The sequence below is a fragment of the Rattus rattus genome, chromosome 6, assembly GCF_011064425.1.
Source record: "Rattus rattus isolate New Zealand chromosome 6, Rrattus_CSIRO_v1, whole genome shotgun sequence".
Taxonomy (NCBI): Eukaryota; Metazoa; Chordata; class Mammalia; order Rodentia; family Muridae; genus Rattus; species Rattus rattus.
The window spans coordinates 22,404,233-22,475,695 of record NC_046159.1 but is presented as its reverse complement, the minus strand read 5'-3'; the positions used below and the strand labels follow the sequence as shown (position 1 = coordinate 22,475,695).

The following is a 71,463-nucleotide window of genomic DNA, read 5'->3' as shown; positions in this document are numbered from 1 at the left end:
TTTGGTATACAATACACAAGTGCTCTACATTAGAAACAAACTCCAGCTGAGGCGTCTTCAGAAGGCAAACCTTGTTCTTGATCAAGAGGGTGTGCTTGGAAGAGCAAGCACACAGAGGCAGGACATGCACTTGGTTTTTATTTCCCATTAGCTGAGGGAGGGGCACCTCACAGTCTTTTAAGACTGGATAGTTGTGAAAGACTCCTACACAAAGGAAATGAGGGAAAGGGGAATGGCCACTTTAGTCACTTAAGGTCTGAGAATGGGACTGGATCAGGGGAGGGGCATGAAAACATTTGCATAAGTCTTATAAGATGAGACACAAACTTCGAATTGCTTGCCATAAACACAAGTTTAACAGTGTTCTATAGGAAAGACTAATATTTAATGTTTCTTATACTACAGTGTTATATCCCCAACCCTCTTGTTTAAAAAAATGTTGTGTGTGCATGTGAATATCTGTGTGTGCCTATGTGCAGAGGACAGAAGACAGCCCTGGGTATTGTTCCTCAGATGTTGCTGCCCTCCTCCTCCTCCTCCTCCTCCTCCTGAGGCCTGCTTGGACTGTTCTGCTTGGATCATGCTCTGTTACCACCCAGGCACTCTGCACCACCTTTAATGCACTCTATTGGTCATACCATTCATCGCCCCCTCATGCACCACGATGCACTTGGGCATTGTTATTATTTTTTTGTGCTAATGAGGATGAAGCCTGAGGCCTCACACATGCTAGGGATGTGCTTTATTGAGTCACACTCAAGCCCTGTATTATTAGTATTAATTAGGCTTATCATCTTCCTCCACTATTAGGCTGCAAGGTGCGGAAGGACAGGGGGATGGTCCATTCTGCTCACTAATGTTTCTCCATGCTCAACATGTGACCAGATAGACAATAGATACTTAAGAGGTATTTGGTGACTAAAGGAAGGGGAAAAGTACATTTTAAAATATACCTGACACTGAGGCTAATTATCCAAGGCCAGCCACACCACATTGGAGGCAGCAGAGACAAGAGGAATCCTGGGGCTCCATGACCAGCCAGTGAGCTCCAGGCTAGTGAGAGTTGTTTTCTCAAAGGACTTGGATGACGTTTTTAGAATGACACTCAAATTTGTCTTCTGGCCTCTACAGACATGCTCACCTATATATGCACATACCTGAATGTCATGAACACACAAAAATACACACACACACACACACACACATACACACATATACACAACATACATGTATAAAAATAAAGCCAAAATATTTCCATTCACATAAGGGTCAGTCAGAATAAGGTGTACTGTGATTTATGACCAACGAATCCAGAGTAGCTGGTGGGGATGCTGAGATTTATCATATGACTGTGATGAGAAGAGAGAAAAGGGACTCACAGACAGAGAGAAATGGGGAGGTCTGGAGGATGGCTCTGTGGTAGAATTTACTTAGCATGAATGGGAGAGATGGATCAGTGTTCCTGCTATATGCAACTAATAGGCTAGCTTGGTTGTTATGGGAAGCCCACCAGAGATGATCACTCAGACATAATCTACAGAAGTCTTTGTTCCAGCCAGCTTGGATGGTTACACTCAGGTATTTAGGACCCAAGTGTAGTGTTAAGTGTTTAGAGCAAGGGGTTTTTAAAGACAAAAAACACATCAAAGTATCTTGCTCAGCAGCTGTAGGTAGAGGTTTTGTGCAAGCAAGCAGTTTAACAGAAGCTAAGATAAGCAGTTAGCTGGAGGGAAGGTACATTAAACAGGGCATTTAACAGAAGCTAAGTTAACTGTATATTGAACTTTTCTCATAATTGTTTAAATAATACATATGACAAGAAGCCAATCACTGGGCAAGAAAGAGGCAGCACCTTCTGGGTCTGAGAGAGGAAGAGGGAAGGCAGGAGGAGGGGACTTCTTTTTGGATGGCAGGAGAAGGCAGACAAGATATAGGCCAGGGACTATAGTTCTGGTGGTGGAATCCACCAGAATCTGCCACTGGAAGATTATAACATAGAATAGTTGGTGAATTTAGGATGATAGATTCTGTTCTCAGTGATTCTGTTGATTCTAAACTAAGATTGTCTGGTGTTTTCCACCTTGTAGTCATTCAACTCAGTTCCAGGGAAAGGTAACTGTGGCAGAGCAAAGTGTTGAGAGAGTGTGCCCTAGCTAGCCTCAGAAATTTGGGAGTGCTGAGCGGGTTTGGTAGCAGCTAGCCATGGGTAGGAGAGATCTAGAGAGGTCTTGGCAAGGGAAAAACATGAGGTCTCTGTCTGGGGCTCGGCAAGAGCTGGGAACAGACCAAGATCTCCAGCTGCTATCCCACCTGCAATAGCGTGGATTGCTTTTTAATATTACATGCAACAAGCTTGGGAACCTTGACCTCAAGGTCCTAGAAAAGAGTTAATTTTTCCATGAGTTTTTTGTCAAAGAGATCAAGTCCCCAGAAAGAATGTAAAATGGAGGAAACTTTGCACTGCCTTGTCTTGACCCATTGACATGCACACCATTATTGTTGTTATTATTTTTAATCATCTGGGCAGTTTTAGAAATTAGGTATCAGGATAAAGAGGCTTAACAACAACAAAAACTTTCTATGAATGTGATGGTTTGCATATGCTCTGGCCAGGGAGTAGCACTATTAGAGAGTGTGGCCCTGTTCGAATAGTTTTGGCCTTGTTGGAGTATATGTGTCACTGTGGCTATGAGACCCACTTCCTAGGTGCCTAGAAGTCAGTGTTCTGCTAGCAGCCCTCACATGAGGATGTAGAACTCTTAGCTCCTCCAGTACCATGCCTGCCTGGATGCTACCATGTTCCTGCCTTGATGATACTAGGCTGACCCTCTGAACCTGTAAGCCAGTTCCAATTAAATGCTTTCCTTTATACAACTTGCCTTGGTCATGGTGTCTGTTCACAGCAGTAAAATCCTAAGAAAGAAGTTGGTACCAGGAGTAGGGTATGGCTATGATAGGCCTGACCATGCTTTTGTTTGGAAGAATGTGGATTTTGGGAAGCAGTGGAATGCTTTAAATGGGACTTAATGGGCTATCCTACTAGGAATATGGAAGACTTCATTACTGAGAGAGTGACTTGAATAGTGTGGACCTGGCCCAAGAGGTTTCAGTGCAGAATTTCAATGTGTGTTCTATAGACTGTTTTTGTGATATTTTGGTGAAGAATGTGACTACTTCTTGCCCTTGTCTGAAGAGTCTGCCTGAGGCTAATGTGAAAAGACTCAGATTAATTGCATTGACAAAGGAAGTCTCAGAAATGCTCATCATAGATTTTGTTCTCTGGTTAAGTGTCATGAAGAGCATTTTAAACAAGCTCAGCAAGCTGAGAAAGGAAAAATATAAAATATATGGCTTGAGTATTAAAGGGGCACCAGAAAGTAAAGTGGAGCTGAATCCTGTGTTCAAGGATATCAAATTGAATTAAGGGAATAATGACCTTGTGGCAAGATTCCATCCAGCTAAATTTAGATCTAGGTATGGTAGTGGAAGCCTTTAATACCAAGAGGCAAAAATAAGCAGATCTCTGAGTTCAAGACCAGCCTAGAACAGAGCAAGTTCTAAGTAAAGAAAAACCTAAATCCAGGATTGGTGGCCTACATCTTTAATCTCAGTGCTTAGGAAACAGGCTTGCAGATCTCTGAGCTCAAAGTCAGTCCTCAGAGCAAGTTCCAGGACAGCCAAGCTTAGGCAATGAAGGAATTGGAAAACGGAAAGCTGAGGATAATGTAATAGGACAAGGGACCATATTCCAGTCCCAGCAAGCAGCGGAACTTGGCACCTTTAGCCACATGGCTCTGGCTTCAGAGTCCAGAATAAAAGGACTACTGGGGCCATTGATGCTGGTGAGCTGGAGCTAAGGAATTCGTGGTGATGAAGAAAATGCTAGCATCGCTGAGGTGAAATCTTCTGGGAAGTGTTTTCTGAGAGCATAAAGAAGCTGTGTTCCAGAGATAACCAAGGTTGTATCTTTTGTTGAACTGTATTTAGTAATGTGTAAGAGTCACCAGGTAGTATTGGTTTTGAAGGCAGGAAGACACCATGAAGAACAATTGAGGCTTGGCACTGTGAGAGGCCATGGAAGGTCATTGCTGAAGGTGCAGCCCCAGTTGCAGTTGACAGCCTAGGACTGAAGGGGTCATGCAAAGTAGTTGAGGCTTGGCACTATGAAGAGAGCCTATGAGAGGTTATTGGTGAAGCCTCGTTGCAGCGGAAGACTTCAGCATATTGGAGATGCCAGTGCCATGAAATGATCACCCAGAACAGCAATAGCAATGGATCAACCTGAGCTTAGAGTGCTGCAGAAGGCAGAGCTGGAGAAGTGACACTAGCCCTTTGGTGGAGCCCAAAAGATCATGTGTGGATCCCAGACATTGAAACAAGAAGCTCTAACACTCAAGTTGCCTTGGAGACCCCAAGACATTTGAGATGCCAGAGCCGTGGGCTATCTGCTGAGAAAAGCTGTTAACAGGGAGTGGAACCAGCCCAGGTGAAAGAAGTTTGTTGCTGGCAACAAAGATGAAAAAGGAGTTGGAGATCTGAAGACAGCTTTGACATCAGACATGGAGATGCAGAATTTGAAGTTTGCCCAGCTGCTTTCCTGTCTTGCTTTAGGGATTACAGTAAAATGATTGGATGAGTCTCAGAAAAGATCTTGAACTTTGGACTTTTAACACTGTTGAGACTACTATAGACTATGGGGACTTTTGAAGTTGGACTAAATGTATTTTTCATTATGCCATGTTTAGGTATGTCCCCCCTCTTCCCATAGACTCATGTCTGAACAAGCCTATGGGGGCCAGGGAGTAGAATGTGGTGGTTTGCATATGCTCTGGCCAGGGAGTGGCACTATTAGAGAGTGTTGCCTTGTTGGAGTAGGTGTGTCACTGTGGGTGTGGGCTATGAGACCCACTCCCTAGGTGCCTGGAAGTCAGTGTTCTGCTAGCAACCTTCAGATGAAGATGTAGAACTCTCAGCTCCTCCTGTACCATGCCTGCCTGGATGCTGCCATGTTCCCATCTTGAGGATAATGGACTGAACCTCTGAACCTGTAAGCCAGTCCTAATTAAATGTTGTCCTTTTTATGACTTGCCTTGGTCACGGTGTCTGCTCACAGCAGTAAAACCCCTAACTAAGACAATGAAGTTCAACATCTCGCCTAAAGTCGTTTTGCTATTAAGAGGCATGGGTAGGAAACCCAACGCTTCTGATTTGAAATCCCATGTGCCAACTGTGATTTATGAATCTCTGTTTTTGTGGGTGTGGACTCCCCCCGAACTACCAACGTTTTCTTCACTGCTGGAGTTCTGGCAGAGGGGTCAGAGCAGGGATGAGGAAAGAGACAAGGGCCTTTGCAGCCAGGTGTTTCTTTCTGTGAACTTTCTTCTTTAGGACAAAGATCACAGCCCATGATACCCTCACCTGTGTTAATAAGAACACATTCAGGAAATGCAGTGCTCCAGTCTAGTGAGGCCCGGCCAGCCTGGGGAAGTGAAGCAGAGTCCTGAGAGTCCATGGTGTCCTGGGGCTGTTTGCGTACTGTGTGACCTCTATGCCTACAATCCCTTTTGTGAGAAGCTTTGCAGACAACTGTCTCTAAAGCTTCCTTACTCTTGTCCTGACCCACAACTGGCTGCTTTTACAGGATTGGGTACTGGCCCAAAGGCAACCTCATCACAGGCTGACAGAACTGTGATTCAGCTTCGTGGCCATGGAAGTGACCAGACAGGAGAGTAGCAGTGAGCTGGTCCTCTTGGAAAAGGGAAGAAGCAAGAAGGTAACAGGAAAAGGAGTAAAAAGGCAACCATCTCCAAGGAGTCCTGGGATCCTGAATTTGAAACCTACTACTTGGCAGTCCCTAGAGTCAACCCCTAGCCACCCAGGCCTTTATTCTGTGAATCCCTTGAAAAAGGCCCCTTATGATGTAGCTCAGGGATGGAACACTTGTCTGGCATGCCTGAGGCCCTGGATTCAAGTACCAGCAACACGTACACACACACACACACACACACACACACACACACACACACACACACACACACACAAAAGCGTCTGCTCACTTTAGACCTCAGTTGAGGGGCTATCTTAAGTAGTCTGTTGCTTATAGCATCAAACACTAGTGTACATTTAATACTTACTCTTTTCTCTTCCTCTAATGCTGACGACAGAACCCCAGGCCAGCCAGGCAAGTACCCACCACTGAGCTGTAATCAAAACACCCATGTTTACTTCTTCAACTGTTTACAAAAGGCCCAGAAGGGAACATGCTGGAACGTCTCCTCCCTTCCCTTCTGGCAGGCTCTCTCCACAATGGCAACTATCTTTACAGATTTGGGGGGCATCCTTCCATCTAAGCAAACATAATCCCATTTGCATTCTGTCCCGTTCTTCCCATTTTGGGCACAGATCTGAGCACACTCTTCTCGTTTTTCTGCGGCTTTCTTTTCCCCTTTGTAGTTGTGAAGGCTTAATTAACTTTTGCTCTCCCTGAGAGCAGAGAGTTGTGAGGCTCTTTGGAGCCGGATTGCTTTCCTCATTCACAGTCCGGGAGCGGGTGGGGGCGGCAGCAGAGGCCTGGAAACCTTTGGGAGGCTGTGCCTTGTATTCAGGCCTGCATGCACCTGTACATCTCCAGGAGGGGCTCTTGGAGAGCTCTACTGTGGAGGCCTTTGTCAGTCAGCTTTCCACCATTGTGGAACAAGATGTGGAGTAGTCAAGGAAACATTTGTGTTGGCTCATGCTTTTTTAGGTTTCTTCTGTGGTCCTGATGTCTGGGGTCTGCACTAGTGCATTATATTAGTTGGGCTCCCAATATCCTCTTTGAGGGTCCATCCCCAAAGACCTAACTTCCTTCCATTGGGCTCTACCTCCTAAAGATTCCCATGTTGGAGACCAAGCCTTCAGTCCATACACTTTTGAGGGGCATCTCAATTCTGTCAGGCTCACCTGAAAGGAAAGTTCTAGGGCCGAGTTCTCACTACAAGCCTCAGGCCTGAGCTCGTCTTAGTTTCTGTCTCGTGATGAGGAATACTAATATTTTCTGGAGGCATTGAGAGGCTAGACCGAGGACGTGTTGAAGACCTGTTTTGTGAGTTCTCAGGCCCTAGGCACTCACAACCTATAAGGCGTGTCTACCCTCTGCTTCCAGCATTCTCCCAGCTTCCCATGACTCAGGAGGCTGAGGCAGGAGAATTGCCTTGAGTTTGAGGACAGCATAGCTACACAGTGAGTTCTAGACCAGCCTGAGTTACAGTATGAGACCTGAAACACTAACAGTAACAATCTAATGGTGCCCAACGAGAGATTTTAATGATGAGATCTGTCTGAGGAGATAGGTGGGAAAGACTGGGGAGGTGGTGGTTTGGCTGGAAAGAAACCAAAGGAAGATGGGAACAAACAGTTGTGTAGAGATGGAGAAGCACAGTGGGCATTTGTCTATGTCCTCTAGGACTTTGGGTAGACAGGAGAATCTGGGTGTCCAAAGGTGGTGGGCCTGGTTCCTACCCTGGCTACCAGTGACCTCTGCTAGTCATTTTCGAAGTGAGCCATCTCTCAGGGCACCTCTGCGTGTTATCCACTCCTGTCTGTTAGACTTGTCTTATAATTTGATAACTTGCCATCTAAAGCATGTGGACATGACAGGAACATTTCCCTTAGAGTAAGTATAGGCGTGCACACAAGTCAGTCTGCCTGGCCGTTGGAAGGGCGATTAAAGAAACTGCATCCGTTGGGTTCCTACTGGAAAAGCCCTGACCACCAGGGCACCTCCAAAGCTGCTTGAGGGCAGAGATGTGACTCAGTGATAGGGAACTTGCCTGGCGTGGGTGAAGCCATGGGGCTGCTTGAGAATCATAAAGACTTGGCAAGGTTTTTTGTGCATCTGGCTGACGTCATCCAGAAGCATTCTACATCCAACAGCTAGTATGTGCTGCTTATAGGGGCTGTATTAGTCAGGGCTCTGCAGAGGATAGATAATAGGAGGTGTGTGGGTGGGCATAGGTGAGAGAGAGAGAGGGAGAAAGAGAGAGAGATGCATGGTGGGGAAGAGCTTTTAAAAATTCTTCTTAAGGGCTGCAGAGATGGCTCAGCGGTTAAGAGCACTGACTGCTCTTCCAGAGGTCCTGAGTTCAATTCCCAGCGACCACATGGTGACTCACAATCGTCTGTAATAGGTTCTGACCCCCTCTTCCGGTGTGTTTGAAGACAGCAATGGTGTGCTCACATATATTTACGTATATAGAAAATTTCTTTTCAATTATGTCTCCAGTGTGCATGTGCTCACGATGCTGTGGTCGTTGGGGGGCAAGGAGTCAGGGTCCCTGGAGCTGGAGTTACAGAAGCAGTTTTAAGTCACGTGGCGTGGGTACTGGGAACCAAACTTGTGTCCCTGGGAAGACCAGCAGGTCTTCTTCACTGCTGAGCCAGGGAGACTGATTCTTAGGGAACTGAATCTTGTAATTACGAGTTTTAATGGGTCCGACCTGCAGGGGATGGTCAGGCCAGAGACCTAGGGAGGGGCTCATGCTGCAGTTCAAGTGTGTCTAGTCAGTCCTTTAACAGACTGGATGACGCCCATTTAAACAACCTGCTTTCTGCAGAGTATGCCAATCATATCCATACACTACCACAAGAGCAGCTAATCAAATGTTTGACCAATTGAGTGCTGTTGTCCAACACGGATGACACGTGAAATAAATCATCTCATTCCCATAATCCAGTACTCAGGGGGCAGAGATAAGAGGTTGGAGAGGTTGAAGCTAGCCAGGGCTACGCAATGAAACTCTCTCTGTCTTTAAAAGATTTTGACACACATCTTTAATTCTAGCCCTTGGGAGGCGGGGATAGGCTGATCCCTCTAAGTTTGAGACCAGTCTGGTTTACATAGTGAGTTCCAGGCCAGCCAAGGCTAAAGAGAGACGCTGTTTTAGAAACAACAACAACCAACCAACCAACCAAACGAACAGACAACACCCAAACTAACCAAAGCCTGGGAAATTATTCCAGGGACAGAGCATCTGCCTAGCATCTGCAAGGTTCTGGGTTCGATCTCCAGCCTGTCAATTAAAAACAGAACAAAACGTCCCTCCAAGCAGGCACCAGCCTGGGATTCTCACCCTTCAGTATCTGGGTAGGATTGGTTCATCTCCTTGAGCCCCACTTTGTGGAAAGTCTGGAAACTTCTCCCAGGTTTCGGAGAACATGTGAACAGGTATCGGGCTGCATTCTCTCGGTCAGTCTGGTTCTTGATTTCCACTTCTATCTGGGCAACCATCTTTACGCTTTCATCACTCCTGTTTGTCAACCCAGCCACCTTCTTCCTTTATTTCAAAATCCACCCCCTCATGACCTCACCCAGATGCATGCATGGGGTGTGAGTGAGTGAATGACTGTGTGTGTGTGTGTGTGGTGTGTGAGTGTGGTGTGTGTGAAACCTTCCAGTGATCTGGCCGGACGCTGCAGTGACCAGAACTTGAAAGAGGGTGTTGGATCACGTAGTTTATGTGAGGTGTTTCCACAGCTTTGGATCCTGTTACTGGGGTCCATCTCTTCTGTTTCTCTTCCTTCTTTCTCAAGGTTCTCTGAAAACGATGAGCACATTCCTCCATTTTCTTTGCCAGTGATGTCCCTCCCTCTCTTGCCCAGAGTCTCTGTCCTGGCCCTCAGCCTCCTTTCGGGTGCTTGCAGCAAATAGCTGTTCTATTACAGGCCTCAGATGTCCTCTTCCTTGGATGCCTTTGGGAAGGTGAGGTCAGAGCCCTCCCACAGGAGCTGGGAGTGGGTAACTTTTTTTTTTTCCGGAGCTGGGGACCGAACCCAGGGCCTTGTGCTTGCTAGGCAAGCGCTCTACCACTGAGCTAAATCCCCAACCCCAAGGAGTGGGTAACTTTTAAGGCCACCTTGAACACTGGCCCTCCCGATGCTGGCCAGGTGAGGTCACCTCTACTTGTTTAGCTTGTGATAGGCGACTTGATTTTGTTAGGGCAGACATCTGGTTACTTGGGCTGCAGACAACAGGCTTGACTTCAAACAACTTAATGATACGCCTACCTCTGCGGTTCATCTACTGGGAGAGGACACCCTGGCCAGAGGATAGGAGATCCTTCTCTGGGGTTGCACTTCCTGTCTCCGATGGCCATGAGGAAGTCACCGTCTTTTTTTCTGCTGGGACAGATGGACCTTTGTATTCTGGTCTTCTGCACCACTGAGATACCTGCTTCTTGTTAGTGGCACTGAAGGCCAGACTCTGCCTCCAGTTCAGATTCTGAAGCCTCCGTGTTCCTGAGAGGAGTGAGTGTGAAGCTACGGCTAGCTGGGATTAAGTACGCAGTACTTAAAACTAAGTACTTAGTACTTAATGCTAAGTACTTAGTACTTAGTACTAAGTACGCAGACGTGAGCTCCTGGTTCTCTCCCGCAGACTGAGCTCCTGGCGTAAGCCCCAGTGCACCAGACTTCCGTGTAAAATGGTAGTTCCTTCCAACAAAGCTGAGCAGTGGCCTATGGAGACTCAGTCGTAATCCGAGCTTCCAAAGTCAAGGCTGGTGAGGTCGCTCATGCTTGCCAGTCACTCGGGCTCTCAAGATGACTGCATGGAGTGGCTATGGTAATGAAGTCCTTCTGCTTCCCTCTTCACAGAAACCTCACCCAAAGCAACCCGACTATAACCAGTTATTTCCTGTCACTCTGTCTCCCTGTCCCTGCCAGGCAAGGAACGTCACCTTGAAATGGCTTTTTCCTCAGGCTCTCCAAATAAATTATTTTGTTTGACAAGATGAGTGTGCTGTCTGACTCTAAAATCTCAAATAAAACCAATTTAAGATCGTACATTTGTTGTCATTTGGGAAACCGCCTTCCTGTATTTATTTATCATTTTATTTTATTTATTTACATCCAAATGTTGCCCCTCTCCTGGTCCCCCTCACAGAGTTTTTCATCCAACCACTCCTCCCCCTTGCCTCTGAGAGGATGCCCTCCCCCATCCCCTTTCTCCAGGGCATCAAGTCTCTACAGGGTTAGGCACATCCTCTCCCACTGGGACCAGGCAAGGCAGTCAGGCCACTGCTACATATGTGCCAGGGGCCTTGGACCAACTGGCGAATGCTCTTTGGTTGGTGGTTTAGTCTTTGGGAGCTCCCTGGGGTCCAGATTAGTTGACTCTGTTGGTCTTCCTGTGAGGTTGACTATTTTATTTATTTTTTAGTTTTTTTGTTTTGTTTACTTTTTTTTTTTTTTTTTTTTTTTTGGAGACAGGAATTCTCTGTGTAGACCAGGCTGACCTGGAACTCACGCCTAAACCAGGGGTGGCCTGAGACTCACAGAGCTCCACTGGTCTCTATCTTGAGAGTGCTGGTTCGTTCCTTTATTTTTTAATTATTATTGTGTCTATATGGTGTGTGGGTATGTGTGTGTGTGTGTTGCTGTGGATGGGGTGTTAAAGTAACTTTTATTTACCTGGAGTAATTGTCATCTTGGAGGCTTACTGTTTCTGTTTACTAATTTAGGCCTAGTCCTGGAAGCTTCTAGTCTCCACACAGTCTAATCTGGGACTAGAATGTTTTCAGCCTTTGAGACTTGCTACTGAATAAGCTCACCCTTTCTTGTTCTTGCTGAACTCTGGCTGGCTGCTTCAACTCAATTGTTCTGGCTCAAACTCCTTTCTACTGACTAATTCAATCTGGTTTCTCTCTTGGCCTCTGACTTTTTGCTCTGCTTGGCCTCAAACTACCTCTGGAAATCTGTTCCCTTCTCATTCTTTGGCTCCTTCTGTCTTCACCTGTGTCTAGCTTGTTCTCTCTTCAACCTGTCTCTGTAAAACTCTCTCTGGAAACCACCATAAAACTGCTTCTTCTTTCTCTCTACACAGCCCCTCAACTAGCTTCCCTTTCCTCTCTCTTCTTGTGAGAGTTAGGCATAGTCTCTTCTGTCAGACCTTTCTCTGATTCATCACTTTGTCATTTTTAAACTTGGTGCTTCCATCTACAAGCTAACTTTACCTCCATTGTCTGGGATTAAAGGTGTGTGGTGAGGGCCTGTCTGTATTCCAGTTAGAGGGATGAAAGGCGTCTGCTAAAGCTGAATCACACTACAACTAGAAGCAGGTTCTTCCAGTAAACAATAAAATCTCGGGGTTCACGGTGTGATCAAATATCCTGCAACAGGGGTGAACGTTCAGTGGCATGTGTGTTGGGGTCAGAGGACAACATTGTGGGGTCAGTTCTCTCTTGTCTACCTTTCTATGGGTTAGGACCTTGAACTCAGGGTGCCAAGCTTGCGTGGCCAGTGGCTTAGTTAATTTCTGCTTGGTTTTTAGGACAGTCTTGCTGTGGAGTCTAGGCTGCCCTCCTACGCAGGATTCTCATGCCTTAGCCTCTTTACGGCTGGTGCGACAGGTGTGCATCACGGTGAGTTCCACGTGTTAGTAAGGTAGTCCTTCTGTGTCACTGATGGCGGTGACCCCAAGCTTGAGTTTGAATAAAGACCCGAGTGTGATTGCATCAGAATCGACTCCTTCATGGTCTTTTGGGGTTCCAGAATGCTTCCTGAACGGGCATAATAGGAACGTTCTCTCTCCTCTCTTCTTCCCTTCCTCTCTCCTCCTCTCCTCTCCTCTCCTCTCCTCTCCTCTCCTCTCCCCTCCTCTCCTCTCCTCTCCTCTCCCCTCCCCTCCCCTCCCCTCCCCTCCCCTGCCCTCCCCTTCCCTCTCCCTCCCCTGCCCTCCTCTCCCCTCCCTCCGCTCCCCTCCCCTCCCCCCGTCTCCCCTCCCCTCCTCTCCTCTCCTCTCCTCCTCTCCTCTCCTCTCCTCTCCTCTCCTCTCCTCTTTTCTCCTTCCTTCCCTTCTTTTTTCTTGTTTTCTCAGTACAAGGGATGTAGCCCAAGGTCTTGTGCATGCTAGGCAGACACTCTACCTCTTAGCTACAACTTCAGCTCCCCGAAGCCCGTTTTGAGGTGGGGTCTTACTGTGAAGAGACAAGTGGCAGCAGAAGGCAGTGGGCAGAAGGTTTTGGGTAGAGTGGGGACAGGATGGTGAGGGACTGAGTTTAAATGACAAAGAGAGGTTAGAGATTAGAGACTGATGCGTAGAGTTCTGTCCGTCTACCTTTCTGGGTATTTTATTTCCCTTTCAATTGCCAGTTTCACTTCAACCTCTTGACATCTATGAAATAATGAAAGGTCAGGACAGAGGTTTGCTAATTGAGAGGCAAAGACCATTAGTGACTCATTCAATCAACATCTGTAAATGGAAAAATAGAGTGTACTACATGAAGCAAGGGTAAATATTTTTTTAAAGATTTATTTATTTCTATTTATATGAGTACACTGCAGCTGTCTTCAGACACCAGAATAGTGCATTGGATCCCGTTCCAGATGGTCGTGAGCCACCACGTGGTTGCTGGGGAATTGAACTCAGGACCTCTGGTAGAGCAGTCCGTGCTCTTAACTGCTGAGCCATCTCTCCAGCCCACAAGGTTAAATATTATCATAGCTATTTCAGGCCATTTATGTGTGTGTAGATAGGGTGTTTATTATATGTGATGTATTTGTGTGTTCTGAGCCGCATGTATTCTTGAGTCATAAGATGCTTGAATGCCACTGACTATGAGAGCAGGCGAGGAGATCATGGATGGAAAGTTCAGATCACTGGAAAGATATTTTTCTGGGAGAAGGGTCAGGTCTGGTGGTTTTCCCCAGGGCTTTGTATGTGCTAAGCCCATGACCCACTGTAGACTACATCCCCCAGAATCCACTGGAAGGATTTTATTGTGAACTCTAAACTCACCTAGACTAGATAAGGTATAGAGAAAAATATTTTTTCAGGATCAAAAATCTCTAAGAGTTGGGTATGATGGAATGTGTCTGTAGTCTTAGTACTCTGGAGGCAGAGGTGGGGAATCACTGCATATCTACCCTGTCTCAAAAAACATAAAAAGCAGGGGAAAGGGGAGGTGGCTCAGTCAGTAACGTGCTTGCTGTGGAAGCATGAATTCAGGTCCCTAGCACCACGTGGAAACCTAGGCGTGGTAATGTGTCACTTAAAAAAGTGGTCATGAAGCTCATGGCCAGTCAGACTAGCTGCTTCTGGTGAGCTCCAGATTTAGTGAGAGAACTTGTCTCAAAAATTAAGGTAAGGATGACATCCACTATTGGCCTTTGGAGTCTGCACTCATGAGCACACATCTATAAGACCATGTACATAAGCACAGGCATAATACACACAGAGAGAAACAAAAGAAGACAAAAGTAATCCTTAGAAGTGTCACAGAAGCTGGGAGATAATTCTTCAAGGTGGCCCTTGGTGCTTGTTCCCAGGCTGACATTTAACAGTACTGTCTCCTCTTGTACCTGGGCCTGCTGCTGGCTGTCAGATCATTAACCCCTTGTAATCTGTGTTTGTAGTTATGGCTCTGTTAATATAATCCACCTCCAACCTTCTGAGCAGTATTTGCTTTTAACCACTGGGCCATCCTTCTCTCCACTCGGGCTGTGGTGGTTTGAATAAGAATGAACCCGTAGATTCATACAATTGAATGCTTAGTCACTAGGGAGTGGCACTGTTTGAAAGGATTAGAAGGATTAAGAAGTGCAGCCTAGTTGGAGGAGATGTGTCACTGGGAGAAGTGAGGTCTCAAAAGCCCATGCCAAGCCCTGAGTCTCCCTCTGCCTATGCACCAGGATGCAGCTCTCAGCTACTGCTCCAACACTGTATGTGCTGCCATGCTCCCTGCCATGATGAAGAAGAGCTAACCTCTGACACTGTAAGAAAGCCCCTAATAAAATGCTTTCTTGTATAAGAGTTGCCTGGGTCATGGTGACTCTTCCCAGCAATACAGCAGTGACTACGACACCTGCCATGCCTAGTGTTTAAATGAAGTACTGGAGACTTAAGCCACGGCTTTGTGCATGCACTCTATTCTGGGGTACATCCCCAGTCCTTTAATTTTCCTTTACACCACCCCCTTCCACTGTTTGTCAGGGAAAACAGTAATAAAACCAGGCTGGCCACTTGGTGCTCGACCCTCCTCTGGGTTCTATTCAGTCGAGACCCTGCAGCATAGAACTTTTTCCTACTCTATAGAGGAAAGTCAAGAGTTCAGAGGTTAGCGACTTACCCAAGGCCACTTTGTGAATGGCGCAGGCAGGATTTGAACTTGAGTCTGTCTCTGCACTTACGCTTCCCTCACTAGTAGACTGTCCTCTCAGTCCGCTGACCAATCCATTGCACTGCCACTGCACTGTGTGTTTTCTCCCCAGCTGGAGTGTAGACACTTGGGAATGGCCACTGTCCTCACTGCTTTTCAACCCTATACCCAGAGCTCTCTACAGAGGAAAAGTAAAGGACAGGTTGCTGGGCTCAGGAGATTACAACCAAGAGCTCCAGACCTTCAAGATTAGACAAATAATAAAACAGTGTCACAAGGCACAGACAAGTTATGAGTCTGACCGAGAGCACTCAGGCGCTCCCTGCCATGTCTTGAAGTTCTTAACTCTCTTTTTTCTCAGTGGTGGAAATGGATCCTAGGGCTATTGCTGAGTTTCACATTGGCTCTACTTGAAGAGCTTGGTACCTGGTAAAATATCTGTCTCTCCACATGACTGTATCAAACCTTTCCCCTTTTTATTCTTTGCATATATGTGACACTCCTGTTCACATGCTGTGTGTGTGTGTGTGTGTGTGTGTGCATGTGTGTGTGTGTGTGTGTGTGTGTGTGTGTGTGTGCATGTGTGTAAGCCAGAGGTTGACGTCAGGTTCTACTTCAGTTGTTCTCTTCTATATCCACTGAGGTATAAGCTGTTATTATGAAAGACCCCCGGAGCGGGGAGACCCTCCCTCAAGTCTCAGGATGACACGACCCCCCAAGAACTCACGAGAGACCGTCCTTGCTGTAATCACACAAGGTTTATTGATAGGAACCAGTGCACTGGGTTCGAGACTCATATCCCACGCAGGGGTAGAGAAGTTCGACCCCGAGTAGCTTGGAGAAGGGGTATTTAAAGGAAGAAACCACAACCTAAAGGGGTAGGGATGGCATCATTGGAAAATGTCGAGAATACCAGTGAAAAACCACAAGGCATAACTCCTTGTTTCTCAAGATAGTTCTCAAGATTTTAATCTAACTTTATGGTCAGCTAGTTCCTGGGAGAGAGTTGTTGAGCCAGCTGGTGTAATTGCAGTTCCAGGGCCTAACCAGTTTCTTTCTTCTGCTCTGTGGGAGCCGAATTGGATTTGGGCCTAGCTGCCTTGTCACTGTCTGGCCTTTGTCTTAGATTGTGGATCAAAAGCCTCTCCCTGTTTACGGCACAAGTAGTTTGCAAGGGATGTTTTCAGCCGGAACAAGTCCCTTCTAGGTCTCCAGCAAGGTTTGACCCCTGCTGAGCCCTGCCTTTGCATGTGGAAGCCTTTTGTCCCCAACTGGGAGCAGTCTGGCCAGGTACTTCTCACCTGAGTCCTAGAATTAGGATGGCCTTCCTGGCTATTTTCCTAATTTATTCAGGACACATAGCCGGTCCTTTGTTACCGGAGTCTCTGCCAGGGTTCCCCACTGTGTTTGGCAGTTACCTGCTAAAAGCTGTACTTTAGATATATAGAGTTGGGTCAATAAAGAAACCAGAAGCGCTTCTTCTTCTGGCTTGACACGAATAACCTGTGTGTGTGTGCTTCTTTCATCCCGCAGGCTTTCGCCCGATACTCGGTACCGTGTCGGTGCTGGCGCCGACAACTGGAGGTCCCACCGAGATCGGAGAAGAAAGGGGTACCTACGGGACGTCCCGGGAGCCCGGCCGGCATAGGAGGAGGGACGGATTGGGTGAGTGGATAGCGAAAAGGAAAATTTTCGCGCCATGGGAACTGCGAATTCTACTTCGCAGCTAGCTGATCAGATAGTTACTTTGCTCGAGCAACAGGGAATTGGTGTAAAGGAAAGGAGTACTGTTGGGACGTCCCGGGAGCCCGGCCTGCATAGAAGCAGGGACGGATTGGGGTAAGATGGGCCAGAAAAGGCCTGGATGATTTGGGCTAGCCTGAGTAAAACTTGTCATATAAATGGGACAAGGTAATAGTAAAGCGTTTTTTACATATGCGTTCTTTTAGAGTTATGTTTTAGTCTTTGGACCCCGACTAGAGATAGTTTACATGAGAGAGAATGGGCTTGGGAGAAACAGTCCTGCCGGACTCTCCGCAGATGCTTTGGAGAAAGAGAAAAACTTTTCAGAGCTCTCCTGGGAACAGAAGAAAGGCAGGAGACGTCCTGCCTCTCTGCTGGCTCCTATTGGAGAAATGCTTGTTTCTGGTTCTGGGTTCCATAGATAGGATATGTGGGTCCCTATCGTGGGACACCATATGGTTTTTTCCCTCTTTGTCTATTGTTTGTCTCTGGTGCACCAGGATGTCCCCATGTCTGTCAGTGTATGTCTGTGATTTTTGTTTCTCGTTGTTTAAATGTTTTATGTTTCATGTTCAAAAGAAAAAATGGTAAAAACTTTATCTGCTGGTCGTGCACACCTTGACTTGGTTTTAACAGTTTCAATTGGCTTTTGGAGCCTACATCTGTAGCTAGAAGCCTAAGTCTGCTGGACAAGCTCCCTGGGGGCTGGCTAAATATTTGTACTAGCCGATCCTAAAGGTATCAGGAGCTTCTCAGCTTCTATGGTAATAAAACTGAAAAATCTTTGACTGTGATTATTAGACTCAACAGGTGACAAGGTGCTTCTCTTAAAATCACAGCTAGAAAACTAAAAATGGTGCTTGGTGTAAATATTAAAGACATATATAGCCACTTCAGTTTTGTTTCTGATTGGTTTTAAATATATAAATATGCTCTACATGCCTTGGTTATGGGCTATTGGCTTTTAAGTTATTAGATATGGTTAAAAAGGTGTAACATTGGTAACAGTAAGTTGGCTTAAAATTATAATTTAGATGAAGTAATTCTAGATAACATGTGACATGGGCCAACCTAGGTAAACAGGTCTAAATTGAGGTAATGTTTTTATGGTATTCTTATTCTAGAAACCAGGCTTTTATAAGATTTTAGGGCAATGTCTCTTTGTTGAGGTATTGGAGACCCACACCATCGTGCGTTCATATGTAGGAATTGGCAGTCATAGCCAAAGTTGTGGCTTGTGGTCTACAATTGATTTCAATTACTTAATGCTTTATTAGAGACAGGTTTTCTACATGAAATCAGTGAGTGATTTCAGTGTGAATTGTCTGACAACGCACTGTCCTTTCAGTACTCTGGCTCAGACAACTAAACAAAACCATAGACCCAGCTCTTTAAAAATGGTAATGGAGTTGATATAAAAAGAAGAAGACTCCATTTGCTTGCTTTCAATTCCCAGCCTCACCCTGCCAGTTCAGGGATTTCTAGTACGGCTGAATCTGGACAATATTTACAGGATTTGGCATTTCTAATTAATGCTTATGTTTAGATAAATAAAGTTTGTGAGGTGCTAGAGAGATGGCTTAGTGGTTAAGAACACTAAGCTATTACTTTATATGACATCTAAGAACTCAAACTAGATTGCCTAGACCCCTTAACGAGGGAGGACAATGATACTAGACAGTTTATATCTTAATAAATAAATAGGGGGAGTTATCCCTGTATGCTAAATAAATACTCCTTTTATTTCAATTTTAAAAATTTGGATGCCAAAGTTTATGGCACCCTACAACTAGGCATACTTCTGCCTAGGTGAAATAGAAAGATCCACATATTGACATGATCCTGTTCAGATATTTTATATGGGGAAGAGGGAATCTTTGTGTTTTTTCTACAGGATGCTACAAGAGTATGCCAACTGCCAGAGGTGGTTGCTGAGACTTGCTGATCCTGGTTACATGAAGATTCAGCTCTCGGTGGTTCGGGTTCCTGAAGTCATTCCTGTACTGTGGCCTACATTCAGACCCCCTGTCCGCTGCTGCTTGCTGGAGAAGACTGGACTCCAGCTGTTACCCCTGCCCCCCTCATTCCCTTTTGCTGCCTTAACTGGTGTTTTTATTTTACAAATGCTGCCTGCGGGAAGCTGCTCTGGACTGGGGAACTCTGCCCCGGTTATGCAGATAGATCTCAGTCGTGGTTCCTTTGTCTGCGGGTTGTTCCAGAGATCCTGAACTGTCCTGGGAAAGACCTCGTTATTTTCGCTGCTATTGTAGCAGCCTTTACCGCTGCAGCCATTGTGTCTGCAGTGTCTGGAGTTACCCCCCCCCATTCTATTGTTAGGCAAACACAGTGGGTGAACTTTCTAGAGTAGTTGTTTACTATTGGGAATTCTAAATTTTATTACAGGAGCGGTTTGACCATGGCCCTTGATGTTATGGCCCTTTGGCCCTAGGGCCCTTGTGCTTCTTTTCACATGCTGAGGAGAACCAATAAAACAATGTACTTGATTAGGTGCCCACTACTTATCGGGAGAAGGCTCGACTTCCACAATCTCCTAAATTATTATCATCTGGCTCCTACTTTTTCGCCCCTGGGCTCAAGTAAGAGGAATGAGAAGATGACCCGATGTAGTTTCCTCAGCGACGGGCAACTTCCTCTGACCCTTGACCTATATAGACGGACCCTTGAGGGCGACAAGGTGGTTCTATGTCAGATAGGCTGGGGTTCGAGAGGTCGATCCTAAGACAGAGGTGACTACGCCCCGTTTAAACGTACGGGCCGGTCAAATGCTCCTCTGCCCAGTTTCTCCCTCCTTAAACACACACGGTTAGCCCAGAACGGTGTGTTACAACATAATTTCATTACTAACCATTGGGGTGCAGTCCTAACTGCAAGAGTGGCTCGCCATGGCCGAGCTGGGCACTCTGTGAGGAATGTCTGATTTCTCTCAGACCACTACTTCCACCTTATGGTTCCTTTTTTTTATAAAAGAAATACGGAGGAGTTGTGGGAGCCGAATTGGATTTGGGCCTAGCTGCCTTGTCACTGTCTGGCCTTTGTCTTAGATTGTGGATCAAAAGCCTCTCCCTGTTTACGCACAAGTAGTTTGCAAGGGATGTTTTCAGCCGGAACAAGTCCCTTCTAGGTCTCCAGCAAGGTTTGACCCCTGCTGAGCCCTGCCTTTGCATGTGGAAGCCTTTTGTCCCCAACTGGGAGCAGTCTGGCCAGGTACTTCTCACCTGAGTCGTAGAATTAAGATGGCCTTCCTGGCTATTTTCCTAATTTATTCAGGACACATAGCCGGTCCTTTGTTACCGAAGTCTCTGCCAGGGTTCCCCACTGTGTTTGGCAGTTACCTGCTAAAAGCTGTACTTTAGATATATAGAGTTGGGTCAATAAAGAAACCAGAAGCGCTTCTTCTTCTGGCTTGACACGAATAACCTGTGTGTGTGTGCTTCTTTCATCCCGCAGGCTTTCGCCCGATACTCGGTACCGTGTCGGTGCTGGCGCCGACACTGCTCTAAACTTTTGTCTAGAGGGGGCAACCTTAAAACTTCTACCTTTCATTTGAAGCTGGGGTTTGTCGATTCTGCTACCCAGCTTGTTGTAGGAACAGGACTGAGGACAGGGGTGGGGAGGTGAGGGGTGATGGAGTCACGTGACGAATCCCAGGGAAATCCGGCTCTGGAGACCAGCATCAGGGTGCAGATCTCTGAGTTTATTGCTCTGCACACAGCTTATGTACAGTGTTTGAGCCCAACCCATGGGCCTAAATGCTTGGCCAATTGTATCTTGCCACACCATCGTCACTGTGCCCCAATGAAAGCCCTGTGTGATGAGGTAACTCAGAAGGAGAGAGAGAGAGAGAGAGAGAGAGAGTGTGTGTGTGTGTGTGTGTGTGTGTGTGTGTGTGTGTGTGTGTGTGGGGGTGGGGTGGGGTGGGGGGATCATCACCTGTGAGGACTTTCCTGAAGACCATGAAGACCCGGGAAGCAGCCACCAACCTGGCCTCCTTCCCTTTTGCTGTCTCACCAGTGTTGGGAGCGCCGTCTTAGCCATGTTAGATCTAATGCTGCGAATGGAAGATCGGGATTCTTCAAGGAGTCCCAGGAGCCTGTGGCGTTTCCCTCTCCATCCCACTTTTCCCCCACAAGGTTGACTTCCACATCCCCCACAGTTTTGCCTCACAGATTCCTTCTCTACTTCCTAAACGTTGGGTTTAGACATGGGTTGCCATGCCTGCTCAGCTTTTACACGGGTTCTGGGAATCCAAACTCCAGTCTTCATGCTGGTATGGCAGGCGCTCCAGCCTCTGAGGCATCATCCCAGCCCAATGCTACAAATTCTTGGTGCCTTGGATAAGGACACCTTGCTATGCAGTTTCTACCTGTCCCAGGCTGAGGATGTCAGAGGGAAATAGATGGCTTGTGAATCTGGCCTACAGGCAAGGGCCTGCCCAGTTGCTGTGTGATATCCGGCTCTAGGTGTCCACAGGTCACAGGCCTCAGCTAAAGCCAGATCTTCCCCAGGCCTGGGCCCATTTAGTCTCCAGTTACTTTAATTCCACTCTACTCAGTTTGGTCATAAATAAGCCATGTGGTCAGCCTTGACCAAGGAGATGTGACAGGATATCTTCTGAGGGAATTCTGGGAGTAACTTACATATTTTTAAAGAGCCACAAATGGTGAGCTATATCTGTAATCTCTGCGCTTGGGGAGGTCAAGGCAATAAAATTATGAGGTTGAAGTCAACTTGCGTTACATAGTGAGACCATGTCTCAATAATGCACCTCTAAAACCAAACCCACTGTCTTAGTTAGGGTTTTACTGCTGTGAAAAGACACCATGACCAAGGCAACTCTTATGAGGACAACATTTAATTGGGTCTGGCTTACAGGATCAGAGGTTCAGTCCATTATCATCAAGGCAAGAACATAGCAGCATTCCGGCAGGCATGGTGGCAGGAGGAGCTGAGAGTTCTGCATCTTCATCTGAAGGCTGCTAGCAGAATCTGGCTTCCAGGCAGCTAGAAGTAGGGTTTTTTTAACTTTTTTTTTTTTTTCTGAGCTGGGGACCGAACCCAGGGCCTTGCGCTTGCTAGGCAAGTGCTCTACCACTGAGCTAAATCCCCAACCCCAGAAGTAGGGTTTTAGGAGTGGGTTTGGACCCACAGTGACACACCTACTCCAACAGGACCACACCTTCTAATGGTGCCACTCCCTGGGCCAAGCATATACAAAGGATCACATCCACACATGGAAAAACTCAAACAACACACACACACACACACACACACACACACACACACACAGAGAGACACAGAGAGAGACAGAGAGAGAGAGAGAGAGAGAGAGAGACAGAGAGAGACAGAGACAGAGACAGGAGACAGAGAGAACAGTCTAACAGCATAGGAATATCTACTCTCCCAGTCTTTAAATTCTGACATTGTGGGACAGATGAAACCCTGAGTTGCTGAAGCTACCGTATGACCACAATGGAATGAATTCAAGGACAAAACCTAATCTACTAACACTCAACCATGGCACAACATGACTTTGAACTTCCTGACCGTGATATAATTCTCTCACTACATGCAAATCTGTGACTTGACCTCATATGAGAATACGAGGGTCTGAGTTTGACCCAAGTGAAGAAGCTGGGCTTGGTGCCCTGTGCTCGTAATCCCAGAGCTGGCAAAGCAGGGACAAACGGGTCTCTTCGTCTCACTTGCCAGTCTGATCCACTCAGAGAGATGGCTTTGGAAGAAAAATACCCAAGGTTGATTTACAACTGCCACCTATATGAGGATACATGCACACACACAGACACACACAGACACACAGACACAGACACAGACACACACAGACACACAGACACAGACACGCACACAGACACAGACACACACACAGACACACACACACACAGACACACACAGACACAGACACACAGACACAGACACACAGACACACACACACAGACACACACACAGACACAGACACACAGACAGACACACACACACACACAGACAGACACACACACAAACAGACACACAGACACACAGACAGACACACACACACACACACACACACACACACAGACACACACAGACACACACACACACACAGACACACACACACACACACACACACAGACACAGACACACAGACACACAGACACACACACACACACACAGACACACACACACACACATAGACACAGACACACACACACACACATGACACAGACACACACACACACAGACACACACAGACACACACACACACACACACACACACAGACACACACACAGACACACACAGACACACACACACAGACACACACACAGACACACACACACACAGACACACACACACACACACACACACACACACACACACACACACACACACACACACACAGACACACACACACACACACACACACACACACACACACACACAGACACACACACACACACACACACACACACACACACACACACACACACACAGACACACACACACACACACACACACACACACACACACACACACACACAGACACACACACACACACAGACACACACACACACACACACACACACACACACACACACACACACACACACACACACAGACACACACACACACACACACACACACACACACACACACACACACACACACACACACACACACACAGACACACACACACACACAGACACACAGACACACACACACACACACACACACACACACGCATCTCTCTGACTGTGGCGTCTCAGCTCAGGGTACTGGAGGGACGGTGACAAAGCAAAGGAGTCAGAGCCAGAGGCACGGGTTGGCTGGTGGAACAGAGATGCAGAAAACTTGTGCAGGGCCAACATGGAGTAAAATATTCCCTGCTGCAACATGGTCTATACGGTCTCGCCAGCATGGTGATTTGTGTCGTCATTCCAGGCCCTAGATACACTGGCGCGTCTTCTGCAGCCACGAGATGTCTCTGCGAGCCCGTAGGGAAGGAATGAGGTTTCCTCAGTTCCCTGGGCTGCCAGTCACACTCATCATTTCCCCTTTTACTCTGCTGGCCAGAGACAGTTACATGGTCCCTCACAGAAGTCACCTCCGGTATGATGAATGCTCATCCAAGAGAGGGTAGGAACCTGCAACCCTCAGTTGAGGGGAGGTGATTCTGTCATCAGCTCTGTGGTGGGTTTTGGGGTCTAAGTTGGGTCTTTAAAGCAATGATGACCTTGAGGGGAAGGAAGGAAGGACCTGTGTGTGTGTGTGTGTGTGTGTGTGTTTGTCGGGGAAGGTTATGTGTACGTGCACGGGGGAGGCCAGAGGCTGACTTCTGTTGCCTTCCTTAATCTCTCTCCGTCTTGCCTTCAGAAATGGGGTCTCTTACTGAACCTGGAGCTCACTGATTGGCTAGGCTGGCCAGCCAATGAGTTCTAGGGACCCTCCTGTCTTCACACTCTCAGCACTGACAGTACAGATGTGTGCTGCTGTGTCTGGCTTTTTAAGTGGGTGCTAAAGAGTTGAAGTCATGGGCTGGAGAGATGGCTCAGTGGTTAAGAGCACTGACTGCTCTTCCAGAGGTCCTGAGTTCAATTCTCAGCAACCACATGGTGGCTCACAACCATCTGTAATGGGATCCATGCCCTCTTCTGGTGTGTCTGAAGACAGCTACAGGGTACTCATACAATAAATAAATCTTTAGAAACAAAGTTGAAGTCATATCCTCATGTTTGTGCTGGGGTCAGTTTACTGACCGGGATATCTCTACAGCCCAGGAAAGGGGGCCTTGGAGTGGGTGTTGGGCACAGTGGGTGTTGATCCAGAGGAGAACCTATTGAATTGGGTCTGCACACAAGGGGCAGAGGTATATAAACACGAGTTTAAAAGAATGAGAAAACGAGAGAACCTGGAACTTAGGTTGACTTACCTGAGCTCCTCATAGTTGAGAGCTGTTGTATGAGGCAGGCTCTTTCTCATCAGTCAACATCTGAGACTCAGGAGGAATCCTCTGTCTCCCACACCCTGGGTAGATAGGGACTATCCCTTTGGGGATAGAGATTAGAGGAAGGAAGATCCATGAACCCAAAGCAGCAAGCTCATGTTGGTCTGGCTCATGTTGGTTGCAGGAAATGTCAGATAGCTTGTTAATGAAAGGGCCCTTAGACTGCTTCAGCCTCTGGGCTTGGGTATGTTAGCTCAGGCAGCCCTGGGGACTGACAAGCATCTGCAGATCTCTGCTGCTTCAGAGCTGAGCCGGAGGGAGCCCTGCCCAGAGTGGGGAATTCCAGGCCCTAACTGAGCTTTGCCAGTGTGACTCACAATGAGCTCCCAGTGACTTTCAGCTCCTCTCAGAACCTGAGGACTTTGTAATCTTTCAGACAAGTGAGGGACTAACTTACTTACTTTCTTTCTTTCTTTCTTTCTTTCTTTCTTTCTTTCTTTCTTTCTTTCTTTCTTTCTTTCTTCTTTCTTTCTTTCTTTTTTCTTTTTTCAGTTCTGGGGACTGAATCTAGGATCTCATAATATATAAATTGAGCATAATATATATATAATTGAGCAATCAATTTATATTACAGCTAGTGAGGCATGGCAGGAGGGGTCACTAGAGGCAAGAGGAGCTTTGCCAGTTTGGTCTTAACATATGGTGTTCCAGACCGGCTTGGGCTGCACAGGGAGAGTGGAAAAACAAAATACAAAGGGTTGGAAAGATGGTTCCGAAGTTAAGAGCACTGACTCTTCTTCCAGAGAACCTGAGTTTGGTTCCCAGCATCCACATTGGGTGGTTTACACCTGCCTGGAGCTCTAGCCGTCTTTGAGCATCTGTACTCTGGTATGTATATAGCGCCGGGCATGTCTCATTGACACACAGTAGGCCAAATCAGCTGGGCCCACGGTCAGTTGTCAGCATCTACACGTGATGGTCTCAGATTTTTCCAGTCACTTCCCGGTGAAGTCCTGTGGTAATTTTGGGTTTCACAATACATTGAATCCAGAATTTCCTTGTTCCAAATTACCTTTGCCACAGTTATCCTCGGAACCTTTAATTATAGTTAAAGCCTTGGGGGAAGGGAGTTGGGAACAGCAGCCCTTTTCTGGCTTGCTCATTTCTGCTCACCTAACTGGATTTATTTTTTTTAATTAACATATATTTATACACGTGCTAACTGAATGTATTAATGTGGCTCAGTGTGAGGTATCTACATGTGGACAAAACGTGCACTGATCGCATCAGACTCCTCTCAATACTCCATTTCCAACTCCCCCACCCCCACCCCCGTGCCTTGTGACCACAGTTCTATCTTCAGGATAACCCTTAGTCTGCACACATGGTGTGACAGACAGAAGCTCTCTTTCTTCTTTGTGGCCAATCTCCGATGAGCATGCATACGGCAGGTTCTTTACCTCCTCCCCAGTTAACGGACACCCAGGCTGACTCCGTTTGCTGATGGTTTTGAAGAGTGCAGGGATAACCTCAGACGCACAAGTGTCTCTGTAGTAAGCAGACCACTCGCCCTCAGGTAGATACATCCAGGAACGGCATCGCCAGGTTATATGGTAGTTCTGTTAGTTGTTTTGAGGGAGGGTACTGATGTCCACAGTGGCTGGGTGAGCTTACGTTCTAACTGGCAGTGTATAAGGACTCCCCCACCAGCCTCCTCATGCTAACGGGAATGAGATAGGGCTTCATCGTAGGTTCCGTTTGTTAATTCCCCATGGCGGATGCTATCAAATCAAGTTCGTTGGTTATGTGAGCCATCAGGGAGAGTTCTGGAGATCATCAGCCAGGGTTCGGAGGAGTGAGTGGTGTGATGGGTGATATCACACGTGGGATCCAACATTCTGAGATGTAGCCTCTCCTTGGCCCCCCTAAAGGAACCCACCCACAGCAGTGGAACATGCCCGTCCTCCAGGCAGCCCTGCTCTGTGGGGGCCCCAGCCGCAGGGCTGGCAGCTGTGTTCTCGTACACATTACTGCCTTGTTCTCTGAGAGATCCCTCGTCCGCCAGGACCGAGCCAATTTCCTAGATTAAATTTTCTCTGATGAATGACCTATTTTATATTTTGTTTTCCCCGGCTAGACCATGATTCTCCACTGGTCATTTAACAATTTCCAATCGACTACAATTGAAAGGAGATATAAATTATACTATGTATAATGGTTGAGCTGCTTAAGGAGGAAATGATTAATCTTTGCTCTCAGCAGCCAGGGCTCCCAGGAGAGGTGACCCGAACTCAGCATCTTACCTCTGCCTTAAGCCCAGCACTTGGTGGCCCGAGTCACTGAAGGTCTAGTCTGTTACTGCTCCTGTTGATACCTGGGCGTTGCTGGGGTGCTGCCCCTGGTGGGGACTCAGGCTGGCCCAGAAGGAAACAGGAGGACAGCCTGCAGGAGCTGTGGTCTCTGACCTCGGGCTGGGTTTTCCCAGTCTGGTTGGAACTGGGCCTCTGGGGGCAGAGCTAGAATTTTTCCTGCCTTAAAAACTTTAAAAAGAAAATTATTTTTATCCATGTGTATGTGTGTACGCCCCATGTGAGGGAGCTGGAGTTACAGTTACCGGTGGTTGGGAGTCTGGGAACCGAGCGAGGGTCCTCTGCAAGAACAGCAAGCGCTCTCAACCCGAGTCCGCTGTCCAGACCCCTCCTGTCCCTCGGATGCCAGGGAGATTATGTCTGTTTCCCCGACAATCAGGGGATCCCTAGTTTTCTGAGTGCCATTTGTGTATTTCATGTCCTTTCTCCTTATTCTTTTTTTTTTTCTTTTCTTTTTTTCGGAGCTGGGGACCGAACCCAGGGCCTTGCGCTTCCTAGGTAAGCGCTCTACCACTGAGCTAAGTCCCCAGCCCCTTTCTCCTTATTCTCTTAGATAAGGGCTTAGGAAAGCTGCTTCCCTGGTGACCACTGTGTCTGTGCAGCTGGAAGCTTTCTCTCTCCTTCCTTTGAAATGGCTTCAGTTTACTTGTTTTTTTTTTTCCTCCCCCTGGAACTCACTCTGTAGACCAGGCTGGCCCTCAAACTCAGAGATCGTCCACCTACTTTTGCCTCCCAGATGCTGGGATTAAAGGCATACACCACCGTACCCAGCGTGTTCATTTTTGAACAGGGCTGGAACCCAGGCTCACTTTGAACTACGTAGCTCGAGGCTAAATTCCTTGACGGTTCTGCCTCTGCAGATGGGACAGTAACCTTAATCAAAGCCATACCTCAGCTGGCACTGTGGTGCAGTGAGTTCAAGGCCAGATGGCTAGACATGGACATACTATCTCAAACAAAACCAAAATCACATGAGTGATGGGCCAGCCTGGTCTACAGAGCAAGTTCCAAGACAGCCAATGCTATACAGAGAAGCCCTGTTTTAAAACAAAACAAAACAAAAAAAAAACCCCCAAAACTAAAAAATACCCCCTCACCCTACCCAACCCCCCCCACCCCCCACTAAAAATCCCCAAACCAACCAGCCAACCAAGAAACCAGGGACAAGCTCTGGTATCACACAGGCCTCCCGATTCATCCTAAATTTCACCCTCATGGGAAACGAGTGCCTCCCACACTCCCAGGACATTTCAAGGGTGGTGTAGCCTGGTCAACAAAGGAGCCCTGGAATATCACACCCTCTGGGCCTTGATGTGCTGAGGCTGCCATGTTGCCACCCGGTCACACACAGTTCATACACACAGCTATGGTACACACAGAGATGCTTTTGATCCTTTTCCTCCGTTCCAGGGACCAAATCTATGGCTTCACTCTCACGCCTCAAACACTCTACCTCTGAGTCACAGGGCAGCCCTTATTCTAACGACTGTCCGGATGTCTGTCTCCGGGCAGGTGAGGTGTCAAGAGATAAGGTAGTGACCAAGGATCAACTCCCAGGGCATGCTTTTCCAGGCTTGCCTGAGTGCTGTGGTCCTGTTTGCCCATGTGTCAACGATGGAGAGTCCACGTGTCTCCCCAACTCTAACTCAAGTCAGGCCGAGACCCATGGGTGCTTAGGGATGGTTAGAACAGCACACCCGGCCTCTGGAGCAGGAGTCCTTACGGTCTTGCCTGGCTAGAGAGGCAGGTCTGGCTTAGGGGTTTGCAGAGTGGAGGTTTTATGTCAGTTTTCACCCTGCCTGTATTTCCACAAGGGAAGCAGATGGTTTGGGAAAATCCAATTTAAAAGCACAGAAATTGAATTAGCTTTCCAGGGGTCCAATGGCCAAGACTTTGTGTGGGGACAATTGCATTATCTGCTCAGGACTCACCAAGCCAGCATAAGGGCTCCGGGTGGGTGGGGTGAACACCCTTGGGTCACTCAGGCCTGGATAGATTGAGGGGAGGAAAAGTTCCTAGAGAAGTCATTACACGGACACCCTGTCATCTGCCCCGCCCCCCAACCCTGCTCTGTAATTTACATAAAACTAAATGGCTGACTTATTGCATAACCAGAACCATAGTCGCTCTCTTCAAATGCTTGAATGGAGACGGCATCCTGAGCTAAGTCGGCGGGTCCTTTTTTGCTTGTCTAGCATGACACACCCAACAAACAGCTTGTCCTTTGCACCATTTTAAAACTGCCCAACACAGGAGCCTGTGTATTCCCAAAACTTCATTGATCCAAAACGGAGACTCTGGACTCGTTAAACAGTAGTAGCGCCTGGGCCAGCAAGATGGATGTCTCGGTGGGTAAGGGCACTATGGAGCCTGAGGATGCGAATCCAACCCCTGGAACCCGCCCAGTGGAAGAGAAATAACTTTAACAAGCTGTGTGTTGATGCCCGCCCATGAGCTGTGGCGTGAACCTCCCTCCTTAGCTAAATAGACATACGCAATGAAAAGGTAATTCAAGCAAACAACTCTGGTAATTTTCTGCTTCCGTCTCCCTAGCTGAGTTCTCTCAGATCTACTTCCTGTCTCCGACTTTTACCTATTCCAGGCACTCCATGCAATTACGGACACTGGCCCTCCTGTGTCTGGCTTATTTTACTTGCCACAGTGACATCAAGGCTCATCTGCCTCAACTCACAGAGAACCACCGGTCTTTGCCTCCCAAGCACTGGGACCAAAGGTGTGGGCCTCCACTCTCTGTCCTCCTTAAGCCCAGGTAACATTCTACTTCGGTCATAGCATTCGGGAACGTTTTCAGTCTCTCTTGTTTTGATTTAGGACTTCGCTCTGCAGCCAACGCTGACCTGGACCGGATAATTGTGCCTCACCCTCCTGAGTCCTTGAGACTACAGACAGGTAAGTACCCACATACCACACATTTTAATAATTTTAAAAAAGTGTATGGCTGTTTTCTTTGACAGTATGTTTGTACACCACACCCGTGCCTTGTGCCCAGAAGAGGGGCATCATATCCCCTGGAAAGATGGTTGTGAGGAGCTGTGTGGAGTCTAGGCCTCCAAGAGGGGGTCCTCTTGAAGAGTGGCCAGTGCTCTTAATCACTGAGCCATCTCTCCAGCCACCACACTGGTTTTTTTTTTTTTGTTTTTTTGGTTCTTTTTTTCGGAGCTGGGGATCGAACCCAGGGCCTTGCGCTTCCTAGGCAAGCGCTCTACCACTGAGCTAACTCCCCAACCCCCACACTGTTTTTTAATGTTATGCTGAATCAGGGATAAGGAATGAAGGTGTTTCCCATGCCTCAACTCTACCACGGAGGGTCCAGCCCAGGGAAGACTCTGCCAGTGTCAGAGACAAGAACTGACACAGGGTTGTCGGCCTCTGCCAGCTGGTTCTTGTTCTCCCCTACCCATGAGTCTACTCAACTAGTTCCATGGTCCACGTAGGGCTGGATTCCTGTGACGAAGCCCCATGTGCATGTATCTTTGAGCGGTTCCGTTTCTTTGATTAAATCCCGATGGCTGTATACTCTGCCATTCAACCAACAACTCTTCACGGATAAAAGACTACGGAGCACTGGCTCTGCCCAGTTCCCACAGCTTGGTGCTGGAGTTATACCAGTGAGTATAGCAAAGACTCGGGAGACCCTCGGTACCGCACACCACTGAGCTGAGGACTCATGCTAGTGTGGACTAACATTGTGACCTCAGGTCAAAGTCTCCCAATCGATCACGTGTCAGTTTCCTTACTAATAGGTGAGGAGACCAGACCTACCTGCCAATTTACTTCTCGTTTCCTGCCCTAAGAACACAAAAGGTGGATGGGCTGGTGCACAAAGGTGATGTCAGCGCTCGGGAGATTTTAGGGCTGCCTGGAACTTGAGAGAATGTCTGGCTAGCCTTGATAACAGATTAAAAAAAAAAAAAAAAAGCTGGGGCTGGAGCGATGGCTCAGTGGTTAAGAGCACTGACTGTTCTTCCAGAGATCCTGAGTTCAATTCCCAGCAACCACATGGTGGCTCACAACCATCTGTAATGGGAACCGATGCCCTCTTCTGGTGTGTCTGAAGACAGCTACAGTGTACTTATGTATAATAAATAAATAAATCTTAAAAAAAAAAAGCTGAAAAAAATCCACTCAGTTCATTCAATCCAAGCTTCAACCCCAGCAGTTCTAAAAACTAATTTAAAGAAAGCAATACCAGCGATCAATACTAGGCATTGTTATAATCTTTTATTATGTATCAAATTGTCTTCAATATAACTTACAACCTGATTTTATCTGATAGATACTTTTATCTATTTAAAGGCAAAAAAATTCTCTTTATGTACAACATCTTATGTCTAGAGTCTGGCAAATACAGTACCTTTCATTGCAGGATTTTTTGCTTAACATAACAAGCAAAAATAAACAACCAAAAAAATAAAAAATAAAATCAAAATGAACCGAATCCCCGGATCCCTCTACTACAAATGTCAATAATGAATAAAGCATTAAAAAGACAAACACAGAATAACTGTTGTTTAGAAATGCGTAATGAATACTAATATTAGTGGCAAAAAAAACCGAATGGCCCGACTGTTCTCAGAGCCACTGTTCCTGCTCGGGGTCGGGTCAGACTCTAGACCATTTCTCGGCTCCTGCGGATGGCGCAGCACAGGATCATGCTGAAAATCATACCGAAGATCTGCAAAGACAGCAAGGGGCGAGGTTTGCCTGACTGGAAGGGAAGGAGCATCACCCGGTTCAGACAAGACCAAAGCAGCAAGGTCGGGGAAGGGTACTGATGTAGGAGAGACGAGGGCCAGATGGCAGGAAGGATGGCGGGACAGGGACTCTGACAGTCAGCTGCTGAGGTAATTCCTTAGAGAAATGCAGCGTTAAATCCTAAGGTCAGTGTTTCCAACACAGCATGTGGGTTAGGACTCTTCCCATCCTCTGTGCTTTGCAGGGATGGGATTGAAACCCAGGGCTTTGCCCATTCCAGCCAAGTGGCTGCCTCTGAGCCGCAGTCGGAGGGCTCCCACTTCCTAGTAGTAAGAAGGAAATCCTGATGGTATCTCCCTAGCCAGGACAGCCAGGAGTGCTTCTGACCCGACAGCACTTCTAACAGCGCCTGGGCACAGCTAACAAGAGCCTTCCCCCGGGACCACCTGCCACTCACCATCACCACGGCGATACCGATGCCCACTGCTCCAATGATGTGGAACTTGCTGTGGAAGACCTCATCGATGGCGTCCGGGCAGGACTAAGGAGGCAAACAAGACACAAGGGTCAGAAACAGTTCTCACTTTGGGGATGTATGTAACTCTTCTTTGCTGACTCCTGTGTCATTCTGGGAGGCCTCGTGGTTGAAGGGCCAACTGGAATGAGTGGCCACAAGGGAGAGGTTTGAGGTCTTTTCCTTTTATTTACTTTTACATGAGTGGTGTGTGTGTGTGTGTGTGTGTGTGTGTGTGTGTGTGTGTGTGTGTGTGTGTGTATCTCCCAGAAGAACAGACAACTCGATACAGTGCGTGCACACATACACACAACCCTTTCTTTCTCTTTTTGGCAGTTCTGGGGCTGGAACCTGGAGCCTCATCCACCCGGCTAGCATTCTGCCACTACAGAGGCTCTTCTGGGGTCCAGTTGCTGTGGAGAGTCACGTTTATAATTCTGCTTCTGGATTAAGGAAAACTGACCAACCAGGAACTGTTTCTAAAGCCTTAGGAGCAGACGTACCTACCCTCCACGGGGTCTGCTTGTTCCTTTAAGGCTTGGGCCTTGGGCAGTGTGCAAGGTCCCAGGTGCCTGTAGCTGTGAGAGCTAGGGGATTTTGTTCCCTCTCTGATCTGGCTTTTGTCTCGCTGCCACTTGAGGAAAGGGGCCCCTGGGAGGAATGCTGCTAAATTCACCCAAGCAAGGCCTTGTGGGGATTTGTCTAAGCAGCAGGGCAGGGTGCCAGAGGGTTGCTTCAAAGTTTACCTTAACCTGGAAGGTTTCCAGAACCTGCTTTTTGGGGCAGATGTCCGAGATAAACTGCTCCACGCCACCAGCTATGCCACAGCAGTTCAACTGAAGAGAGAAGGCGGGGAGGAGGGATGAGAAAAACAAAAAGGTAAAAGAGGCAATGCCAGCCCGGTGCAGAAATACCCAAGTGTGGATACCCTGCAGGGATGTACTGGAGGGGTCAGCGGTTTCCGCTACAGAGGTGACCTACCGCCATGTGGATGGCTTTGAGTGTTTCCCGCTGGGGCTCATCCTTGTTCCTTAACTTTTGGTAGGTGTCCTTGTAAAACTCCTGGAGTTCTTTAATCACCTACGAGGGACAGACAAATCGGGAGCAGAGATGGTTTCTCAGAAACTGCTTCACGGATACGCTTCAAGCCTTGGCTAACTGCCACCCGTACCGCCTTTCTCGGCACCGTTCCTGCTTCGGCCTCCAAAGTGCCCAGGTTATAGGAATCTGCCATCTTGCCTGGGTTTCTTTTGAGGTGGTGGTGTGGTACTGGGGATCCCCGGCCTCTATCCCTTCGTAAATTCTTTTATCAGTTGGATAGATTTTTGAAAACAGGGATCCCACCTCGATGCCCCTGTGCTTCTTCTCTCATTGAAGAATGTTAGAGGCCCTGCCTCTAAATGCTGCAACAGTGTGTTCCAGCCCGGCCTACACGTCCTGAGAGTTCACCAGAGAAACTTAAACTCACACGCTTGGCCCCTTCTGTCGCCCAGAAGGTCCCCCACTCTTCCCGTTTCCTCCCGAGACGCCCCGTCCATTCATGGTCTAGATCCACAGTCCTTTCTTTACAATCTTTTTAAATCTCAAGGGTTTTGTTTTTTTGGTTATAAATGACTAGTGTGACGTTTGTCAAACATCTTTCTCCCACCACACTAGATGGCAAAGTTCCTCAAGGTGTGGGACCTGGAACCCGGATACTCGGGGACCTTGCATAGCATCTGGTGTGGTGTTTGTAGCACGTATTTACGGATTAGAGAAAGGGAGTCTCTGCTGATTACAGAAAGCCATGGTGTTCTGAGCAACCTTTCGGGGAGTAGTGGGGAAGGGCTGTTTGGCTGTGATTGTCAGGCACGCAGATGGGTTCATCACACACAAATGGTTTCCAAAGTGAGTAATAGTTCTGAATGGTTACCGTGTGCTGGCCACACAGGGCAGGCTAGCCCCACAATCCCAGTCCCACGGACTGCGTGTCCTGCTCTTATATGGGAACACACTGAATGCTGAGGGGAAAACCAAGCAAGTGACTAGCCTGGACCCTTCGATCTTTGTCAACCCTCTTCCTAGCTCAGAACCTCAAATCGCTGTAGGGCCCAAGCATTCTTAGGGGAAACACCTACCTCATCCTTGTGGGTATAGCCCCAGACGGCTGCGGCGATCTCAATGGCGAATATCACCAAGAGGAATCCGAAGAACTAGAAGACACAGGGGATGTGGTGAGAGGGACTCCAGCAAGCCAGTCGGTGACACCAAAGGGATGTAGAGCAGTTAGCATGCGGGTGGCACAGATGAACAGGCAGGAAGAGGGTGACCAAAAAGCAGAGAGCCCATGGCATTCCGGGGGGAAAATGTCATCCGCTGACCCTAAACTGGTACTTGGGGTGTTATTTGGAGTCGGGCAGCAATAAAACACCACCGCCCACACACACCGAGAATGAGGGCACAAAGGCAGCACATTCACTCTGTGGCATTTGGGCATGAGGGAAACAATTTTTGAAACAGGAAGGAGAGAAGGCAAAAGGACCTGTGGATTTGGGGGAAGGGGAGACTAAACATGGCCTTTGAGAAAGGCAGAAATGGAGTCCTGGCATTTAGCTACCTAGGTCGGAGCCAGGCAGATGGGGCTGGGCCTGAGGTACCGATACTGAGAGGCTGAGCAAAGCCCAGCAGCCTAGGCCCCTTCCTTACTCCACTGGTTCTACCCGTCCTGTGCACTGGGCCTGGTGACATTTTGGGAAAGGACGGGATTAAGGGTAAGACAGGCTGGCGACTGGGAGTACAGAAGGAATACTCACCAATCCCAGCATGCACTGTGACTCTTGTACAGCTCCACAGCAGCCCAGGAAACCAACCAGCATCATGAGGGCCCCAGCTCCAATCAGAATGTACACTCCTGAAGGGAGGAGAGGGGAAAAAGACACAAGGTTGCAAACGTCAGTGTGGAGGCCCTGGCCTCTTCCCCTTAGAGCTTTCATCATGCTTTTCATCATGCCTCCTTGTCGATAGCTTCCGCTCCAGGGAAGGAGGCCTTTTCTTAACAAAACAGCGTGCTCCACCTTGCCCCCTGGTTCCTCTCCCCTCCTTTTTCCCCAGAACTCTGCTTCACCACATCAGCACTCTACCTTATCCTTGGGCCCGAGGACAGGAACTCTCTGATTCTTAGGAGACAAGCCCTGGCTCAGTCTGCTACTTTCTTCCCAACAGGATAATGCACTTGAGCTAAATTACTGAGGCCTCTCAAACTACGGTTTGGGACTTGAGAATACGATCGATCCCCTCCAGAAATCCTTTCTGCACGCCGCCAGGCACCTAACACCCCAGTGCCCAGGCTGGCAAGAGGAGTTTTCCTTGTTCTAGTACAAAAGGCACATGAGTGGGCATCGAATCAGAAGAGCTTTGTCTTGGTTCCAACATTGCTACTATCTGCTGGGTGTCTTTAGTCAGACTGCGTTTGTGGGGCAGAGAGAAGGCTCAGTGGCTAAGAGTACTTGTGTAATTAATCATGGGAACCAGAGCGCTTACAAAAATGCCTGAAACTTCAGCTCCCAGGATCTGATTGATGCCCTCTTTGCAGGCACCTTGCATTGCGCACACGTGTGCGCACACACACACACACACATGCATGCACGTGCTTGTCATGAAATCCTGTCAGTCCATCTGGAAAAAAATCTTCTGGTTGGAATGAAGTTACTCTAGATTAAGGGTGAAAGGACTCATCACACTATGGAGAGTGGGTGACGTCATGCCTTCAGCCTTCGATGGGAGTGGTTGCTGGGGAGGAGGGAGAGAGGGTTAAGACCCCTTAAGTCTTGCCCACATCCAGACAGTGCAAATCCCTGGACCTGGAACCAGAGTAGACCAGCCCTGGATACATTTATTCCAGATCACCACGGCTATGCCCAGAGGCTAACCTGCAGTGACACCCTTGAGAAGCCATAGTTGCTGAGCAGGACTACCTTTGTGAAGCCCCTTCTGTCCTAAGAGAGGTTGTGGTGCCTTCCATACGTATTGTATTTTAATATTCATTCTTAAGTTATGTATATGTCTCTGTTGATATACGTGCTTATTAATGCAGCTGCCCTTAGAGACTGGAAGAGGGCGCTGCAGCCCCTGGAGCTAGAGTTCCCGGCAGTTGCGAGCCACCCAACATATGTGCTGGGAATTGAACTTGGGTCCCTCTGCACAAGCACTACACAATGCCTCCCGTCTTGCTACCATGCTCTCACCAACCTTGAGAAGGCTACAGTGACATATCAAGAGCCTCGCCTTTAAAGCCCAGCATGCGTGGGTGGATATATATTGAGGAGACGGGGCTCTTCAGTAAGTTCTGGCTGGCCTGAAACACTACGTGAGATTGGCCTGGCACAAGCTCGTGAGATCCATCTGACTCTGCCTCCCAAGTGTTGGGTTTAAAGATGTACGTCTCAGCCAGGTATGGTGGTACACCTTCTACTCTTTCTCTTTTGCTTCCTTTTTCCCCTCCAACGTAGGGTCTCAGAATGTGGCTCCGAATATCCTAGAACTCTCTCTGTAGACCAGGCTGGCCTCGAACTCACAGAGATCCTCTTGTCTCTGCCAATCTCTCAAGGGCTGAGACTGAATGTGTGAGTCACTATGTCCAGCTAACACAACTTTAATCCCAGTGCAGGGGCAGGGGCAGGGGCAGGGGCAGGGGCAGGGGCAGATGGATCTCTGTGAATTCCTGGTCAGCTTGTTTTACATAGTGGGTTCCAAGACAGCCAGAGCTAGGTACTGACCCGGTCTTAGAAAAAAGAAAAGAAGAAATGGCAAGTTGTTTGTTTTTAAATAAAATATGGGGTGACTGGGGTAGAGAAATAGCTCACTAAGAATGTCTGCTATGCACCCATGATGGCCTGAGTTTGAGATCCTAGAACCTACACCCACATTAAAAAGCCAGGTTATATGTGCGCCAGCGCTGAGAAGTGGAGCCAGTCAGATCCCGGGAGATAGCTGGGTAGCCGGTCAGCTTAGCTGAAAAGGAGTCAGGTTCATGAGAGGCCCTGTCTCAAGGATCTGGGGAGCACGGGAGACACCCAGCATTCCTTTGGACTCCTACATGTGCACACATAAACTTAAGAGAAATGACTTGGGCTTGGGGTGCATGTAGAGGCACTGGGTTCAATCTTTAGTACCACGAAAAAAGAGATGACAACAGTGCAATGGTGCAGTCTCCTGGAACTGCTGTGATGTGTGCAATGAGGTAGTGCGCACGCGCGCGCGCGCGCGCGCGCACACACACACACACACACACACACAGTGCCAACTGTTATTAATCTCAACAGTGTGAGACCTAGGTAACTATTGATTTTTATGTACTTGATACTCTCTCCCTGTTCTCCCACTGGGATCTGAGACACTTCAAATGGGCTGAAAACGAGAGGGGGAGATACGTCTTCTCCTGGTGCACAGTGCACTACGTGCTGATGAGGTTTGACAGGTGCCACAGTGACCTCACTGTCCCCCATCTGCAGTGCAGGGCTGGACTCCGCAGGCAGGAGACCGTGGGACCGGCCTGCAGCTGATGCTCATAGGAGCACAGAGCAGAGCACACACAGTGGGCATTTGTGTCTCTCTCGCCTCCTATCGCCGCTGTGACGTGAAGTCACGTGGGGTTCCTGGCAAACCCCACAGTGCATGAATATGGGTATTGTTTCTGTGCATGCCTGGCCCAGACAGGGCAAGGGGACAAATGCAGCTTGTCCTCAAGTCATCTTTCTGGCCAGCCAAACGTAGTTGGGCCTGAACATGGGAGGCAGTGCAGTCCCGTGCATGGCCCCCGGGGAGGAGCGCCAGCTGCCAAAGGGGTACCACGGAGAGAGGTAGTAGTACAGCCCTGGTCTCTGACTGTCCTCTCAGGGCAAGACAAGGAAGGATGAGGTCACGCCTTTGAGCTGCAGAGCAGGGGCTCAGTAAATGAGGAGGGGCGTTAAGAGACCAAGAGGATGAATAAGCACCTGAAACAGAATCAAGTGCCAACAAACCTGCATTCTCTCGGAGTCCACACCCTGGCCTGGGAGCTTGGACGCCCGGCAAGGCCAGGGCAGCTGGAGGGAGCAGTGAGCACTAGAGAGAGCAGTTCTCACAGAGGGAATGTTCCCCTATCGGGCATCTCAGTTCATAGGACAGATCCACTCTGGAAAGACTTTAAACGAATGGTCTGTTGGCTTTAAATCTTGTTCTCTTTACCCTTCTCTAGCTAGTCAGGAGCAAGACAGCAACTCTGGCAGTTAAGCTGGAGAGTGGCTCATCGGGAAGCAGGTCTCCCAACCCTCGTGAGTCATGGGCCCAATGCGAGCCTTGCATTGTTTCTGTCCCCCACTTTAGCCTTGAGGGGCTAGAGCTCAAACCCAGGGCTTCCTGAAGGACAGCCAAGGCTAGGCTAGCGCTCACTTCTGAGCACCACCTTGGAGCTCCTCCCCACTGCCTGGCTGGCTTCCGAAAAGAACTGTCCCTTGCTTCCTTTTGGGAAAGCCAAGTGGCTCGCTCACAACCCCACACCCCGCGCTTGTCAGCAAGGGCGGGCGGTGGTAAATGACAAAGTGTTCCCTTTTATAAAAGGAGTGAATGTTAGCTTTCTGTCTGACTCATGGAAAAATTTATTCGCGTCAGAGGGCCTTCTTCAGGATCTCCATGTTGAATTGCTTAAGGGCTGTTTATTGTATGTGTCCTCCCTGCCCCCCGCCCCTTGGGCTGACATTATAGATCTATTTAAATGGGGTGGAGGGAGGAAGGACTGGCGTGGCAGCAGCATATGTCAGTGTGCCCTTTGCACGGGAAGCAGGGTGTTCTGTCCCACCTGTGCATTGGGCTCTGAGCTCAGGCCAGGGAGGACACATAAGTCTCCTCTTAAGGCCCAGCTCTGGGGTTGGGGATTTAGCTCAGTGGTAGAGCGCTTGCCTAGCAAGCGCAAGGCCCTGGTTCAGTCCCCAGCTCCGGAAAAAAAAAAAAAAAAAAAAAAAAAAAAAAAGCCCAGCTCTATCAACTCATAAGCATTTCCCTTTAACTATTCATGTGGGAAGAACCTGGTCTGGGCTCACGCCCCCTTGCTTAGGGTCATTATCCCCAAAATAATTGGCCCCCACTCTACTCCCTCCCCCACCTCAGCTCATTCTTGCCTTCTCTCCCATGGCCGGTTACTCTCATTCGGAAGGGAATCACTGGCATTTCATATGCTGGGCATGGGAACTCTCAGAGAAGTGTAGGTCCATGGGCCATGCCGGGTTCAGGTGGGAAAATGAACAACAATCCAGCCTGGCCTACATACCCAGTGCAGGGAGACCACCTTACAGAGAACATTTATATCCCGAAGGTCCCAAGGATGGGTGGACACGGATGGCCTGTGGCCATACCTCCTAAATTCCTTCACACTGGCCATGGTTCTGGAAGGACATATGACGTTTGACATGTTTGTAAGCCTGGGACTGTGTCCCACTGACAGGATGAATCTACCAGGGCTGAACTGGAGAGAAGGCCCTTCCATGGGTAAAGGTATCATCAGCTGTTCTGAAGTCTTGCTTTTCTGCCTCACCACACACCTTTTCTTGAGACTGTGCAAGCTGTGGCCTCACCTCAGGAAACCTGAACAAAAAGGTTGCCTGCACAGTCAGCTGCATACTTCGGCTGGTCTGAGGGTGGCCATGTGCAAGGGTTGGCCAGCCTGTCAGGCCAGAAACATTAGTCTGAGTATAGACCGTACTCCTAGCATATGTGTTAAGAGGGCTGTGGTTCCCACAAAGGGTTGCTCTCGGTCCAATGGGAAAGGGCACCCGGACGACAAAGCCTCCTTGGCCCTTTTTGCCCAGGGACAACAATTTCAGCCGAAATAGAATGGTTGTCCAGGTAGGGTCTAGACCTAGGTACCACTCAGCTCCCTGATGTTTTAGTGTCTTTGGCCCCTTGTCCCTGGAATCAGAAGGACGTCTTCAAAGCTGAACTCTTAGAAAGCTTGACAGCATAGGCCTTTAATACCAACCACTTAGAGGTTGAGGCAGGAGACTACAAGGTCAAGATCAACTTGAGTAAATTCAAGGGCAAGCATGAACAACTCAGGGAGACCCTGTTGAGACTTAAAGGAAAAGAGGGCGAGGGATACAGCTCGATGACAGAGGGGTGCCTTGCCTGGGTTCAGTCTCCAGGGGCCTCCCTCTCCCAAATCATCAATCATCATCATCATCATCATCATCATCATCATCATCATCATCATCATCACCATCACCATCACCACCATCACCACCATCACCACCATCACCATCGGCAGCGGCAGCAGCAGCAGCAGCAACCACCACTAAAATGCTAACGGGGGCCAATGCTAAGGGTACTGACAGAGTTGAAGATGTCAGCTTCCAGTGAGGGGCCGCAGGCTTGGACTCTACTTTTTGTCATCCTTCCATCTCTTTAGGGAAGACTACTGAAGACCACTTTGTCTCTGTAGCAACTGGGAGGATTAGAACCCCAGGATTCTCGGAACTGAGCTCCTCTCTCTCCACTCACTAGGAAACTGCTCACCAGGCTTCTCTCTCAGCCTCAATCTGTGTGACATTAAAAAGGCTCAGAGAGGGGGTGGGGATTTAGCTCAGTGGTAGAGAGCTTGCCTAGGAAGTGCAAAGCCCTGGGTTGGTCCCCAGCTCCGGGGGGGAACCAAAAAAAAAAAAGGCTTACCCTGCTCTTGACCAAGAGGAGTGGTGGTCACTTCTTATTAAAGGGGGCCTCCAGGTCATGCGGCATGGAGACTTCCAGAAGGAGCTGCGTTTATGTTCTAGGGACAAGAGGCTTGGGCAGGTGTCTGGGCTGTTCAGGTTGTGAGACGGGAGCTAATCCCTACTCCTTGTAGTTTCAGGGATGAAGCCAGTGAACTACACTAGGAAGGGCTCAGACAAGGCAGTTTTTCTTCCAGGTCACTCAGTCACCAGTGAGAATCTTTCTTCCCACATCTAAAAATATACAGACTTAGCCTGAGTCCTGAAGGCTGGGAAGATTAACGGGTGATCAGCAGCAGTCAACAGGAGGGAGGCCTAGGAGTCAGAGCTCTTTTGGAGGACTCGGGGACTCGGTCAGGAGATCAGCCTGAAAAGGTACCTGCTCCTGGCCCAAAAGGATAGCCTTCCTGCCTTGGATCTGCTGTCTCAGGGAGTGAGTTCACAGCTCCCCTATGTGCTGGGGAATGCATGGAGTCTGACGGGCTCCCCTCAGCACCTTCTCCCTGCTGTGCTACTGCGCTCAGCAGAGAAGCACACCCTCCCCCCTCCCCCACTCTCCCTGGCATTCCTGCGCAGAATCTAAGCTTTGTTGCTAAAACAAGTCAGGGCACTATGGAAACATGCTCCCTAAAAACTCTGCTTGTAGTTAAAAAAAAAGAAAAGAAAAAGAAAACAAAAGGCCCAACCATAAACCACCCACTGTTCTCTGCCCAGCCATAGGGCAACACACTCAGGCCTTCCCCACGCCACTGCCAATGAACAAGAACAAAGGGCCGGAAAACAGGAAGGAGATCTAGACAGAGAGCTCAGGTGCTTGCCTCCCTAGAGACTCCTTGTCTACCTGACCAAGTCTGGCCAAAGGGGGGAAGGGGAAGGGAAGGCTGACTGGAGCCATGGCCCTTGGTCCCTGCTGCTTACAAGAGTGATGATAACCCTGTCAGAATGCTTTCTTGTCTTTTGTAAAAATAACTTTGGTGGGTGGAAAGGAAGTGGCGACTCACGCTGGGTCTGATGGCACTGACAGGATCACCCTAAAAATAGGGGGCTTCCTACTTCTAAATCAGGCAGCCTGGAGTCGAAGGGGGAACCAAAGGCTGAGTTCACTCAGGCCGGCCGTCATGTGAGATGGTCTCCTCTCACAGAGGAAGATAAAGGGGCTGAATGGAGCTAGAAGGGACCGAGGAACCTGTGTAGAGAAAGCTACTGGCTGGCAGAAGCTAGCGCGGGCCCCACCTTACTAAATTAAAGTGGAAACCCTTCCAAGGGAAAAGCAGTTTTCCCCAAAGGCCAGAATGGTCTCTTTGGTCCACTGACTGACTTCTTTTTCTCCCTTCTTTTCGTTTACTACTTATTTATTATATTATTATTATTATTATTATTATTATTATTATTATTGTTGTTGTTGTTGTTGTTGTTGTTATTTTATGTGCATTGGTGGTTTACCTGCCTGTGTGTCTGGGAGGGTGTCAGATCTCAGAGTTACAGACAGTTATGAGCTGCACGTGGGTGCTGGGTATTGAACCCCGGTCGGTCATCTGGAAGAACCGTCAGTGCTCTTAACTGCTGAGCCAGCTCTCCAGCTCACGCCTTTCTTTTTCTTTCTTCTCTCTCTTCCCTGTTCTCTGTCTGTCTCTGGGCTCTCTTGCTTAGCTCCTCTTTCCCATCCCTCCTAGGGCCTCCTGCAAGCTCCTCCACTTCCACCCCCATTAATCTTGATTTTGATTGTCTATCTAGGAAGCAGGTCTGGAGAGAGACTGGGGCAGGGGGGGGGGCGTCTCTTCCGGGCTCTGCAGATGCACTTAGGACAATGGTTTCTGACTTGAGAAGATAACGATTTAGTTTGGAGACACCCATGGCATGTGAAGCGAGGCTCCTAAACCCTCAGGAGCGATGACGTCCTTGCCAGACAACTTCACATCAGAGAGAGTGGTCAAGATGCCAAACTCAGTTGGCGAGAGGAGGAACCACAAGAGTCAGACGCAAAGGCAGCACAGACACAGCTACACACGCTCACTAAGCCGCCTAACTTGAAAGGGACAGGGCTGGTTCATGTGGCCAGCTTCTCTCTCCAGGCCCTAGGCCCCAGGTCAGCACGGAGTTTCCAGAGCTGAAGCGCCAACCCTCTCCCTCTCACCTGTGTAGAAGCTGGAATGATTAGTTTCTTGCTCGAAGATGCTCTTGGTCTGAGAGTCGAACCGCAGCCATAGTCCAATGGCAAGCACTGCAATGCCGGCAAGCTGCAAGAGACACAACGCATTGACCACCGTTAGTTCTGACCACCTGGGATAGCAAACTCCACAAACACCCCCGAGGAGACTCGCAAAGGACTTCGGCATCATCTCGTTCTGCCCTCCAAGTAGGTGGTTACCGGACACTACACGGAGGTGGATGAATCACAAGGGCTACCAGGCACTACAGTGTTCAGCAAAAGCACAAGCCACTGAACCCACACCCCAAGACTCCATAGAGTTAAATGCCAGTATGCAGTTTGGGCACGGATCTAAAATACAGGTCACAGAAGTAATAATGGAAAACGAAACAAACATAACCGGTGATCATCAAGTGGGTGACGAGCTCCAGGTAGGGGGAGAAACCGGTGAGCAGGAGGGCGAGCATCTGGGGTGTCGAATAGGATGCTAAATGATACTTTATTCTCCAGTATACTTTATTCAGGGCTTTAGCTATCCCCCGCCTTGGTCTCCTGAAAGACCAGGGATATAATACCCATTTTGTTGATGTTTTAACTTGAGCAACGACAAACATACGCATGGGGCTTGGGGATGGCTGCAATATGCCCAGCACGTGACACGATGTATCAGAAGTGTTTCTCATTTACCCACACCAGCCTTTTATTCACAAGTCAACCCCTGCCCTGGTTCTGGAGATGCAGATGCTGTTGGGGAGGCCTCTGCCAAGCCTTCCCATCCCCCACCGGACCAAGCCAGCTGACCTCCCCATCACTGGTACCAGGGCTTGCTGGGGGAGTGACTCATAGCCCTCCAGTGTAGCGCCTGGCTGGCTGTGGGAGACAGACCTGGTTTTGATGGTCCCAGGTCACCATCTTGCTTTTGGGGAATGTTGGTTCTCTGCCCTAGGAGCTATGTAAAGAGTCTGTGGCGTGGACGCACACCCCCTTTCCGTTCTTTCTCCCCAATATTACACATGATGTGGCAATAGGATTGAGTGCGCTGAGTGTCAAGTGTGCACGGTGACACCAGGAAGGGCCACCCAGGATGTCAGCCTATGGAAACCACCTCACCTGTACCCACAGAGGTGTAGGCTGCTCTGATCTAATTGCATACAAATGGAGTTCGCACAGGGTGGGCTGTGTTTCCTGGCTTAGAGCCCTACTGCTCCAGCCATTCCATCTGGAAACAGGAATGGTAGATGTGGCCTGCCTGTGCCAGGCTGATCTCCTCCAACAGAATGAGTGCTTCAGACCACAGGGAACACCAGAATCAAGGCTGGGGGAGACCACGCTTGGCTGGGCCATGGGCTAGAGACTCTGTTTTATGACCAGGAAGTGATTTGCATAGAGATTTGATATACCTGTCTACCTTGGGACATGAGGGCAGAAGTTAGTCCTACCTATGGGCAATGCCGTAAGCCTAGAGTCACAATTCTGGGCTGTCTGCACCACGGTGATGCCTAACAGTGAAGAATCAAATGCAGATGGCTGTAGAGGCTTGGAAAAGGACACTAAACCCCAAGCTTTTTGTCAAAACAGCCACCAGGGAGGACGAAGACTCAAGGAAAGCAGACAACAGGAAGGGTGAATGAAGGAAGGTGGGGTGTTATGAGAACACTTGATCAGGTGTGAGCCAGCTGCCGTCTCCCATCGGTTTTCTTGTTTTTGTTTTTTTGAGACAAGGTCTCACTATGTAGCTCTGGCTATTTTAGAATTCACTTTGTAGCCCAGGCTAGCCCCTGCCTCTCTCTGTGGCTGGGACAAAGAGTGTGTCCTACCAGGCCCAGCTCTTATTCCGTTACCAGACAGGTTCCACACTTTGCAGCCTGGCTTGTGAGGAACTTGTGGTGTGGACCAGGCTGATCTTGGAACCTCCTTCTGCCTTCCGAGGGCGGGGGTTGCAGGCAGTTACTTACTGCCAGGTTTGTTTGTTTGTTTGTTTAAAAAGAAAACTCTGGTGCTAAGTGGCTGGAGGGGCTGCTGTGTAAGTCATCAGCTGCCTCCTCCTGTGCAATGAAAAGCCGGCTCTGGTTGGCTAGGTCAGCTGGAGGTGGCGAGGCTCGGAAACCTGAAGAGCTTGCACTGGTTCCTTAGGCAACACTGTTTAAGGAGCTCTGAATCCTTCCCGGGGGAGTGTGCTTTTGGTGGCAGGGTTTGGGGGTACTTCAGCTGCCATCCTTGGCTCTTCCTCCGGCTATCCCAATCACAGGAGACACTAAGAGACCAGGCATCTTTGGCCTTTAAAAAAAAGCACCGAGCCAACCGTTTCCTAAGGGACTCCACAAGGTGAGGGGGCTGCTCCTGCAGATTTCCTGTGCAATGGGCAGTCGGGCCCCTTGGGTGTGCTCTGCTGAAGGTGGGAGGCTTGAATCCCGATATGTACGGTCGCATGTAAATGTAACAATGTAAATGTAACAATGTAAATGTAACAATGTAAATGTAACAATGTAAATGTAACAATGTAAATGTAACAATGTAAATGTAACATTGTACTTGAGGCTGCCTTAGACTTTGGCATCTGCAGAGGCTGGGTTGGGGGCAAGGGCTCTTGGGTAAGGAGTTCCTGGAATGTCCACTTTGGAGACAGCAGGGAAGGACTGCATATGCATCTGTGAGGCAAAAAGACTGACCCCTACCCCAAGCTCCTGCCCCAGGACAGGACTTCCCTTCCTTCGTGCTTTGCATCAACTGGAGCCAGAGCGAACCTTTGTCTCTCGGTTGCTTTTGCCAGGAACTTATCCCAAGAACAAGAACAATAAGAAGTTCCCTTCCAGCCCGACTACCTGACATGTGGTAGTCACATCAGCCACAAAGCTGCCAGCCCACTGCTGTCACGTCCCTCACGACCTGGGCAGGTTCGATGCAGATGCTCAGACCAATGCTCACACCGGTCCTTAGAAACGGGCCAGAGCAATGTGCGGGGCAGGAGCTGCAGGAGGAGGAGATGAAAGTCCAGAGGCAGCAGCTCTCCCAGCCAGAGGCAGCTCTCCCAGCCAGAGGCCCTGCCCACAGTTGGCCTAGCTACCTTTTTTGTTTCCAACAAAAGCCAAATGGAAAACAGTCTGGTTTTGCTGCGAAAAGCTCCTTTGCCATCTGGCCCCAAATGGTTCCATCCATGTGACGGTGAAGGAAAAAGGAGTTTCTCTCATTGTTTCACTGTGGCTTGCTTTGTTTGGCTCGGTTCATATGGATTTTTAATTAGTATAAGATGGACCATAAGAAAAAACAAACAGGGGTTGGGGATTTAGCTCAGTGGTAGAACGCTTGCCTAGCGAGCGCAAGGCCCTGGGTTTGGTCCCCAGCTCCGAAAAAAAGAAAAAAGAAAAGAAAAAAAGAAAAAACAAACAAACAAAAAAACGGAAACAAACTGCATAGAGTCTACAAAAAACTCAGCCCGGAACTTCTTCTTTCTGTTCTGTTCCTGTTTTCTAAACAAAACAAAAACCAGCGTGTGTATGAGAGTGTGTGTTACATGTGGGTGTCTACGTGTGTATACATGTGTGGATGTTATATGTGCATGTGTGTGCACATGTGTGTATATTATATATATATGTGTGTGTATGTTATGTGTGTGTGTCTGTGTGCGCGTGTGTACTTCTGTGTGTGCTATGGCACACGTGTGGAGGTCAGAGGACAGCCTGCGTTCCCCTTCAGACGGTCTCTTATTTGCTGCCATGTAAACAGAGCCCCTGATAGCTTCTTGGGCTTCCCTTCTCTACCTCCATCTCCCTCCAAACTCTAGTGCTTTATGTGGGCTCCGGGGACAAGAACTCCATCCTCCAGCTTCCCCTGGGAAAGCACTGAGCCCACCGAGCCACCTCTCCAAATCCAACACTTTCTGAATTGGTTCTGAGACAAAGTTTCGTTAAGGAGCGCAGTCTGCTCTTGAACCCTCTTCCACCTCCTCCTTCAGCTTCCCCAGGGGCCGGGTGACCAATGTCTAGAAAAACTGTCAGGATCATGAGGAACATGGAAAGCCAGAGGCTGTCACAGACCAGAGATTTAGGACAACTGCTGTCACGTGGGATCTTCAGTGAGACTCAGGAACAGAATGGACAAACAGAAAGTGTGGCACAGGTTAACAACAATATGGCGGAGCTAGGTGAGGCGGGACAACCCTGTACTCCAGGCTGGGCCAGGAAGACAGTGAGTTCCGGGATCGTCTGGGTTCTGTTACGAAACCCCATTTCACAAAACCTCCCCCAAACTCAAATAAACCCTAAACAAACATGGGAAGGTATGGCGTGACGTTAGAAGCCAGCGAGGGCTACACGATCTGTCTTGGCTACTGCTACTGCCTCTGTAGGTCTGAGAAGCAGCAGCCGATGCCGCCTGCCTGTCTCTGCCCCATAAAGCTCCAGTCTCCTTGCAGGGCTGCTCGGTTAATTAGCTCCTTTACTGTCTCTGTGATTCTGTCTCTGCCAGCACCGCAATGGCAGGTCTCTCATCCTCCCCCCACTCCCCAAAAAGAGCAAAACAGAAACCCATACTTCCTTTCTTTAACCTGCTCCCTACGCGACAGTCCTGAATCCTCACAGACAGTCCTGAATCCTCACAGATGAATTGTCCCAACCTGCAGATGACACCAAGGAACCCCAGGCTCCTCCTCCTCTAATTGGAATCTCAGTTTCCAACCCTGGCATTCCCTCCCCACTCTGCCCATCAAGTCCTTCCTCCTGAAATGTCACCCTGGCCACCTAGACTACTGTTGCTCCAGCACTGCCCAGAGCACACATTCCTTAAGGTCAGTCAGATCAACTTCTTTTTCACCCCCCACCCCCGCCCGGTTCCCACTCACCCTAACCCTAACACAACAGCTCCAAAGAGACACCGGAGCCCTTTCCTAATATCTCAGGTGACAGGCGGAGCTGTGCACAGACAGCAGCTCCTGCGGGCTTTAATCCCAGCACTCAGGAGGCAGAGGCAGGCAGATCTAAGTTTGAGGCCAATCTGATCAAGATAGTAAGTGAATTCGGGGCTAGTCAGGGATACACTTCGAGATCCTGTTTCCTTCCACCCACCTTTCACCCTCTCCATAACCCCCACCCAAAAAAAAGTACAGTGGGTCACATCTGTAATCCTAGCACTTGGGAGACTGAGGCAGGAGGAGCTTTGAGCCAGCCTGGGCTATGGAGTAAACACTCACTTTAAATCAAAAATAGAGTAGTTCAGTGGTTAGGCACTTGCCTCCCAGGTGTTAGGTCCTGCAGGAGATTGGGCTAATCCTGAGGAAGTCTCTAGTCCCTTCCACCGGGCTCTCTCTAGGCACAGCTGGGGCTGGGATTACAGGCGTCCATCACCACGCTCGCCTCTTGTAAAGCCTTTTGAGAAGCCAAGTTTCTGCAGAGCGCTTGCTCTGCGGTCCTCTCAGTAACTCTACCCTTCGAAAAATCCAGCCAGAAACTCCGATTTGGGGTAGACACGCAGGTAACCTTGCCACATAAGGCTTAAGCCAGTTTCAGAGGCACAAAACCTTCTTCTCCCTGCTTTTCCCTTCTGGTGTCCACCCAGGAACGCAGGCCTTGGACTTGCGAGGCAAGCCCGGGAAGCCCTCCACCACCGCGCCACATTCCAGCTCACGTCTGTTTTCTCTGATCCACAGAAAGTGCAGAGCAGGGTTTTAGTGAGTCACATGGAAAATCTCACTAGCGGGGACAGTCTCTCCCTGAAACATGACCTGCAGCCAACGGGAATACCTCCAATTCCAAAGGTCGATTTAAAAAAAAAAAGGCTAAATAGTAATAATGGCGCTTAGGGGTACTGGGCTGATCAGCTGTTCCTGGCCAAGTTTGCAAAACTGGGCCCAGCCAGAACCTGTGGAGATACACACCACCCACGGGACAAGGGGAACTGACAGAAACTCTTCAAGTCTGTGGGCCGATGGACTAGGAGGAGACTAGAAACTGAGCCTCCACTACACTGGGTCTCTCAAGTGAGAGGTGGCATGTGACCCCATGGGGCAGATCCCAATCAAAACACACCGGGGTGCACTGGGTGTTTTGGGCAGGGCTAGGATCCAGAAAATACGGAGCAGGTGAAGTCAGCTGTTGGGCTTTGTATTGGGGGGGGGGGACACGGGATGGGAGTGGGGCAGTGGGGATTGAAACAGGATTTCACAAAGCCTAGGTATAAACTTTATAGTAGCTAAGGATGGCCTTGAACTTCGGATCTCCCTGTTTCTACCTCAAACAGTAACAAACCCAAAGAGGCAAGGGCCACCCAGCCTGGTGTTCGGGTTGCTGGAGACTGAACTCACGGTTTTGTGCCTGTTAGGATGTGTTCTAACTCCGCTACACATCCAACCCACTCCAAATGGACGTGAAGTATCCTGTCTGCCGCACTGAGGGGGACTGAGGCGGGTGCTGGGGAGGAGGAGGTCTGGGAGAAGGGGAGGAGGGGTTTTCTTTCCTACTTCCTGTTGTTCTTCTGGAAAAAAACAATGGCTATTTCTGGGCAGCGTGGTGGCATCACAGACATGTAGCAAGCAAGAAGCAGGAAGCCCCAGAGCGGGCCACCTGTCACCTGCCTGACTGAGCCACCAGTTTCTAGCTGCATATAGGGTGGTGCCAGAATCACCAGGGGAATTCTAGGCATGTGTTTGACCTGGTTCCACCAAGGGTGCCAGGTGATGTTCCTGCACTCCTTCCTCTGCTGAGAAGAAGCACTCTGTCAAGAGCTCAACACCAAGCACTCTCCTCCGCCATTAAGACTCTTCATCCCACAGCTGTTTCTCTCTGTGAGACAGGCGGACCGTAGCTCTGTGATACATATTTAGGCTGGCCTGAAACTTGTGTTGATCCTCCTGCCTCAGCCTCCTGAATGCTGCTGGGATTACAGGCATGCACCACACAACTGGTTTCATTTGTTTCAACGCATGCACGAATGAACCCACACAGGCACGCACTGAAACACTGTTTCACTTTCGGCACAGGTCAAAGAAGCACACACATAAAACACTCTGGAAACCGTAGGTCACTACAGCCAGTCTCTGCAGTGAGAAAAAAATAGTAGCAACAATAATAATAACAAAACTTAAGACATGGGGCGACTGGGCAGACTGGCAGGCACTCCCTGGATGTTGTGTGTCCTCCCTGTGATCTGAGAAGGTGGCTGACAGAAGCTGCAAAATTTGGGACATTGGGTTTCTGTTTTCTGAGGCTGTGTCTTAGATGGGTACATTTACCTTTTCTACATGGGGAAATGCTTGCCAGAGCCCAGGCCTGGATGGAATGGCAGAAGTGAGTGGGAGGCGAGGCTGGAGAGGTATGCTCACACTCAGGGTATGGCTTCTCCTAGGATTCCAGAATGGGTAGGGAGGGAGGGAGGGAGACTGGCACAGGACAGGACAGGACACCAGCTCATAACTGTCCCCTCAGCCGATGCTCCTCGCTCTGCTGTATGCTTTCGCTTGAACCCGGGGGATGTGGGCACCTGTAGGCACTCACTGTTGCTTGCTCAGTCCGCCCGGGAAGACCCAATAGCCAGGATGCACTCTAGCTATGAACTGTTTCTCAGGCCCGAAAATATCAGTCAAGCTTAAAGAAAGTCACCGAGGCGAAGATAAGGCCCTCTGTGTCCACAGGCTTCAACATTCAAAAGCAAGTCAGGCCACCCAGACCCCATGGGCTCTGGGCCTCACCCGTTCCCATGGCGACCTCCTCTCACCAGCAAATGCCAAGCCTGAGATGGGTCCAGTTGCTGGCGGTTAGGAGGCTTGGCTAGGCAATGCCAGCAAGAACACACAGGATCCCAAGTGGCAGCCTCCTCTCCTGTCTCCCCTCCCCCACCCAAGACTGGAACTGTTGGCTGTGGGAAGGCAAGGGCATAGCCAGTGCTAGAGGAAGGGGCCCTCCTACACCCAGGTGCCAACCCTCAGTTATACGTAATAAATACTCAGGTCTACTCCAACAGAAGAGAGTTCATGCCTGCCTTTCCCCGAGGATCACAACTGTTAGCTTTTGTTTCAAGAGCAACGGGATGGACTTGAGATTAATAGATGGATTGGCTGGCGGGACTGGCGAGCAAGTATTTAGACACCACCTTCTACCAAGTGGGCAGCATTCACATCTACAGCGAATCCGCCCCCCCCCGGGGGGGAGGAGGGGAACCCCTTCACCAGGCAGCGGGTCCCAAAGGGTAGTCCCTAGAACCTGTTAGACTCCCTCCTAGACCTGCCAGAAACTTGGTTCAGGTAGAGGTTACCCAGGACCCTGGGTTTTTCTGACACTTTCACAGCTACGATCACTACCCAGGACTTCTGTTTAAATACTGAACAAGAAGGATGGCAGGAAACAGCCTTTCCTGGATTTGTGAGCCTGAAGGACAGCTCCTCCCCCCACCCCGCTACCGCCCCTCATTTCTGAAAAACACCAAGGGAGGGAGGGGTGATCTTTCCTGGGCTGTGTTTGTGGGAGGTGAGCTTGTGGCCTCCCTTGAGAGGAGCAAGGCTGTTTTCCCCACTGGACACAGACACAGGGAGTGGGGCTCTGGCACTCTTAACCAACCCAACCGCAAAGCCACCACAGGAAGTCCTCCCGGACTGCTTGCTACAGCCAGAGGAGGCTGGCAGGAGTCGGGGGTGGAAGAGTGAGAGGCAGGCCCACTGGCTGGGTAGCTCTACACTGAAGGATCAAGGGTAGGAAGCTGGAACACAGAGATCAAGTCGGAACATGCATCTGGTTCCCAACGGTGCATTTACCTCTTTACCCTAGTTCTCCAATGACTCAGGGGAGTTGTAAGAGGTTCCCATGGCCAGCCAGGGCTGAAGCTTCCTGAAAGCTACACCCCTATTTTCTAAGGCTAAGCTGCAATTATGCAGGAGCGCAGACTCTGGCTTCACACTACCCCAGGCTCTCTAAGAGAGTTCCCTTTTTATTCTTAAACAAGAAAGCACAGAGACTGCAGTCAGGTTACCCAGCTTTAGCAATGACTTAACTTCTCCCAAGTTTTCCTGCCAGAGGCAGGAGAGGTGAAATAGACAATGTTTACAACAGAGGCTGTCAATAACAGAAACAGCTGTTATCGGTGAGCCCACGCATGCCTCCCGGGTGGGATGTGGTTTATCACGTTAGGAGCCTTTACTTGTGATTAGAGATCTTCAGAGATGTTAAGCAACTCACTCAAGAGGATACAGACCGAACAGGAAGGGCTCAAATGGAAGCAAGGTCACAGAGAAGAAAACTCTTCTTCGGAGAACTGCCCATGTGCGACCGGGAATCCCCAGGTCAGGGACTGGTGGCCCAGACAGGTTGGCCTTGGAAAAAGACTCTAACTTGAATTAATTGAGCCGCAAGGATTTCCTCCCTTGTCCAGGCTTGAGGATGAAGTGTCAGCCGCCTGGGGAGGGAGGGCAGAAACCAGCTCTTCCTTTGGGTTCATCCTTTTTCTCTGCTGAGGCAGGACAGGATGTGGTCCCTGGAAAATGTGCTTCAGGGAGCTCCACCCAAGTGCTCTCCATTTTCTCTCCTGATGTCTGTACAGAAGCAATGATGACTTTGGCTTGACACCCTCTAAGATCTGGTTTCCTGGGGGGAGGGGGATGACCTTGTTGTCCAGAAGCTTCTAGATAAAAAAAATTCAGTCCTCTTTTCGGACGTATATAGGGTGAATTGGGATGGGGGTGGGGGGCGCTAAGGCTGTGCTCTTGGTTTAGGGCAAAGTAAGATTGTTTCTTTTACTTTCTCCTTGCTCCGCCCCTCCCCCCATTTCCTTTCATTCTCTGTTGTTGTGAGGCAGGGGGGTCTCTAAACTTGTTACATAGCTGAGGATGAGGAACTTGGATCCTTCGCCTCTGCACAGCAAGTGTGGGGATTGCCTCCATGGAGAGTAGTTCACTTAGCTCATGACTACTCGGAATTAACGCCAAGTTAAGCTTCAGAGGTGAGCCTTGACCAAGGGCTAATTTCGCCACCCTTCCCAAACTGGGAGACAGCCAAGCATTCCGTGGATGGAGAGATAAGCCCTGTGACATATGCTGGAGGCCAGTTTCGGCTGTGAGCCACCCTGTGTTGTGATCCCACAGAGCTGGAGGAGAGAGAGCGAGCTCCATTTGGGACCAGTTCTACGCTCCAAACATTTAAAGAAAGCGAGTGGTGCTGTGACTCCAGCCATGGCTGGGGACACTCAAGCCAACTCACCCAACCTTTGGGCTCTTCATGTGGGCCAGGGACAGGACAATAGCTTTGCATGAAATGCTGCATCCCTCCCTCCATTACGCAGATGAGGAAGATGAGGCTGAAGCCAGGAACTTGCCATCTCACAGGAGCCCTGCTTTTCCACAGATAACTCCCTCAGTTACTCTGGTTCACAAATGACCTTTTTCTTTTATTGGAAAATTTTTTGTGCAGTCATTCCTGGGCTTAAACTCACTATGTAGCTGACAACGACCTTCATCTTGATTTTCCTCCAGGCATGTGACACATGGCCCAGGTCCCTAAGACTCTTTTGTTGCATCATGGGCTGCGTGTGCAAATGTAACAGCTATAACTCCCAACAAAAGACAGAAGCCGGGACCTTAAGAAGTCAACTTCTATTTTACATCTTATATTTTGAGAAAAGTCTGATACTCATATAGTCCAGCATTTAAAAAAAAATCCAGTTGTAAAGTACCAAAGTTTAAGAAGGGGCTCGTTCTCTTTCCAGGCTTTTTTTTTTCTGTGTGGCTAGCTGACCTGCATGGCGACCTGACCAGAGCTGTGTCTTAGATGGCTTCCATAGTCACGTTCAGTCAGAGAAGAGGAAAACAGGCTCAGAGAGGTGACTTGCCCACATCACAGCATGCTCAGAGTGACTCAGCTGTGGGCTCTCTTTGTCACCTGCATGACACAGACCATGAGAGAGGAGTCTATTTCTCATGTCATCTCGTTCTTGGTAGAAACGGTTTGCAGGGGGATTTACTTCTCCAGGGTGTGGAAGAACATTCAGGGCAGTAGTGGAGACCTTTTTGGGGTAGACGATGCTTTCACAGGGGGGTTCCATATCACATCCGGAGATAGTTACATTGCGATTTATAACAGTAGCAACATTGTGGTTATGAAGTAGCGAGGAGAATAATTTTGTGGTTGAGGGTCACCATAACAGGAGGAACTGTATTAAAGGGTCACCCCGTTAGGAAGGTGGAGACTGCGGACTTGGGGCTATGTCAACTTTTCCTCAGAGTATCACCCTAGTAATGAGGCATCAACCTGGCCTGGACAAGTTCAAGAGTTATGAAATCCTCTCTTCTGTGGACAGAATCAGCATCATTTAAAGAGCAGGGTCTTTGGGGTGGGGGTGTCGTTCAGCTGCAGAGCAGGCCTGGCACGCTTGAGGCCCAGGCTAACCTCTTTCAAAACAGAGGCATCCTAGCTGCGGTTTCCACTTGCCAGACACAAAACACACCCTCCCCCACCCCCACCTGGCAAGCTTGTAAATAATCCCTTCTGAGGAAAGCAGGGGTTCTGATCATGTGACGAGGACGACGTGAGGACTCTTGCTTTAGAGCCGGCTCGGCTGTACACATTGGCTTTTCTCACACAGCACACACTTCACCAAGGTGTCTGGAGATTAGACGTGCACACTCCTGCTGGCCCACATTTCCTGTGCGGACCAGCAGCTCTCTTACCACAGGACCAGCAGCTCTCTTACCACAGGACCAGCAGCTCTCTTACCACCCGCAGAAGCGAAGATGTGCTAGTGTGGATGGTCTCAGAGGTAGGAGGTGACCCTTGGACAGCTTTCAAACAGGGGCTGAGCATGTATGCGCCTTGGCAGTGTTGGCCAGCAGCATTCACAGCAGACAAGTTTTCCAAATTGCTGTGCCTTACTTAGTGTGCATTTCGACCCTTCGCACAATCTCTTCCTTCATGTTTTAGGTCTCTTAGTTTTAGATGACAAGTGTTCGCACATCTGTCCTCTGACCTACACCCTACCTTAAGCAATTAATTCACTTGAGCTGTTTTCACAATGGGCCTTCTAGTAGATAACACCAACTTCCTTTTTAATGCTTGTGTGAGAGGCGGTGTCTCACACAGCCCAAGCTGGCCTCACTAAGTAGCTGAGGAAGATCTTGAACTCTTGATCCTCCTGCCTACACCACCTAAGTGCTGAGCTCACAGGCTAGTGCCACCATGATTTGTTTATGTGGGCTTGGGGATTGAACCCTGGGCTATCACAACAGGCAAGCGTTTTATCAATAATGAGCCATACCCCGAGACTTCAGCTCCCATGTTTTACACAGGAAAACTGTGCACAGAAGGTAAATTGCTCCTCTGAGGTAATACCACAAATAAAGTATTGAATATGATTCTGACTGATGACAAAGTGTGGATTCAAAATCACTTTGTCCAGCTGTGTCTCTCCCACCCCCATGCTGGGGAAGGGATACAGGGAGACAGAAGACACATCCAAGTCCCAGAACTGTTCAGTTCGGCCTGAGGTGCTGTTGAAACTGGACTTGCCATAGCCAGGTCTAGGCGTCCTTCCTTTGGCTGCTGTTCCTCTGAGCTTTGCCCACACCCTTGGTCCACGCCACGAAAGCTCTGCTTCCCAGAGCCCTCAGTGACTTCATGCCTGTCTCTGCTTAGCTTTCCCTCCACCTCAGCTCCCTCCACCAGCCAGGGTGGCCAGGAATCTTAACTCTTGGAAAACTGGGTTCCAAGATGCAACCTAGAGCCTCTGCTCGTACCTGCACCAACACTCCTTGGGGTCCTAGGGGTAACCGCCATGAACTGGCATGAACCGGATGTCGGCTTCCTGATACAAAGGACTGAGGGCTCTTCAAGCCCAGCACTGGATGATAATCTAATTTCTACTTTGCAGTGAGTTTTCTGGGTCACTTAAAGGTCATGTGCCTTAGACCCAGGGTAACGATTTGGGTAGCGGAAAGCAGAGTGTGTTAGACTGTCCCAGACTGGTAAAAGGAGGCTTAACGTTTGAATGGTGATAGCCTGGGCCACAGTTTGATTCCACCTTGTCTCAAACTCAACACAACACCACATTTGAGGTCAGTAAGGGCCACAGACTGACACCAACGGTATCAGAAACATGAAGGCGCAGCAGGAAGCCGCCTCAGAGGGGAGGGGCTGTTTCCAGGGTGCACATTCCTCTTCCGGACGAGGCCGTGGAGGTTCCCCAGCCTGAAAACATCCATCAGAGCTGGGGTGTGAACATGTGTGGTGTATGTGCAAACAGGCGCTCTGCCAACGCTCACCCTTGTGACGTGCACCCCGATACCTAAATTTCCAGCCACCAGGAAAGCCATGGTGAGCTCACAACTGTACATGGCTTTGCACATTTTCTCATGCAGTCTTAATATTCCACTGCAAAGGTATAGTGTACACACACACACACACACACACACACACACACACACACACTATAGACTCACTGTAGGTAGAAAGGGGATAAAAATTAAAATACTGCAGAAATCCGTTTGACTTTAAGAGAATGCTTCAATTGACTTTCTGGTATTTTTAGCCCAAGTCTAGGAGAGCTTTAGTGAGCCACACAGGGGCTGTGTTGTTCTGATCCCAACATACTGGCAGCTCAAGCCCAGGCAGGTATGCGTGAACAGGGGCTGCCTTCTGATGCTAGGAGGTGGGAAGTCAGTGGGAGCCACTGACCTGCCCGAGTGTGAGGAGTGTTCACAGGACACACACCCCTCCCCATGGGCATTGGGTCAGCTCTGAAGACCACTTCTGTCCCTCCACACAGTGCTCCTTATTCTACCCACTGAGCAATGAACAAGCGGGGCTCACGACACGCCTAGTGAACAGTTCCCAAACCCACAGAAGCCTTCTTTGGGATGCAATTAACAGGGGCCATTTCCAAGTCAGACCCTTCTGGCTGTTTCTGTCACGTAGGTTGACTCTTTACCTCTCTGGAGACCCAGTCCCTACCTTTGCCCCTTCTCAAAGTCCCCAAAGGAGAGACGAGAGAGATAAGGTTGAGCTGGGCCTTCTACGCTCCATGGGGGTGGGACGAGGAATCTCCAATGAGCAAGAGTTGCCCGGAAGCTTATGTTATGATGCTGGATTCCTTGTGTGGTCTAGACACACAGAGCGAGTGTCCAGTCAGTCCTTCAGCAATGATTAACTGCAGAGTCAGTGAGGGTGGGTGGGAAGGCGGCTCTGCAGTGTGCGCTGTCCCAGGTCAACATGGGCTCAGGGTTCCACTCCTCCTCTCTTCTTTCTGACATTGGGGACTGGAGCCAGGGCCTCCTGCATCTACACCCTCAGTCTTTTAAAAGATTTCTTTTATGTGTAAGACTGCTTTGCCTGCATTTGTGTATGCATGTGTATGCGTGTGTGTGTGTGTGTGTGTGTGTGTGTGTGTGTCATGTGCACATCCAGTGCCCTTCTCATAGGGAGAGGAGGAGGTATAGGATTCCCAGTCACTTGAGTTAGAGGTGGTCGTGAGACACCGTGTGGTTGCTGGGAACTAACTGAGTCCCCATGTAAGAGCAGCAAGTGCCCCTAACCACTGAGCCATCTCTCCAGCCCCCACAGCACCAGTCTTGAACCTAGGGTTTCTTCTGTGCTGTTTTCTTTTTGTGATGATCTACGAGGCGTAGACTAATGCCAAACGCTGATTAAGCCAATGAAACGTTTTTAGTTGTTTTTACTGATGACCAGACCAAGAGTGGGCTTGGGCCTCTTTAGAGTCTCTTGGTACCCAAGCCCAGGGATACAGTGATTTTAAAGGTAACACCCACACAGAGGGTGGTCAGAATAACCTCGAATGTTCGTTCATGGCAGAGTACAATAGTTATTCTAGACATAACTTGCCAGTTATTTTGGTTAATACACATGGACCATTGTCAAGGTCAGGGGAATCTCAAATGTGTTGTCAAGGTAGATGTGACTGGAGGGAGGGAGGGAATGTGTGTGTGTGTGTGTGTGTGTGTGTGTGTGTGTGTTTTGTGTTTGTGTGTGTGTGTGTGTGTGTTTAGAACAAGATGGCGTTGTCTTGGTCATTTCAGTATTTTTGTTTGTTAAGTTACTTGTTTTTGAGACAGGGTCTCACTATGTAGCCTTGGCTGCCCTTGAAACCCCCTCTACAGGCTACTGTGCTAGCCTTGAATGAGATCCACCTGCCTCTGCCTCCCCAATGCTAGGATTAATTAATTAAAGTCATGCACCACTAGACTCAGCTCAACTTAGAGGCTTCTAACAGCACTTTCTAAAAACCTTCTATTATTCCTCCCATTCAATTCCAGGAAGTCACTCGTGTCAGAAACATGGGAGTCAGGGCATACCAGGGGTTTCCTGGAAACCAAGGGAAACAAATTAGTGTGGGGTTACCCCTGACCTAAGGTTCATGGACCTCCGGAACAACAACAGAAAAACCAAATCATGCATAACATCCACCCCACCCCCAAAAAAAGTTCTGCTAATTTCATGGGATTCCCTAAAAAGCTAACAATATACCCACAATACTTAGAACTCAGCTGGGTGTGGTGGCGCCCATGCCTTTAATTTGGGCGGCAGAGGCAGAAGCAAGGGGATGTATCTCTGAGTCCGAGGCCAGTGTGGGCTACATAGAGAGACCCTATCTCAACAACCAACCAACCAACCAAACAAAAAAACTCCACAAAACCCAAAACAACAAAAATCCCCAAACAGGCAAATACCCCTCCCCACATGAATCCATGACTCAGTACTCTCTTGGGTGGATGGGGTAGAAAATTACCCGGATGGATGTAATTTTTATAAGATTGTCTCATCTGGGGACAGGATGTTGCTTTCCACAGCTGCATGCCACCACTTGATGGAAAATAAAAGTGTCCCTGGACCAGCCTGACCTTTCCCACAGAATGGAGCAGCCAGGTGTCACGCAGTCAGACTTCGAAAACACAACATACAAAACACACACACACAAAGTTACTCAGTTGAAATACACTCCTTCTGGAGGTGGTTCAGGGTCAGGGGGATTTACAGCCCTTGAAATGAAGAGGTTTTTGCTCTTCTCTGTGTAAGAAGTAAAACCCATTTCTGCAAGACTTTGACTGGAAGGCAGAACCCAACACTTGGGGGGCCGGGGAGGGAGCTGGTGCTTGTCTTCCAGGCACAAGGATTTGGCTTCAATCCCCAGCACCGGAAACCAAAAGAATCAAAAAGTTGACAGGTACTATTGATTTCTTTCTCAACGTCACATGGGCGCATACACGCACACATGCATGTACACACTCTCGCGTAGCGTACGTACACACACACCCACACACACCCACACACACCCACCCCCCCCCCCACCCAACCACACCACAAAAAACCCCCCCCACCCCCCCCCCCACACACACACACAGGCAACAGCTCTGCACAGCCACCAGAACCCTAACTCCTGTCCCTGCTCCCTTCGCCCCTGTCCCATGCCAGAAATAAGAAAACACCCAGTCAAAACCACGCATCTCTGCGTGTGCTACCAAAGAAAACATGTTTCTTGTAACTCCAAGTTATTTTTAGGTCCCAAACTGTGTGACCCATTTCAGAGGCCACAGTTCTTTATAAAAACTGAATTGAACCCAAAAACCAGGCAGAACCACCTCCCAGGACACATAGGCCTACGTGTAAAGTTAAAGGTTCACACCCAACACAGCTCCCGAGAGAAGCGCAGAAGCCAGGAAAGGGCTCACTTAGGAGAGTGAGCGCTGACCGGCCACCCCAGACCCACTCCTGAAAGGCTCGCTTATCAAAGCCTGTCCAAATTTGGGAAGTAACCAGTAACCGGCAGCCAGCAGCCCCAGCTTCTCCAGAGCCATAGCAAGGTCTGGAATGCTGCCACAGGCACTCTGAAAACAGGGGCAGAGTCTGTGAAGAGTGTGGGTGTGGGTGTGAGGGAGCGTGAGCGTACGCTCACGAATCCAGTTCTCACCACCACCCAGAGATCAGGACTCCTGATCTTAGTTATTGGTAACTATGGCCGGGGAGAAACCAAAGCTCTCGACAGGGGCCAGTTCCTATTTTCCATAGCTGTGCAGACGCTTGGCCTCAGCTCACCCTCTCCCCAACCTGCCAGCTCCAGTACAAGCAGGGCAGTGTCGCTCCAGCCCAGGCGCTCTGTGGGAAGCCATTTTATTGCCACAGTTCAACCCAACATCCAAGGCAAACAACTTCTGGGGAGCAGCGATCTGGGTGGGGAGGGGCTCCTGTTACAGCCACCTACCCCACCATAGCCTGCCCTGACTCGAACCCTGGTGCCTTGAAACCTAGAAGCTCTTCAGCTTCATTTTCAGGAGTGGGTGCACCTTTCTCCCTGAGTCCGATGTGTACAAAATGGAGTCAGTTGTTTTGCTTTGAAGAGTGAGGCTGGCTCGTGTGGCAGAGAGATGTGGAAAAGAGGCACAGCCACACTGCAGGGCCACACTAGGAGGGAGTGTGGTCTAATCTGTGGTTTAAACATCCACACTTCCCTGGGAATTGCTCCTCCCTGCTCTCTCCACGGCCTCAAATCACTTTCTACTATGAAGCACAATAGTTTACTGGGAGAAGCGGACCTGCGTCTACCGCCTGGCCTCAGAGAAATACACAGCGTAAGCCCAGGGGCTGAGGATGCACATCCAGGGCTGTGCATTAACCTCGACAATCTATGACCATAAAAGGCAATAGAGCATTTACAATAGAACCTGAAGATAAGGAGAACCCCACCCCCCAAGAGTGAGGGAAAGAGAAAGGAGCCGGGAAGATCCTAGAAACAGGTTTGTACTCGCCAGAACAATTCTCAGTGTCCACTGTGATTTCCTGACTCCTACCTGGCTTGCTGGGGAGCCTCATTAACCAGGGGGGAGGTGGCATGGTGGTGTGTGGTGGGCCGGGCCTTGTTCTGTAGGCTGATCTTGAATGGACCTCTGAGACTGTTTGCGTCAACTCGTGGCTTTGTGATGAGCAAACTTCAGTGCGGATCAGAAAAGTAATCTGGCCTCCACCAGACTCTGAACCCTGGGTCCAGATCTCTGCCTACATTTCCAAGCAGCTTCCATGAAGGTGATGCCATCTCTGGAGGTAGAGAAGAGCCCCTCTGCCACTTCCACCCTTCTGGATGGGGAAAGGGCAGAGCGTGTGGAAGCAGGGTCTGGTTCACTCAGTAGAGACCATCTGTCCTTTCCTTGGCCTAGGCTGAGGACCATAGAAAGCCCTCACTATGTGGGGTCTGGGGCAATGGGCCAGACAGAGGCAACAGGATCAAGGCCAGTGTGGCTGCCGTGTACAGCAAGGCCACAAACAAACAAACGAACGAATGAATGGGAAACAGCACATTCCTGGCCTGGCTCACGGCTGGCCGCCACATCACGGCCTGGAACACTCCTGTCACCTGCCATTCAGGCACTAGACATCTGAACGATGTTTTCTTCCTCAGTTCTTCTTTCTTTTCTGGAGGGAGTGGAGGGATAGACACAGAGAGATCTGAGGGCAATTTGGGAACAACCAAAATAGCTTTGCGAGGTCTGGCTCTGAGAATGTTGGAAAAACAGACTGATTGCTGGCTTGGCTGTGGGCAAGAGACACCCAACTTCAGAAGGCAGGCTGGGCAGGCTCAGCTGTCATGGAGCAGCCCACAGGGGACATGCTCAGGCCCAGGAGAGAGGCCGATTACCTTTTTCCGGTCCTCCCTCTCCTCCACTGCCCCACTACAACTAAGAAAGGCTGCCTTCTCTTTGGATTCCTGCCACCCAGCCCCTCAGCATCCTTTGCAGGCAAAGGTGGCCCCTGCTTTTCAGAGCCCACACCAGGTACCAAATGTCAAGTTCATAAATCACCAGTCTCAAGAGACTGAAGAGGTGACATAATAATCCCAAGGGTCCGCCGAGATCACCGCCTGTCATAAAAGATATTTTGAGGAGTTTTGCCTCAGCCTTCTTTTTACTCCTGCCTGACAGCCAAACCCAGCTTACCACCTCACTTGCTAAATACCCCGTCACTTGACCCTGCCTATAGCACTTAACCTTCCACAGGCAAGGTTTCTGGTCACCAATAGGCAAATGGGAGAACACTTCTTTCTCTGGCAATATCATGGAGCTGGGGGTAGCCTTTGGAGGTTGTAAAATACTTAACAGAGGTTGTAACATGACTGTCACCATTAGAGCCCAGGGTAGGACAGGTAACAATAATTAACTTAGTAAACTGCCCACCTCCCTAATGGTGAGAGAGACAGGAGAGTAAAGAAGGAAAACAAGGGGCCCAGAGGTCAGAGTACTAACTCTGCTTGCGATCTTGGGCACTCTTGTTTCCTCACGGTGGACGCGAGGGCTAGCACCTACAGTTGGTACATAATCTCTGAACCAGTTCCCAACCCCCAAACCAGACCCTTCTAGGGTGAGATTGTTCTGCTTCAGAAGGCACAGTCAACCAGCAGTGCCTCATCAGGGTGGGGGGGGGGGGACGGGACTCTGGATAGGAGTGAAGTGGCAGCAGGAGACACGCTGGACAGATTGCAGGCCAGCAGGCTACAGACTGAGAAGACATAGGGTGGCCCTGGGCACCTCCCCTCTGCCCCTTGCCTATGCCATGGGGGCAGATGGGGGAAGCAGGCAGGCTGTGGCAATATGTGGTTTCCTCTCAGCACCAAACATTCAAACATCTCTGCGGGCAGGCGTCTGGGGACTGACCCCGGACTAGCAGGGGAGCGACTACTTGGGGAGAGTGAGGAAAACTCCCCAGAGGACAGGGCGGGGTTGGGTGGGGCCAGCTGCCTTCAGACTTTGTTTTGTGGTGCTTAAGCAGATGAGTGGGCCAAGCCAAGCCTGGGATCTGGGCTGCCTGTCTGCAGAGCTGGGGAAACGGGCCAGGAGGGAATGCCTCCCGACATCCTCTTAAGTTGTATGGGTGTGGTGGCTCCTAGAAACCCAAGGCGGTCTCTGCAGGTTGGGCAACACTTCCAAGCAACTCCGGGGGAGTATTAAAGCTCCCAATTGCTGGAAGAGGTTAAGCATCCCGATGGCCAGCTCCAAGGGAATAGTGTACTTTTTTGTTGTTGTTGAAAGCCTCTGGTGGCACAGGAGTTCCCTGGTTAAACTCTTGCACCGGAGGAAATGCTGTCCATTTGTGTGTAGGGGGTGTGCCCTCCCAGAACTAAGACAAAAGGGTCTTCCGAGTGTTTCCTTGCTTCTGTCCCTTAGTTTCTGGAGAAACTCTCTGATGGTTTTCCCAGAGGTTCATCTGCATAGTCTACTAGCACCTGCCTCTGGGGCCTCTGCAGGTGAACAGCCGTTCCCCGTGGCCCCACCTGGACATTCTTAGGAGGCGAGGCTTCAAGCCCGCAGTGCCTGATTACCTGGGAAATGCAGAAACACCGGACTTATCCCATCTAGAGGCGCCGACAGGCACCTTCCCCGCCGTCCTTTCACTAACTCTCCCAGAGTTCTCTCCAGCCAAGATAGTTATCGCTCTTGAAAAAGAATCAAGACAATCTAGTCTTTCAGGTAGCTTAGAGGGAGGCAAGGACGTTCTCAGTTGAGCGTTCAGAACTCAAGGAAAGGCCGTCCTCCAGGTGCAGGGAAGACTCTCCACACCCGTTTCCTCTCCCTTGTGAGGCCCCTTACCACTTGTGGGACCACCGAAGTGGGAGACTCTCAACTGCCCTGCTGGCCAGGGGCCTCGCGGGCCAGGGAGGGCATCCAGTTACTCGAGAAAGGGTGCTCTGTTCCTCCCTCCCTCCTCTCTCACACTCGGGGGTGCTGCGGGTGGGATCAGGCACAGACCCCATCTCAAATCCTCGGCGTCAGAGGGACCCCGGAGCGAAGTGCACAGCCGGGGCCACGAGGACCCTCGGCTCTCCCACCCACCTGCCCCTCCCGCCCACCTGCCAGTCCCGCCCGGCCAGCTGGCAGCCGCCGCGCCTTTCTCTTCTCGCCCGGAGTCCGCCTGGCGCGCACAGTACCAGCAGCTCTCCGCGCTCTCGGCCGCCGGGACACTCACCGCCCGGGACGCGGTCCCGGGCCTGAGAACAGGTGGTCTCGGAGAGGAGCGCGCGACAGTCGCCTCTCACTCACCCAGAAGATGAAGTTAAATCCAAAGAGCAGGTATTTGATGCACTTGCTACCTCCTTTGACCGGCATGGTACAAGCTGGACTTGCGTGGGACAAGAGGCACGCACGACCGGGACAGAAGGAACTCGACAACCGACTGAGACACGCTGAGGCTAGGGGCTGGCCTGAGGCTCCACTTTTAAAAAGTGCCACTCCTTACGGCGCCCGGCCAGCTGTGATGCGCATGTGCCGAGGGATGCCGACCCCGCCCCCCGCCCACCTGCCCCGCCCATGACTTAATCCCCTCCCCAGACCAGGTTCAGGGACTGCGTGCGGCTCCCTTCGCACTGCAGAGCTCTCCCTGCACTCTTCCTCCCATAGTCCCGTTCCTAAGATCCTCTTTCCCTCCATCTTCCTTCTTCCCACCGTCTCGGGGTCTTTCCAGACTTCCAGACATGTCTTCTTTTAGCGAGAGATAAGTGTTGGCCTCGCCTTTACCGGTCACGCTGGTTCATTCTAGGCTCTGCGTAGGAGCATACGTTGGGAGACCCCCAAGGGTCATCTAATCTAAAGAGCCTTTTCAGATTCCTGCGACAAGTCTGCCGGGCCCTGTTTGCCTGGCTTGCGTTCTCTCTGACACCTCCTTGTAAGTAAACCTTTCCTGACTGAACGTACTTATTTGAGCGTAGGGGCCGCTAGAATGTTCAATGTTCCAACCTGAGCAGTTCTTCCTTGCTCAAAAACTTTCTACGTTCAGAGACTGAAATCCTTTATCCTGTATTTACCCCGTTCTTTCCCTGTCCCACCTGGTACTACACTCCTACTTTGCCTAAATGCCTGCAGGGGTGTGTAGTTGGCCTCCCTGCCCCCTTTATTTTTTATTTAAATGTATTATTATTTTGAGACAGAGTCTTACTATGATGTCCTGTCTGGCTTGGAACTCCCTATGTAAACCAGACTGGCCTCGAACTCATTACTGCCTGCCTCTACTGGGATTATAGGCACGTGCCATATGCCCAGTGATTTCATTATTTTTGAAGTGGGATCTAGCCATAGTAACCCTACTTAAGTAGCTAAGGCTATCCTCAACTGCAGTCCTCCTGCCAGAGCATTTCAGGCATGGACCACCATGCCCTGTTTTGAGGCTCTTTAAAGTCTTTCTTGATTTTCACAACTGAGGGAGGAGGCCCTTCTCCATGTCCTTTTCCGTTTCCTCTCCCTCACCCCTGCGGGAAGTTTCCTTAGCATTCTTTATTGGAAAAGCAAACCATACTTATTACAGAAACATCAGAAAACACCAAGAAGCAAAAAGGACGTGAGTTAGATTTTTTTCCTGGGTTAAAGTACGTTGGGGGCCAATGCTATAGGAGACCCTGTCTCCAAAAATGAAAAATAAAAACAAGACATTTTTTCACGTAGCAAACCCAGCCTCTGTTAGCATAGCACGGCTCTTTTTTCTTTTTCTTTTTCTTTTTCTTTTTCTTTTTTTTTTTTACTATTTATCAGTAGACTGATTCATTAATCAATCCAAAAATTAAAAACATTTTCCCTTACAGTCTACTTTAGAAAGGTTCTTCACTGGGGACAGGAGTCGAAAGCAACAGATTTTATCTGATTTCTCCCTGATGCAGCTTAGGAGCTGGGGGAAGGAGACAGGCAGGAGACTTGGAGTGTGTGTATGGTCAACTTAGGAGTCTCTGAGAGCTCTGAGGAGAGGCCACTGATCTTCCCTTTTAGGAAGAGGTAATGACCACTAAGTGAGAGTTACCACCGGGGAAGCCTGGCAGAGCCTGGGCGGGGGCTCCAATAGTGAGGGTGAACCTGTGGGTGTCAGGTGGGCAGCCTGCCAGTGCTGTGAGGGTAGGGACCCTTGTTTAAATGTCCTGTCCCTGGTTTAAAACCTTGGGGCATTGGATAGAACATCTGTGCCTCTGAGGAGGTGCAGTTAGGTACAATAAAGGGGGACAATGCAGGGAGGTGGAGGCTGGCGCTCTGTTAGGAGGTGTGGTCAGTTTAGGACAAGTGGGAAGAAGGGAGGGGAGCAGCAATGGGACCCAAAAGTCTGCTGAGGGAACCAGGTGGGAGCCAGAGGGAGAGTCTGAGCGGGTGCCGACTCTCCTCAGAGCTTCCTTCGTTCCTTCTACATTTTCTTAGGTCTTACCACATTATTCTTCCTGAGTGTGGTACCATGCAGCCGCCTTTATCCACGGATAGGGGTTGGAGAGACCCTAACGGGCAATTCTGTGGATGTCCCTGCGTCAACCTGAGATAGGCCCCATGCAGGCGCTATGGCCAGAGCTGACTTTGGAAGTCAGGAGATGGGTGGAGCAGGAAATGCCACCCAGGAGGAGCTGTGCATGAGGGCACAGAAACACAAAGACATACATCTGTCTGTGCCCGGGAAGCTGCTGGCTGTGGGGGAGCTGTGTGGAGGACAGAGAATGAGGAAGGGGGCAGAGCCTAACCTGAGTCTCTTGCCAGGGGGAATGGATGTCAATGATGCTTTGCTTAATAAGTCACTGAGAAGACCATCCAGATTCGAGACACCGCCAGGCGCTAGGATAGGGTAGAAAATAAGGTCTCCTTGCACTCTTCTGGTGGGAGAACATTTCTAAAGAAAGGGTTTGGGGTTGGGGTTTAGCTCAGTGGTAGAGCGCTTGCCTAGCAAGCACAAGGCCCTGGGTTCGGTCCCCAGCTCCAAAAAAAAAAAAAAAAAAAAAAGGGTTTATCTCTGTGTACCGCCCCACCATGGAAGAGTGGGGTTCAGTAAATGTTTCCATCCACACCAGAAACTGCTTTGGGTGGATGCTGAAGAAGAGCCTCTCCCCCACCCCGTTCCCGTCACTGCTACAATTGGTACCCATGAAAAGGAACTGCTTAAGACCCCATTACCTGTAATCATAGATTCCTTCTTCTAAAAATTATCTTTTCCCTGTTCATTTATTTTTAAAGAGTCTCGGTGCGACCTTAAACAACAGCCGAAGGTTCCAGGCCCACACAATGATGTTATCAAAAGCACTGGACCTGGAGAGAGGGGACTGGCGTTTGGTCTGCGTCCCTACCCTGTGCTTTATTTGGGCTGGTTATCTTCTGTCTTGGGACTCTGGGTCTGGCCCAGTGATGTTCTGGGGCAAAGTGTGTTTGTTACAAAAGCTCAGGGCTGCAGGCAACCAGGAAAAGGGAAGGATGGAAAAAATGTGGTTTGCGTTAACTGGAGGAGGAAAATGTGGGTAAGCCCTTGAGTCAGAGATCACATGGTGACAGCCAGGTCTTCCAGGCTTTCATAGAGTTGGAACTGGGAAAACTTATTCTGCATTCCCTGGGGGTTGGGTCAGGGATGGGATCCAGTTTCTGGAAAAAAACCCTGCTCAACTCAGGGGTCCCAGTTGGCCCTTGTGCTCCCCCTGGTGGTAAGATTTAAAGGCATATGGCCAAGCCGGCTTGTCTCAGAGACTGCTCATCCCCATGTGGGCACCAACTTATGTAGCCACAGGCAGGATTCTTTTCCCCGACTGGAGCCTCTTGGCTATTATATCAGGGACCACTTGGAATTGTTGCTTTCGCTACTAGAAGGTTCCGATACTTCTTTGCTCTAAAGCCGTGGTTCTCAATCTTCCTAACACACTGTGATCCTTTAACACAGTGCCTCGTGTGGTGGTGACCCCCATTTATAAAACTATTTTGTTGCTACCTCATAACTGTAATTTTTCTACTGTTGTGAATCATAATGTAAATGTCTGATATGTGCCTCCCAAAGGGGTCATGATTCACAGGTTGAGAACAGCAGGCTTCTCTAAAGCCAGCTGTGTGAGCATTCGGCCAACACTCTACAGTCTGTGTGAATTGCTTGGCGTGACTCTTCGAGCATCAGCATCTTCCTGTGTTGGTACAGAGGTTGGTGGTGGGCACCTTCAGATGACTCTCAATTTGGGGTAGGAGGCTGGAGAAATGGCTCAGCAGTTAACAAACAGGACTGGCTTCTTTTCCAGAGGACCTGGGTTTGATTCCCATATCATCTGTAACTCCAGTTCCAGGGGACCTGACACCTTCCTTCTCCTGGCCTCTGTGGGCACCAGACATACAGGAGGTGCCCGGACATACATGCTTACAAGACATCCAAATATATAATACAAATTAAGATTAAAAAATTTAAAAGATCATTTGCCTGGATTAATTTCCATCCCTTGCTTGCTTTCTGTAAATATCTCTGGCATAAGTTCAGGGAGATATGCCTCACTCCAGGGTTGGTCCTCAGATATCTGCTTTTTTCTTGGCTCTCATGTTCCACCATTTTCCTTGTCTAGCTTACCTCTCTGTCAATTCAAACCGTCCTATGTGTTCAGTAGCCATCCAAACGTCTTTGAGTCTTTGACTCTAGATCTTCTTGCCACATCCTTTTGAGTACTGGAATTTCTTTCTTTTTTTCTTTCCTCCTCCTCCTTCCCTCCTTTTCTTTTCTTCTTCTTCTTCTTCTTCTTCTTCTTCTTCTTCTTCTTCTTCTTCTTCTTCTTCTTCTTCTTCTTCTTCTTCTTCTTCTTCTTCCTCCTCCTCCCCCTCTTCTTCTTCCTCCTCCTCTTCCTCTCCTTCATCCTCTCCCTCCTCCTCCCCCTCCTCCTCCCCCTTCCCCCCCCCTTTCCCCAGTGCCTCTCTGTGTAGTCCTGGCTGTCCTAGAACTCACCATATAGGCCAAACTGGCCTGGGATTACAGAGAACCCTTTAGCTCTGCCTCCTGAGTGCTGGGAGCCAAGGCTTGCGTCATCACCACAACTGCTCTGATACTGGAATTTCAGTTGTGCACCACCACCCTCAAGTTTGCAAAGAGTTTTCTTTCTAACGTGTTTTGTTTTATGTTACGTGTATGAGTGACAAGTGGTTTGGCAGGTGTACCTTCTACATACCACTTGCATGCCTGGTGCCCATGGGGGACAGAAGAGGGATTGGGTTCCCCAGAATTGGAGTTACAGACGTTTGTAGGCCATGGTGTGGGTGCTGAGAATTGACCTTGGTCCTCTAGAACTGAGTTAAGAGACAGTGCTCTGGACTTCTGAGTCACCTCTGCATTCCTCCAAAGAGTCCTTATGAAAGAGAGGTCACAGTTTCCTAGGCAGAGGATGAGATGTGAGGACGGGAGCCCAGGTTGGGGAGGTGTGTGGCCTTGTGCCAAGGAACACAGGTGCCTCTGGAAGCTGCACCAGGTGAAGAAATGACTGTCAGCAGGAACAAACACACCACTGCCGGCTTACTGACCCCTGACCTCTGGAGCAGTAAAATGATTAAACGTGTTATTTTAAGCCACTGAAATTTGTCATAATTTATTACAGTAGCAGAAGGAAATGAACGCAGTTATTAAAATAAACACCGGGGCCAGGGAGCAGAATCTCTGCAGGATCCTACATTCAAAATGAGCATCCTCTTTTCCAGACCTTCTGTCTTCCTTCTGTTCGGCAATCAAGCCCTGCCTTACCTGGGACTCTCCCTCCTTCTTCCTCAGCTGCTGAGTGAATGAGGGCCCTGTTTCCTAACATCTCTCATGTAACACAACACACCTTCAATCCCAGCCCTTGGGAGGCAGAGGTAGGTGGCCGTCTGTTGAGTTCAAGGCCACCCCGTCTACAAAGCGAATTCACACAGTGAGACCTCGTCTCAACAAACCAACAACCTCCCAAACTATGGAAACCAAAACCAACCAAAGAATAGACGGAGGCAGAGACGAGATCCCTAGAATAGGTCGACAGACTGGACTAATCACTTCCCTGAGCTCTGGGTTCAAACATGAAACCCTATTTCCATTATAACAGGTGGAGGATGATTGAGGAGGAGGACAGTTGACATCAACCTCTGGCCTCTGTATGTACTGTCATGTGCACCTCCACACATGTGTGACCCTACCCCAAACATGCGACCAGATGTACACACATACCTGCACACACACACACACACACACACACACACACACACACACACACACACACACACACACACCCTTCCCTTTTGAACGTCTCTTTCTTTAAAATCCCATTTCATGGCAAACAACCCTGTGTTCTGCCCTATACCCAGCCTCTGCCAAGCCCTGCTCCTCATTACCTGTGAATGCCCTCTCTGTTCATGTTCATGCAGAGTAATTTAGCCCCAGCTGGGTATCTCTCTGCTTCTTCCTCTTGCCCATCTTTCTTAGGTTATCCTCTTCAGAAGGGGCGTGTGTGTGTGTGTGTGTGTGTGTGTGTGTGTGTGTGTGTTAGTGTTTGGAAGAAACCAATGCTTAACCCTGCCTGTTTGTTAGGCCCCTTAACGTTTTCTTGCTCACGTTTCCTGTTTGAAGACTTCCCAGTTCCCTTCCCCTGTATACTACGACTCTTCTGTGACACTGCAACTTTCTCATATGATGGAGAAATGTCTTAGAGTGCGTATTATTATTTAACCAACTATTGTAGCTGAAAGGCAAACTCCACAGATGCGGGAAGACTTGACCAGCCTTGCTGTCTCCTACATGCTTTTGAATAGGTCAGACACCAAGTAGTCATAGAGTAAATATTGATTGTACACGAACATGACATCCTGGATCTGAGATTGGCCAAGAGGCCCCTTGCTCTCCCTTCTGCTGCTCTTTGAGGAGGTCACATGCATCCTCATGTCTGGGTTCCGCACTTCCTTCCCCAGCCCCAGTGCCTGGTCCTTCTGCCTTTCACCTAGCTGTCTCTGAGGCTAGCTCAGCCCCAATCATCCCAGCATCCTTAGAGATATGTCTACTCTCATAACATAGCCCTGTAGTGATTTTTCTGTTTTGTTTATTTGTTATTTATTATTATTTTTTTTAACAACAGGGTCTGAGTACATGATCTTGACTGGACTGAAACCCACTATGTAGACCAGGCTGGCCTCAAATAATGAAGTTACTTCTGCCTCTGTTTCCCAAGTGCTGGGATTAATGGGGTGTGCCTCCATGAGCAGCCCTTGATTCTTTTTTTTTTTTTTGGACAGATCTTACTCTTTAATTCACATTGACCTGGATTTTAGAACGTAGTCCAGGCTAGTCTGGAACCCACAGGCCATCCTCCTGCCTTGGTCTTGCAAATATTAGATTTACAAGGATGAACCTTCCTGCCCGGTTACTTGGTTCTTTTTAATTATCTACCAGACTCTTAAAAGGTTCAGCTTGGTTCATGATGTCATGCCTTGTGTATTTTCAAAA

General features: G+C 49.2%; 1 protein-coding gene across 1 annotated transcript; it reads right to left on the bottom strand.

The window, feature by feature from the left end:
- Positions 1 to 31,424: 31,424 nt before the first annotated feature.
- On the bottom strand, positions 31,425 to 64,506 carry Cd9 (CD9 molecule). The gene is made up of 8 exons (XM_032905626.1): positions 64,299 to 64,506; positions 43,283 to 43,385; positions 35,227 to 35,324; positions 34,552 to 34,626; positions 33,416 to 33,514; positions 33,181 to 33,270; positions 32,378 to 32,461; positions 31,425 to 31,900 (listed from the first exon to the last, which is right to left on the bottom strand). The coding sequence occupies exons 1-8, from the start codon at positions 64,362 to 64,364 to the stop codon at positions 31,835 to 31,837; spliced, it is 681 nt and encodes a 226-aa protein (XP_032761517.1). The 5' UTR covers positions 64,365 to 64,506; the 3' UTR covers positions 31,425 to 31,834.
- Between the last annotated feature and the right edge of the window lie 6,957 nt (positions 64,507 to 71,463).

Bases quoted from the DNA above. Each gene is read 5' to 3' on its own strand.
- Cd9 (XM_032905626.1), bottom strand. From the start codon at position 64,364: ATGCCGGTCAAAGGAGGTAGCAAGTGCATCAAATACCTGCTCTTTGGA. The intron at 33,271-33,415 runs GTAGGTCACCTC...TTCTCTCTTCAG, and splicing joins TCAAAGCCATCCACATGGCG to TTGAACTGCTGTGGCATAGC. The intron at 31,901-32,377 runs GTGAGTGGCAGG...CTGTCTTTGCAG, and splicing joins TCGGTATCGCCGTGGTGATG to ATCTTCGGTATGATTTTCAG.